The sequence below is a fragment of the Pholcus phalangioides genome, unplaced genomic scaffold, assembly GCF_987345545.1.
Source record: "Pholcus phalangioides strain wild (caught in Gottingen) unplaced genomic scaffold, Ppha-v1.0 ptg000008l_1, whole genome shotgun sequence".
Classification (NCBI taxonomy): Eukaryota; Metazoa; Arthropoda; class Arachnida; order Araneae; family Pholcidae; genus Pholcus; species Pholcus phalangioides.
In genome coordinates this window covers 52,595,335-52,667,423 of record NW_028301601.1, presented here as the reverse complement: position 1 = coordinate 52,667,423, position 72,089 = coordinate 52,595,335, and the positions used below count along the sequence as shown (strand labels likewise).

The 72,089-nt window shown below is 40.8% G+C and overlaps 2 protein-coding genes and 1 pseudogene across 3 annotated transcripts; 1 reads left to right on the top strand and 2 right to left on the bottom strand.

The window, feature by feature from the left end:
- The first annotated feature begins 18,998 nt into the window (after positions 1–18,998).
- Positions 18,999–25,547, top strand: LOC149084497 (uncharacterized). The gene is made up of 4 exons (XM_089234897.1): positions 18,999–19,196; positions 21,555–21,614; positions 21,720–21,779; positions 21,885–25,547. The coding sequence occupies exons 1-4, from the start codon at positions 19,044–19,046 to the stop codon at positions 25,494–25,496; spliced, it is 3,885 nt and encodes a 1,294-aa protein (XP_089091023.1). The 5' UTR covers positions 18,999–19,043; the 3' UTR covers positions 25,497–25,547.
- Positions 25,548–27,643: 2,096 nt separating this feature from the next.
- Positions 27,644–28,927, bottom strand: LOC149084496 (uncharacterized protein F54H12.2-like). Its single transcript, XM_089235323.1, has one exon. It carries the CDS (start codon positions 28,925–28,927, stop codon positions 27,644–27,646), a length of 1,284 nt encoding a protein of 427 aa, XP_089091449.1.
- Positions 28,928–39,089: 10,162 nt separating this feature from the next.
- On the bottom strand, positions 39,090–48,346 carry LOC149084495 (protein BTG1 pseudogene; annotated as a pseudogene). Its single transcript, XR_016192981.1, has one exon. The product of XR_016192981.1 is annotated as a protein BTG1 pseudogene (transcript).
- Positions 48,347–72,089: the final 23,743 nt, after the last annotated feature.

The following is a 72,089-nucleotide window of genomic DNA, read 5'->3' as shown; positions in this document are numbered from 1 at the left end:
CACTGTAATCTTGACTCGGGGGGGGGGGGGGGGTTAGAACCCCAAACCCCCCTCCCCTTTGCCCGTGCGTGGACCCCCGGCCAAGTAATGTTCTGGTACCCTACCTGTCTACCAATGTTTATACGCACTGTGAAAAACCATGGTACCAAATATCATTATAACGAGGCCCTTATGCACCTGCGCCATCAGGGCTATACCCAAGTGCACCCATGTCTTAAGGTCCTGCCCTTACCGGAGGCGGGCCCTTAGCACGAGCAAAAATAATCACAATGTCCCTGAAGAAGGTGTATAATTTTGACTAATTCATTTTTCTTCATAGCATTGATTCTCAATCTTTGGAAGCCCACGGCCCGGTTTTATTTATTTTTGGAAGTGGGATACACACGATTAAAGGGAAAACTGCGATCAGAGGCGCATTTATGGTTTTCGCTCGTGGGCTACACGAATCTTGTCGCTCTTCACCCATTCTAGTCCTAAATTCAAAATTTCCTTGACTACTCTTAATTCACCACCCTGTGCTGTAACCCGCTTGCCCCCCCCCATCCCCGCCGACAAGTACACCTGTGACTTCAAGTCACTCCCACGCTCACACACTCTTTAATCCACTCTTTTTGTCACTCACATGCTTGCACATGCTCTAGGTTACTCTTTTGGTCGCTCACTGGCATGGTTCCTTGCTTTATAGGTCATTCTTTTAATCATTTATATTGCTCATGCTCTAAGTTGCTCTTTTGCTCACTCACGTGCTTGCATACTCACTAGGTTACTCACTGACGTAGTCCCTTCGTGTCTGGGCAGAGGAGGATTCATTGAAGTTGAAACAAATTTTACCGCCCTTCTTCCATTCTACTAAATTTCTTGGGCACTCATTCCTCAAATTTTCCGCCCCCCTGAACTTGCCACCGTGGGCTATAGCCCGCTAAAAAAGCCCCCCCCCCCATTGTAAATACGCCACTGGGTCCGATATGAATGATGTTAGGACCGATACCGGGCCGAAAATTTGAATTACCGTAATTCGAATTTTCTTGTATTTCGTTTAGCTTTGGAATTGAAATAAAACCAAAAAGTTTATAAATGCATCAGCAGAGGGCGTTGAGATGGTTTCATGTGATAGAACATTTAGTTTACTGCATTTTATCTTAGTTATTTGCCTGTTTCTGCTCAAGAGATATGAAGGTTTAATCCCCAATGCATATATTTCCTTCCGTCAAAAATCTAGTATTGTTTCGATAATTGCGTTGTTGGAAAGTAATGATTGTTGCTCGTGGACGATTTTGAAATCCATTGTTGTAATGTAAACAAAGCCAGTTCGATGTTAAATCAAATCATTGCTGGAAGATCACCAAGAAAACTTTGTTATAGAGAATGACGTTTATTTACCAACACACGGTCGCTAACTAACAACAATGTGAAAACACTTGCCTGCTGCTAAAACAAAAATTTAGACAGGCAACACCTCTAGCGGAAAATGAAGGAACTGTTTATTCGACAAGGAACTTGAGGCTTTTATTTCAATGAATGCAGGGATTTCTAACTTCAAGGGTGCTCGCTCTTTAGGAACGTGCGGGCCACTTCATTGGTTTGAAAACGTGTCGCGGGCCACGAAAGTGATCTGAGAATGTGCTGCAAGCAAGTGCCGTCTTAACGCCCGAGGGCCTCGAGAAAAGAGGACCTCAAAAAAAACCAAAAAAAAAAAACGAGTAGTTGTTGAATTTTTCGAGAATTTTTCAGGTACGGTCTCAGAAAAATCTCTTGGCCCCGGGGACCCATGATGTTCTTGAGATGGCCCTGGCAGCAGGTCACTTAAGTCATGTAGAAATGTGCCCGGGGCCGTTAAGGAGGCCCCCACATTTACGGTATCAGAAGTGAAAGAAATATACATACGTCAAAAATACATTAGTAAACAAGGTGATTTACATTCCAACTGATTTGATTCTGAAAAATTTTCATCAATTCTGAATTTTCATCAATTTTGAAGTTATTTCACTCGTAAATTTTGGAATTACCTGTTATTAATTCGGAATTTTCATCGATTCTGAGATTTTTCTTTCATTAATTCTGGTATTTCTTCTTTAATTAATTCTTCCATTCATTCTCAATTTTTTTTTCATCAATTCTGTCATTTTTCTTTCATTGATTATGAATTTTTTCCTCGATTCTGAATTTCCATCAATTTTGGGATTTTTCTTCATTAATTATGAACTCTCATCAATTTAATTTCACTAGGGTTTATATTAGCCGGTAATCCTCTAATTACAAATTTTAATGTTCGTTCGCCAGGTGTCTGTCTGGTATGCAAAATATCTGAACGTTTTTTCACCAAAAAATTTAGTTACTTGCCGGATTTTTTTTTTTTTTCTATCATCAATTCTGAATTTTCATCAATTTTGGGACTTATTTTCATCTCAATTCTGGAATTTATTTTCATCAATTCTGGAATTTCATCAATTTCACGATTTTTTTTCTTTCGTCAATTTTGGAATTTTTTTCCTTTCATCAAATATGAGGTTTCATCAATTTTGAAATTATTTCGCTCATTAATTCCGAAATTATCTCTCAATTCTGAATTTTCATCGATTGAAGATTTTTTTTCTTTCATTCATTTTGAATTTTTTCATGAATTTCGGAATTATTTCATCAGTTTTGCTATTTTATCCTTCATTACTATTGAATTTCCATTGGTGAGCAGGAATTATCACTTTCAATAATTTCTAATTTTTAATTCGGCATTTGTATTTCTAAATTTTCATTAGTTTTTTGATCATTAGCCCCTAATTTTTATCAGTTTTGAAAACTATTTTTTTTTCATCGATTTAAAAATTTTATTAATTTTTCTTTGTTAATTCACATTCAATTGCGTCTATAACCACTACCTATAACCCAATATTTTTGAGTGGATACTTTCCAGCATTCTTATGTATTCTGTGATGATGCATGAATCTTTGCATGTCGATTCCCCCACCTCCCTTATAATATATACAGTCGGGACGTGCAGTGAGTGCTCGAGCACCCATAATATTTTAAAGTTCCGGATTGAGCACCCACCCCCAGAATTAATTTTCAGAAATCCAAATCTCATATGTAAAGATCAAGTCTAGCACCCACAGGCCCAAAACCCTTCCGACGTCTTTTCTAAGGAGCCCCAAAATTATTTTCGCGATGGGCTCTACGTCTGATACGGGCTGCCCGGCGTCACCATTGAGGGAGCAGGGCCGTCTTAAAAACAACATGGGGCTCCCGGGCCAAGTGATTTTTCTGAGGCGCCCCCCCCCTCCTGGCAAATTCTCGAAAATATCAACCGTTTCTCATTTTTGTTCGGTACCCCCCTTTTCTCTTGAGGCCCCCCCCCCCCGAGGACCGTGGTAGAGTGGGCCCATGCGATAAGACGGCACTGTGAGGGAGCCATAGGGCTCCATACTTGACACGAAGATGGTGGCATTTTCTTGAAAGATGAGAATCTTTAAGAGTTGGCGGGGGGGGGGGGGGGTCATGACCGCGAGATAGAGAGAAAGAGAGGGCCGCAATTGGATACGCCAAGGCCTTTAAATAAACAGAAGATGACTTTGTCCCAATGTGTTTCTTTTGTTTCAAAAATACATTTGGGTGGAGGAGCCCCCCAGAAGAAGAAAACACCAAAAATCTTCTTTGGAGAAACCGCAGAAAAATGGTGAGAATTGCGTAAAAAAAAAGAAAAAAAAGAATGTAGACTGGCTGGGGGCTCTCCGAGCACTACTAGGCGCCGCCATTGTTGCTGCTGCTGCTAACAATTAGATACGGATCCTTCACTGGAGTGGAAAAATAATATATTTTTTTGTTAAGAAGCACTCACTCTCTCTCTCTCTCGAGAATAGTGTCGTCCATGGCTAAAATCTAGAGCTTGAGCCCTGGGTTCCGGGCATAGGCGGAATCGACATTGAAAGGCTGGGGGCGGGGAAATGATGCATATTACCGGCTCCATCATTAACACTGGGGGAGGGGACCTGTATCACCGCCATGGCCCCGAGAGAGGTTTTTTATACACCAAATATTTAATACAAAGAACACCTAAAAATCATGTCTCATGGGTGCACTAAAGATTCCGGGGGCACCAAAATGTATGCCACCCATGATGAGATAGTTGACAGGCAAAGCTGTAGCGAGGGGGCGGGGAGGGTGACTTTAGGGTCTGGCCCCCCTCCAAATGTGAGAAAATAACTGAAAAAAGGGGGAAAGGATGGTCAAATCTATTGTTATATTACTTTGGTTCTCCCCCACCCCAAAATGAAAAAGGTCCCCCTCCGAACGAAATTTCGGGAAATTTGACAGGGCTCGAGCCTAGGCCCCGAGTTGAATCCTATTATTTATTTGTTTTTTACACTACAATCTAAAGATCTCAGCCTGGATGGAGGGATGATCCGCTACCCCCCCCCCCCCAAGGGATAGGCGGGCATGATGTAGGACTCTGTGAGCTTCTTAAGGCTTTTTATGCATTGAAGCCTGCCTAAGGCCTTCTGTCGGACCCCGGGGCATCTCCATGACAATGAGATTTGGTCATGGCCCCCACATCCTGAAGCAAGGCCCCCAGGCTGGGATCTTTCACGAGTCCCCCTATGATAAATTTATAGCGTGAAAAACCAAAAAATGATGAAAATCATCCCGGGCCCCAGGGCTGGAGCCTTGCCAGCCCACCCCTTGTGGGGGCCATGGATTTTGTACGCGAAAGACTTAAGTGATTTTATGAATGTCCCGCTTATATAGTTAAATTTTGCAAAATCCGGTTTGAGATCACGGGGGCCACATCAGATGACTCCGAAGGCCACATTTTGCCCGCGGGCCACGGCTTGACCGTACATGCAATCAGTGATGTCGTGGGTGATCGATGTTCACGGTTACTCCACGGTAATTTGTGCATGGGTCCGAGAACCCCCAGAATTAATTCAAAAATCAAATTGCCTTGTTTCATACAGTACCAAGGCGTTAGCGGGGCCACTGGTGAAGAGTTTTCTTGAGGCCCCCTTGAAAAAGTCTTCCCCCTTTTCCCCATTTAGCTGAGGCCCCAGGGCCGTGACCCGGTTCGCCCCGTCTAGTTACGGGCGTATCATCTGATATTACAAGATGCCACAGGTCTCGTCTTGAAAATTCAGTTTTCAAATCATAGCACGGAAAGCCCCCCCCCCCCCACCCGCTCCTAAAAAAAAAAGAAAAGGAAGGAGCCAAGAAGCAGGTCATGACCCCTTCTCCTCTCCTACCAAGAAACAGCAAAGAACGAAGCTTGGCACGGAAAGGGGGGGGGCCCTCAAAAGAAGACAAGATTCCATTGCAAAGCAGGTCCGACCGCTCTCTCGGAAGAGGAGGGGGCCCTTAAAAGGTGACCTTCTGTGTGTGTAGAAAAAAGGAGGGGGGGGGCCTTTTAAATGGAACTTCGCAACATACCACATGTTGATGGCATCGGAACCGGTTCTTATTACAATTTTTTTTTTATTGCACAAACACAGCTGACTCTGCCAGTCCCCACTGACGACTGACTGCTGCTGTGGCCCCCCCCCTTCACACTCTTCTTTACCCATTTCCTTTCAGTTTCTTGCTGGGGCTCCCCCCGGAGCCATAATAAGTGAGAGTTGTTGTTGTTGCTGATGGCCCGATGATGATGATGATGATGATGTGTGTGTACCCGATAACCCCTCAAGCGAGTAGATGATGACTGAGGACTGGTTTTGTTGTGGTGGCATGGACTTCAAAACAAACATTACATGCAAGGAATGTTTTTGTTTTCAACATGGGTAGAGACACACAATGGGCCCCCCTCCCCCCACCCGAGTACGTGATATCCTTCTGAAAAAACGGTGATTACGCAACAATAAACTAGCTGCTCATTGTTCTTTTTTTTCGGTGAACGAGTGTGAATTCACTCTGTGAGGGCCACCCCTAAGTAGGCCTGTTTTTTCACATGTGCAAACGGGACACGTGCCCCCCGAAATTGGCTGCTTTTTTGCCCCTTCACTTGCGTTCGCCTCTGCTTCATAGAACATTATTTTTAAAGGAGACCCACAAAAATTCATATTTTCTCAAACCCCTGAGGTTATGAGAAACCGACCCCGTCCCTACGTTCGTTGAAAAATGGGCCCTCGAAGAGTGATGCCGCCCTTAGAAAAGAGTGCATTCCGAGACGCTGGCGTTGATCACTAACACGGTCACTTGCACACTTACACTCGTGAGTGTGCAAGTAACCGGTCCCTCATTTGATCATTCATATGGTCATTCACTCAACCTAGTCACTCACTCATATGCATAGCCCCCACAAGGCCGGGGCTGACAGGGCCCGGGACAATTCTCATAATTTTTAGCTTTTTCACGCTATACATGAACTATAGAAGGGCCCGTGAGAAGTCTGACCAGGGAACCCGCGAAAGATTCGAGCCTAGGGGCCCTACTCCTGGATGTGGGGGCCCTGCTCATATGGTCACTCACACTCACTTACTGATACTTTCACTCAACAACTTACACATACGGTCACTCACCCACTTATATAGTCACTCATAAGGTCAGGGCACGTGAAATGTCAGGGGAGAAATTTTGGGAATTCTCATACTCATCTTTTTACCCTATAAATTCACTATATGGGGTGCCTTGTAGAATCTGGCTTGGTGATCCCAGTCTGGAGGTCGTGCTTCAGGATGTGGGGGGGGGGGGGGTTCATGCTGGCCAGTATATCCTATCATGTTCAGCCCATAACCAGAGGCGTATTTATAGTTTCATCACCTGTGGGCTATGCAATTTTTTTTTTCGCCATTCTCCCATTCAAGTCTAATTTTATTGACTTAAATTCGTAGCCCTGCGCCGCCCTGGCTACACCCATTACTTCTGTAAATACACCTCTGTCTCTAGGTCACTCTTATGGTCACTCACATGCTCACACGCTCATTTTGGTCACTTATATACATGCTTGCACATGTTTTAGGTCAGTCTCTTCGTCACTCCCTGACCCGATCACTTGATCTCTACGTCACTCCACGCTCAGATGTCTCTAGGTAATTTTTTTGGTCGCTTACTGACCTGCCCCCCCCCCCCCACTACTCTCTAAATCACTCTTTTTGTCGCCTACTGACGTAGTTCCTCGCTCTCTACTCTTTTGGTCATTCACGTGCTTACACACTTTTTCAATAGCTCTTTTGTTCACTCACTGGTCTGGAGCATCAGGGTCAGACACACTCTGTCACTCACTGACACGGCCCCTTGATCTTTTGGTCGGTCACTGACCTTGTCTCTCGCTCTCTAGGTCACTCACTGGCAGGGTCTTTGCTCTCTAGGTCACTCACTGGCAGGGTCTTTGCTCTCTAGGTCACTCACTGGCAGGGTCTTTGCTCTCTAGGTCACTCACTGGCAGGATCTTTGCTCTCTAGGTCACTCACTGGCAGGGTCTTTGCTCTCTTCTTCACTCTTTTGATCTCTTCACTTGCTTGCATACTCTTACGTTCACTCTCACGCTTACAAACACTATAAGCTTGTAAACCCTATAAGTCACTCGCTTGGTCACTCACTGACCTCGCAACTCGATCTCTAGGCAGAGGTAGACTTTTATGGTTTTACCACTTGTTGACTGTGAAACTTTTTACCACGATTTCTCAAAATTTTCCTTTGCTACTCATTCCTCAAATTTGCCACCCCCCCCCCCCCGAACTTTTCACTTTGCGCTATAGCCCACCCCACTAAGCCCCCCCCCCCCCACAAATAGGTATCTGCGCTTAACGAACCATCCACAATCCAAACAGATGTTATGGCAGTCACTCCTCACACTGATACAGACGTATTGTATATGTACATACGGAGCAGAAGGGCTCATGTTACACAGGGTAGTTCATCTTCAACACTCTTCTAAACACAGAAACACAGACAGAGCTTTCAAAAGCTATCAGTTTGTTCCCTCTTCACATATAAATTTTCACCAGCAGCCGCAGGATATCATTTTCACCACTTGAATGAATGAATTAACAAAAACTCCACACACACAAGAGGAGCCCCCACCCCATCTTCAAAAGATGGCGTCTGTTCTTGGTCCCGCCAATGATAACAGAGCTTTTTTTTTGGGGGGGGGGGCATAGAACTCTTGTAGAAGCTTATAGAAGAAGACACTTAAAGGGAAAGGGAAGAAGCTGTAGACATTGGGTAATGGATTGGCTGTTGGAGAAGAATAGCGTGGACCCTTTCCTCAAGTTCCGTTTATTTCATTTTTTTTCACTACATCCGACCTGATAAGGCTGAGAGACAGTCCATAGACTAGAGCTGTCGATGGCGTCCGGGGAGGGGGAGTGACGAAGTCTTCCCAACATTCAGAGCGATATCCATGCCCCCCCTCCACACTTCATGTGACCCTAGGCTGAAATCTTCGTCAAGCGTCTGCTATAGATTTTTCACGAGGCCTATCTATGGATGGTAGGAAAGAAAGGGCCTCTAGGAAAGAAAGGGCTTCTCAAACTTTTTTCCACCCGCGGTGCCCCTTACCCTAAATCAAAGATTATCCGCGGCTCCCTAGAGCAGTTTAACAGAGAAGCTATCCGAAAAACCTTTGTCGGGCGGCTACGCCCATGGCCCCCACATCCTGTAGCGGGGCCCCTAGGCTGGAATCTTTTGCGGGCCCCTCGGCCAGACTTTTAACGGGTTCCTTCTGTAGTTTATTTATAGCGTGAAAAAGCAAAAAAAATGACGGCCGTCCCGGGCCCCAGGGCTAGAGCCCTGTCAGTCCCCCCCCCCCTATGTGGGGGCCATGGCTACGCCCCTGACAAAATATCACGTTATCCAAAAATGCCTCATTGAAGAAAACCCCGGGCAGCACCGGGTATTACAGCTGGTAAAAAATAAAGAACTCATATATACACAGATGGCTCGAAAACTATCTCCGGAACAGCATCAGCATATGTAGTAGCGAAAGATCATAAGATCATCGAGTGCTGGAGTAGTAAGCTAGAAAACGACAATAATATCTTTCAAGCTGAATTACTAGCGTTATACATGGCAACCATAAAAGCTCAAGAATTCCAACAAGCAACTATAATCTATAGCGATAGCCTTTCAAGTATATATGCAATACAGAACCCGATGACCATCCATGCTATGGCTACGGATATTCGGCAGGTCCTCTACAAGAACCCACAAATTCCCATATCTTGGATCAAAGCGAACGTGGGTGAGTGAGGGAACGAAGAAACAGACGCAATAGCCAAAGCAGTGACAATCAATGGCACACAATTAATTAAAATATTATTACCACCATCAACAGCGAAACAAAAGGCAAGAAAATAAATACTCAATCTATGGCAAATCCGATGGAATGATGCCATAACTGGAAGAAGTGTCCACAAAATACTGCCAAAAGTTTCATACAACGCGAAAAATTGGAGCAGAGAACTTATATTTTTTACAACCAATCACGGACCTTTTCCAAATTACCTTCACAGTTTCAAAAAACGAGGAACAGATCATTGCTTTTGTTGTGAAATCGGTACTCCCATCCATTACTTGACAACATGTACATTAACTGCATGCACATCTAAAGCACATGGCTGTGCCCGCTGCTGAAAATGTCACACTCTGGATCAGAGAGATTTTTAAAAACAAAAATAGAATAAATAAAGTCAAGAAAATAATTAGATGGATAGAAGACAATGAAGACAAAGTGATCCCACGGACGCCTTACCAGCCTATAGCACAAGTACAAACTGCACCACCTCGCCGCTCACAAAGAAAAAAGAAACTGATCAACTACAAAGAAGACTGACTGATAGCACAAGACCAGTATAATGTCATGGAAATCGAACGATTTAAATTGAGGATGAAATCGATTATGAATTTTATCTGATTTACTATTGATTTCAATATGTGATTTAGGACTTTATACTCGAATTAAGATTTAATATGGAATATATAGGATTATATGCTTGATTTCCGATTGTATACGTAGATTTGTGATCTCGCAATTGATTTTATACTTAGACTATAGTGCGTTTCAAGTTAACTTTGCAGTGAAGAGGAAGCTACGAGAGAACCTCATCACTCGTTGCTATGGCAACAAAAGCCTCTTAACCAATGTATCGATACGCGGCCTCGGTAAGGTATGGACGATTTGTAGGGTATCGCACCAAAATGTCGTTGTGGTTGCTATAGATTTTTAGATAATGGTAAAAAATATTTTTTTCTAATTTAAAAATTTCAAACGAAGAAACCGGTTCAAAACGATATTTTTTCATTATTTTTTCAAAATCATTAAAAAACTTGAAATATTCTGTATAAATGATCATCATAAAACTACGATTTATGGGAACTTTATTTTGCGGCGAAGGAATACACTCTCTACCTTTCTCTCCACTGCAAAGTTAACCTGAAACGGACTATAGCTATAATACCCGGCGCTGCCCGGGTTTTCTTCAGTGAGGCTTTTTGGATCACGTGATATCTCCCTCTTTCTTTGACGGACATGCAAACCGTGTCTGATAGTTAACCAATATGGTGACTTCCTGCGCTACTCATGAAATAAATAAATCCAGATTTAAAGAAACGTAGAAATGAATATATTTTTCCCCCTTTTTTAAGGGGCGCTGAGTATTTCGATCCCCCCCCCCCCCCACTGAACTTCAAGTTATCCATCTGCCAGTTTCAGCTTTCAAAAATGATTAATTAAAGCTGTGGAATTTTTTCGATATACTTTTTACGGGCCCGTAATTTTAAAACATCCTAAACCATATGAATTTATGCAGTTGAATATTAAAAGACACAATACGGAGACATTAATTTTCATGTTTGAGAAGATCTAAATAAATGGTTGAAATCAATGTTACTGCATGAATGTCCAACTCAAAGTAGGTCCGGCTAATCACTTCATATTAAATCTAGAATTCAATAAAATTTTTAAAATTTTTGATGTGGCGGAAAACCCCACCAAATTTCCGCATTTCTACAGTAAAATTGGCAATTTTAACACTGATTTCTATGGGGATCATCGTTTGCCTGACCCTCAAAGTGATGCTGATAATGATCATGGCATCTATTGAAAAAGTCTCATTACTGGGAGGATTGAAAATGTGGCAAACCATTATAAAGGCATAAACTATTATACATATGCATATACTAGCAGAACTAAAGAAGTGACAAACCGTTGTAAAGGCATACACTCGTCTGAAACGCATTGCTAGGGAACCACGGTAACCAAAGTAAACGTTCGGAAAGTGATTTTTGAGGTCGAAAAACTATTGTTGCCCGACAGTTTTTTGCCCATTTGGGGCATTTGCCCTACTCTGACGAAATTTTAAAGTAGCCTATCGTTTAAGTCGGGTCTCATTTGGTATATATGCAAAATTTGGCGACGATCGATCAAAAATTGTAGATTTGTATAGAGAACACACACACAGACAGACAGACAGAAAATCAATTTTATGTATATAGATTATGATTTTATAGTTGTTATGATTGTAATGTATATTTTGCAATGTATGCTTTTTTATGAATAAATTGCCAGAGGTATCCAGTCCGTGTGGACAATGAGCCGATATTGCCATATGGCGATGTGGCCTGGGTATCTTTCGGTTTGACGGTAAAAAATAAAACCGCTGCGATTCTTCGATGTAAATTGATGACCGGTTTTCGATTGATGCACCGCATGGAAAAAAAAAATCAAAGCAGTATGATGTTAATAAATATTTTTTCCAGCGATAATATTAATTGAATTGTCGAGTTTGATTCAAAATTTTAACAGTTTTTGTTTGTGTCCGGTAAATTAACATTAGTAAGACCCGCAGGATATTTTTTGCAATTGCAATATCGAAAGAGGTATGAACCGGAAACGAACTGAGTCTGGTCTATGTTCTTCGCGTGATTACAACTTCGAAAAGCCGAGAAGGATCTGCTGGACCACTCGTGCGCATCTTACTAACGTTAGTTTACCGCACACAAACAACAACTGTTAACATTTTGAAGCAAACTCGACAATTCAACTAATATTATTGCTCAAAAGATATTCGTCAACGTCATACTATATTGGCTTTTTTCATGCGGCGCATCAATCAAAAACCGGTCGTAAATTTCAATCGAAGAATCACAACAGTTGTATTTTTTTATTTGATAGGTGGCAGCAGTAGTTCCAGTTCAACAATGTCTCTTACATGTAATGTAATATATATATATACAGGACACGTGAATAGGTAACAGGGCGTATGACATTTTACTGGCGAACCGTTGATCCTATAGAAAAAGTATCCAAACAACGTGCATTAGCCATTCATGTTCGAATGGGTTTTTAATACAGTTATTAGCAAGGGCGTAGCCAGAAATTTCGTTCGAGAGGGGCCACTTTCATTTCGGGGGTTGGGGTGACTAAAGTGATAGAACAATACATTTGGCCATATTTTTCCCTTTTTTCGATCATTTTCTAACATTTCGGGGGAGGGGAGGGGGCCGCTGTGGTGGTCGAGTGGTCATAGAGACGGACTCGCACAGAGAGCAACAGGCCTACAAACAGTACAAATATTCAGTCACTACACATCACTCACTTCACTTCTGAGATATAGATGGCAGCACTGAAAAATCATACACAACACTAGATACGCACTCAGACAGTTAGGTACACACACTTACAATTCCGGCACAACACACTATTTAGTGAATTGCCAATGGCGATAGACCTGAGTTGTGCTCGGTTTGAAAAAAAACCATTTCGGTGGGGTGGGGGGACCAGACCCCAAGTCTCCCCCTCACTACGTCCTTGTTATTAGAATAAAAATGTTAACTTTTATGTGGACAACCTGCGCCCAAAAACCCAGTTAGAAAGTTGCTGCCCTGCCACTTCTGATACCAAAAAAATTTACACGTTTCTAATACAATATCGCTGAGATATTCGAATTCGAAAAACGGAGGAAAGTTGGGGAAAAAAAATCATTAAATGCGGATAAATTTAAGTACAACGCAACCCCTTCGAACATGAATGGCATATCTGAGTACTACACGATATTTGGATACTTTTTCTAATTGGAATTATGCCTCTAGGATGAACGGTTCGCCAGTAAAATGCCGCACGGCCTGCTACCTATGCACCCTATATATAAACACTATATACTAGTGTTTCTCAACGAAGGGGGCCGTGAATAACTTGCTGTCTCATCCCCCCCCCCCCTCATTTATTCCCTATTAGTCGTGTGTACGACAGGGAGAACAAAAAAGTAAATCAACCGGGCCTCGGGCTTCCAAAGGTTGAGAACCACTGTACACGTGAGATATTTGGTGGGCCTCCTTTATAATGAATTTATAGTGTATATGAAAAAGATTTGTGCGGGTTCCCGTGCTAAACACCTTCCAGGACCACCCTTGGGGGGGGGGGTCATGGTGCTTATTTAAACTATTGAGAATGTGTTTGATTTCGTTCGCGTTTCAAAGATGGCGGATATAAGTCAGCTTATGATTTCAAGCAGCGCTACTCTGGTAGGTGTGCGTACAGGGTACACGGCCGCAACTGGGGGGGGGGGGGCAGGAGGGTCTGGGTGCCCCGGGTGGTAAAGGGGGAGGGGCTCCAAATTAACCCTTTGATTGTTCTTTCTGTGTCAAATAGGTGTCAAGATGTGTGCTTACCGCCGCTGACAAAGTATTTATTTGCGGCCCTGTTTGTGTACTCCTAGAAATGCGTAGCGCCCCCCCCTCCCCCTCCACATACATTGCACCATAACACGCTCTTTCCACTTTTCATCACTTTACTTATGTACTCCGCCATCACTGCTATTTTCCGACCTTCCCCATCAGGAGGTACGCGCATCCCACGCTAAGCAATATATGGCCTAATAATCGCTCATCTACGCGATTATGTGATCAAATTACTCTTTTTTCCGTGATCTATCATTTCTTGTGGAATAATTTTTTTTTTCCTGCGACCTTGAAGTATTTATGGAAGAATCCAGAACATTCTGTTGACGTCATGGACATTATTTTTCCTCCATCCATGTCGCGAGATGATTATACATGATGATATTATACTAGAAATTATAAAGAGAGATGATATTTATATATTCTTTTTCCTCCATCCACTTAACATTTCTAAATGGCATGTTGTACGTTGCACGCATTTCTTCCTTATTGGGCGCATGTTATGTATTTATCATCACGAATGATGGATTTTTCCGCCATGTTTATTGCAGTTCTTGCCGTTCCGAAAGTGAAAGAATCGCCAAATCAACAGAGCGAATTACACGCATTTCAGAGATGGTTAGTCATTGTGAAACGGGATTTTAAATACGCAGGGACCCATTTCCTTCCTTGTGATCAGTTATCATTATCACGTGACGTCAATGGGTTGATTATCTAGGTAGCTTCTTTTCGAGACTTCGGTCCCGACAGTGTACATCATGGGTTCTCGGGTAAAGAAACTTTTCTGAGGCGCCCTCACGTGTGAAATTGGGAATCTTAAGGGACTCATACGTTTTAACATGATGAAAAACTATGCTCTCTAGTACAGAGGTGACCAACCAGCGGCACGCCATGGGAACGAGAGTGGCACGCGAACGCTTTTCAAAAATTAAAGGAATTCTATTCCATTTTTCAATCAAAGAAATTCGCTCCAAGTTTTAAACAATCCTTTTCTTATGAATGATATTATTCTGGGGCCGCCAAACATGTATAGGTGGCGCTTTTAATATAACATGTACTGCGCTACATACAGTATTGCTACAAACCTATGGTAGGTACTCTTGAAAACAATAATTATATGATGACTTTCTATTCAATGCATTTCTGTTCAGTTCTTCATCCTACACTTACTTATATCCAGGGGTGTCGGAAATGTTTCGAACCTGTGGGTGCTCGTCTTGAGCTTTTATATTGGAAATTACGATTTCTCAATCAATTTTGGGGGTGCTCAGACCCGTGCGACAAATTACCGTGGGTGCTCGAGCACCCGCAGCACCCCCGGCTCCGACGCCACTGCTTATATCACTCATTACTTACTTAACTCAAGAACTTACATGTTAATTAAGGAATAAAATAAAAAATTACGACATGAACAGAAACATGAAAAAACACGCATGCGCAACATAAACGAGACGAAATTAAAGTTTATTGAGTGGGGGAGAAAGGTGCTCAAGCACCCTTAGTCCTCAGGTTCCGATGTCTATGCCCAACATGTGAGAACTTCTACAGATATACGTACATACATAATCTGCATTGCGATAATCGAATTTATGACAAAAATAAAAACAATTTAGAACTCAAAACAGTGACAGAATGAAAAATTTTTCCATGAAAATAAGAAGACAGTCGAACAATATTTTGCAGAAGATAGAATGTTCGTGTCCCGTCAAACGGGACGTATGGTCTGCATATTAAAATTCGTGAGAAGTCGTAACACAACAAATGAAAAGTAAGGGCGTCCGTGGGGGGGGATAGATACATAGATGGAGAGGCACGCACATCGAAAATAATCTGGACTGTGTCACTTTGGAGAAAGGTGGCTACCACTGCTCTAGTGGAAAATTATCATTAAAAATACTACTTATATATATATATATAATTTTTTGCACCTATTTTTGATTATATATGGTATCCTATGCGAGTATAAAGTTTACATAACTCTAATACTTAATTTTTGTTTTATAAATTTTCAAAATAACGCATTAGCAACAGCTAGCTCGCATGATAAAATAGCATTAAATCAATATAACTGAAGAAAAATCGATTCAAAATATATAAGTACTAGCTATAATACCCGGCGCTTGTGTGTGTGTGTGCCGGGCAGTCTCGTCTTAACGCATGGTCCCACCCGGGCACGGCCTGGGGGCCTCAGCAGAAGAGGGGACTCACAAAAATGATAATTAGTTGAAATTTTGGAGTATATGCCTGGTAGGGCCTCTCAGAAAAATCACTTGGCCCGGGGGCCCATGATGCTCTTAAGACGGCCCTGGTGCCGGGGTGTGTGTGTGTGAAAGGGGTAAAAGGCTTATATCCCGGGAGGGGCATAGCCTGGGTCGTGTCTGGTCTGCCGGGGTTTTCTTCAATTACTAGGAGGATTAAAGAAGTGACAAACATTGTAAAAGCATGTACATGTCTCTAAAAACGCATCGCTAGGGAATCCCGCCAACCAAAGTAAACATTCCGAAGGCTTAGGGACAATTGTTGCCCGACAGTTTTTTGCGCAGCTCTGTGAAACTTTTAAAAGTAGCCTATCATTCAATCCAGGCCGCTTGGTGTACATACGAAATTTGGTCTAAATTTGTATGGGGAACACAGTTTTTATTCAACTACATTGAAGTGATGGTATTTTATGATACGCGCAAGCTGTTTTTAATGCGTATTTTTGATAATTTGCTAAAAAATTAAGTATTTAGAGATATGTAAAACCAGAGCTACAACTAAATGTGGTCACCCGGGCCAAGAGTGCATTTTGACGCCCCCTTGTAATGTTCAAGGACAGGTTTCAGAATGCAATTTGCGTCCCCTCTGGTCCAGCGTCAGGGGCACGAGACACGCCTGCTCCCCCCTAGTTGCGGCCCTGTGTAAAACTTCATACTCACATAGGATAGCACATACTGTACAACAATCAAAAGTTATGCGTAACAAAATTGAAATAAATCAATGGTTCAGTAGTATTTTCGATTATATTTCTATTCTAGAGCATAGTTTCTCACCATGGTTAAAACGTATGAGACCCCCCCCCCTTAACTAGATCTCAATAGCATGAGGGCCGCCCCCCACCCCCGGGATGTGCCCGAGTAGGCAAATGTGTTAAGGCGGCACTGCCGACCACTCTTTGAAATTGCCTATAACAGTGTTTTTTTTTACCGTTTTTCGACTTTGCCTCCACACCCTGAACAATATTTTTTCTGTTTTGGCTTTCATAAGGGTAGGGCTGACACAGGCGTGGATCTAGAACGACGTGACGGGAGGGGGGGGGGTGAAATGTCGGTTGGTTTGATCGTCCCGTATTTTACGGGACAGACAAATTTTCCCATATAATTCGGGTCTTGGGAGGAGCGGTCGTTCCCATTTGCCTCTCCTCTGGATGAAGGAGAGGCAAAACCACACCTGAGAGAAGGCAGACATCTTCAGCTACGAATGGAGCAGGGGCAGGCACAGAAGCCGAGGCAGCTATCTTCAGCTGCACTCGAACAGAGGCATGCATCTTCAGCTTGTGAATTGAGCGAAGACAGGCATCTTCAGCTATGAATGAAGCTGATTTAGACGTCTTCATCCAGCAGAAAGACAATTTATGGTGAATTAAAATTTTATAAATAAGGTTGATCACAAAGGGCCTATGGGCTAGAAAATGCAGAAGCTTCCCTCTCGACCGGGTTTATGCAAGACTGTCAGTAGTGGGAAAAGGGGGTTACTGGAACAAAGGACTTAGTACAGTCAAGGCTAGGACCGGAAAAAGGCGCAAAAGGCGTTCGATGTACGCATGCGCGTCAGGTGCTTCTTGGGGGGGATTATTCATAGGGTCCTTGAACTTCGGGAATATATTCTACAGGACTTTTTTTCATACGAAAATTATAATTGATCCGTTATAAAAGAATACCCAATATGATGTTCTCAAGAAAATCGCACCTGTCCCCTACTTTCACTTTCGGAGAAGATCGTTATGCACCTGTTCACCCGGGGGACGTTCTCAAGAAGGTGCACCTTGCTCGACCTACTTTTACTTTCGATATTGAACACCTGTTAACCTGTGGGAATATGGGATATACTTTTTTTTCAAGGGGGACGTTCTCAGAAGATGCACCTTGCTCGACCTACTTTTGCTGGCCTTTCCTTTGGATATAGAACACCTGTTAACCTGTGGGAATATAGCATATACTTTTTTTCCAAGAAAACTTTCACCGCTGACAAAAAGCCACTTTTACTTTCGGTCCGAACACCTGCTAACGCACTAGCATTCTCATATTAAATCACTGCATTTTCTTCCGCAAGCGGATAACGCCAACTACCTATTTATACAGGTGCTACCCTCATTTTCAGTTGCTTCATCTGCTGCTCCTGAAGTAGTTCCACGTCTTCACGAACTCTCGTGTAAGTAAAAATTTAATATTTCTTATATTCTATTTTATTTTCGTTTTAAATAATTATAGATAGACGATAAAATATTTTTCATTATATTTTCAGTTATCTGCCATGGAAACAACATCCAGCAAGGATACTATGAACGCCGTAAAACGTGTTCAGAAGGAAGATGAGACCAACTCGATGAAACGTCCGAAAATAGCACCCAGCGAAGTGAGCATGTTTCCCGTATGTGATGGCGTACACCTATCGGTAGTCATCTTCAAAAATACTTTAAAAGTTCACTTACGAATGTTTGAATCTGGTGGAGATGGATCCCTTATCCCTACAAAGAAAGGGATATCGATGACGCCCTACGTATTTGAGACCTTACGGGAGATGATGTCGAATGAACCCCGAAAAGTATTCTTTTTTGTGGTATGCGAAGATCTGTTGGTGAAGTCAGACGGAGAAAAGGTGTTGCTTCAACCGATTTACAAAAAAGAAGACGGTACATTCAATACGGCTAAGAACTATATAACAATCTACCGCGATTGTTTCATGAAGTTAGCTGATCCGGCAGCGAAGTGCTCGTCGTATTTAAGACGTGTGAAGTGCATCGACTTCATGCAGGATTGCATGAAGAAAAACGGATCATTTTCAGAGACCGCGGATCCTGAAATTGCATATGCTGAAAAACTCAGTGACATGCTCGAGGAATGTATCAACGACATCTTCCAATGTGATGGATGTGATCTTGATGCCCCGGGTCAGAGTTCTCATGATTGTTTAAGCCAATCTTTTGACATACGACTCGTGCGATATTTCAACCGGGCGTTCGCTAAAATTAACATGAAGAGTATTGCTAGGGATTTGAATGTTCATCCGAACTTTTTAAACAAGTTAGATTTTGAAAACTTTATTTTACGCGTGAAGGACCTCTATTCACGTAAAGATCCCCTACCCTGTTGGATGCTATGAGGGAAATAGCCCCATCAACTTTCTTCCCCCCCCCCCTTAGGTGAATAAAAACCCCATCCGCTTGATGAACTCTCCTCACTTGAAAGATGTCGGATCTTAACGAAGATTTTCTGGACTTTGGCATACCTCTTGACGAACTGAACGCGTTGTGCGACTTCTACGAAATCGAAGAACATTTTAGCGAAGTGCAACCAGACTTCTTCGATACACCGTCTTCTCCGAAAAAGCAGAAAGTTACTGTAAGTACTTTTGATATTATTACTTCAAATTTATTTTACAATTAATTCTAATTAGTATATATTATGTTTGGGTTTGAAGAAAGACTTGATTTTGAAATGTTTAAATTTTCCGGTTCAAATACAGGGATTTTTCTCTAATACTGGATTACACGTTACCCATATGGAAGACTGGTTGAACTCTAAACATTAGATCCAACCCAGTAACATTTTAACTTTCACAAATCAGAGTTCAAATAATAGGAAGAAAAAAAAATTTTCGTAGAATTTATGAAATTCTGTCATTGTGCATTTGAATCAAAATATTTTAATAGACAATGAATTCCCAAGTTTCTAGAACATTGCAAAGCATTGACGGTTACTATATTATGTATCCAACTGAGTATAAATTCTCTTATATTTTATTGAACAATAAATATTTATCAACACCGAAAAAAGGGTTTTATAATGGGGAGGGGGCTAGTTTGATTCAAAATAATCATACTTTGGTCACATGAGATCTGAAGTATTTGGGGGGATATCATTATATATAAATTGATTTTGTGTGTGTATATATTCTCTATGGAAATCTACAATTTTAGATCGATCGTCGTCAAATTTTGCATATGTACCAAATGGGACCCGACTTAAACAATAGGCTACTTTTGTCAGACCTGGGTAAATGGGTTAAAAACTGTCTGGCAACAAATGGGTTTTGGGTCTCAACAATTACTTTCAGAACGTTTACTTTGGTTACCGTGGTTCCCTAACAATACGTTTCAGATATGCCTTTATTAATGGTTTGTCACTTCTGTCAGTGTATGTATAATAGTTTATGCCTTTATAATGGTTTGCTACATTTTCAATACTCCCAGTAATGAGGCTTTTCGAATAGACGTTATAATCATCATCGCTTTGAGGACCTGGAAAATGGTGATCCTCATTGAAATCAGTGTTAAAATTGCTGATTTTACTATAGAAATGCAGAAATTTAGTGGGGTTTTTCACCACATAAATCATTTAAAAAATTGTATTGAATTCTCAAGTTTTGAAATATTGAGTCCGTTTAGAGATACGAAGCCCAAAAAAATTAAATACGAAGTAATTAGTCGGGACTATTTTCGAGTTGGATATTCATGCAATAACATTGCTTTCAACTTTTCATTTATATCTTCTCAAGCATGAAAATTAATGTCTCCGTTAATATTCAACTGCATAAATTCATATAGTTTAAGTTGTTTTTAAAATTAATTATGGACCCATAAAGTGCATCGAAGAAATTCCACAGCTTTAACCAAGCATTTGCGGAAGCTGAAATAGGCAGATGGATAACTTGAAGTTCAAAAAGAAGGGTCGAAATACCTAGCTCTCTTTAAGAAAGGAAAAAAAATATATATATACATTTCTACGTTTCTGAGTCATCATATTGGTTAACTTAGACACGGTTTGCATGTCCCTCAAAGAAAGAGGGAGATATCAAGTGATCCAAAAAGCTTCATTGAAGAAAACCCGGGCAACGTCGGGTATTATAGCTAGTATTTTATGAAGCGCAAAACTTTTCCGGATTGACGTTTGTTAGCGTTAGATTTTTCTACTCGTTTAATCAAATCTATTAGACATATTTTCAAAATTCGTATTTACCCATTAACGGAGAATAACAAAAATAATGAGGATACCACTTCAGCCATTTATTGACAAAGGAAAAAATTAAAATTTCGAATGACAAATTTCCATACCAACCGGCGTTAATGGGTTAAGAAACGAAGTAAAAGTTTTATAAAAAAGGACCGGTATTTTCTGGTAAACCAAGATCTGATCTTGGAGAATGAACTCCAATGTTTCCCTAAGAGTTTTCCTGTGAATATTACTTCAAAGTCGCTTATATACTCAGTGACTCAAATCGATATGCTATATGAGAGATGTGAACAACTTAAGAGTTACATTAATTGAGAACAGGTCAGAAATATTTTTTTCCCAGAAGAGAAAAAACTTAAAAACCATAAATCAAAATTCCACATTTTTATGCATATTAAACAGATAATAATTAACCATGTCTGCACAAGGCAACTTCAGTATGGATAGTGAATGATATGTCTGACATAAGAATCGATTGAGATAAAAATCACATAACGATAAAATTAATGTCTTTCTCCCATATCGTCAACCATGACCGTTTCTTTCATTATAGTGTTTGATGTTGCCATTTAATCTTATGGGTACCTGATGTTTACGTATTTTGTTTTTCCATAAGACAACTATTTTTATTTATATGAATAGTGTATTATTTCAGATAAAATGAATAGATTTTTTGTACCCACTTCGTCAGGTATTTTATCTGTTTGTATTATTATTTCTCAGACGTTGTTGCATTTCTACTTTCAGGATGCGCAATCGAACTCTCATGAACAAGATGGTTGCTTGCCAGACACATCGAAACAGACGGTAAGTAATCAAATTTATAGATTACTGAGGAAAAAACATAAACATATGAAAGGATTCGAGAATTTTATTATTATTTCTCAGACGTTGTTGCATTTCTGCTTTCAGGATGCGCAATCGAATTCTCATGAACAAGATGGTTGTTTGCCGGGCACATCGAAACAGACGGTAAGTAATCAAGTTTATAGATTACTGAGGGAAAAACTTAAACACATGAAAGGATTCGAGAATTTTATTATTATTTCTCAGACGTTGTTGCATTTCTGCTTTCAGGATGCGCAACCGAACTCTTGCAAGACTTGTGGTAAGGTGTTTAAAAGGTTACATGATTTACGTCGACATACAAGAATCCACTCAAAAGAAAAAATTTTTACTTGTAGAAAATGCAGCAGACGCTTTTCCCGAGGCGATAACAGACGAAATCACGAGCGGCAATGCTTTCATGGGGCGGGTGCTCCCCCAAACCAACAGGAAGATGCGTTGAACACTTTCACAGTTATAGTGATAGAACCAACTTCCGATAACGCATATGACCCCATTCTTTTCTTTAACGAGGTTCGAGTCGAAATACAAAACATCATACTCCGGGAAGTAGGTGTGAAAAAGGCTCTTAAATTTTATATTGTGCTGAACGTTCTCTTCTCAAGAAGAACAGAATCCAATGAAATTGAATTTATACAACCTTTTTTCCGCTCGAGAGTGGAACTCATACATTCTGAGGATGAACTCGGTGATAAGATAGATTCAGCTATCAAAAAAATTCTGTCTTCGCTCGACGAGTTTACAAGAATGGGCAGCGGGTGGGTCTTTGATAAGGTTTTAAAATTAGACCTGAATATAGCTGCCTACAACCCATTAGCAGCAGCTTCTTACTTACCCATACCTCCATCAATCGTGAACAGAAAAGCGATTATAAACATCTCAAACACGGATAATAAATGTTTTATTTGGAGTGTATTAGCAGCCCTTCACCCCCAAGACGAGAATCCGCAACGAGTATCAAAATATCTACAGTTCGAGCATGAGTTGAACATGGGTGGGATAGAGCTCCCAGTCAAAATAACCCAAATAAATCGCTTTGAAGAACAGAACCCACACATTTCTGTCAATGTCTATGGGTTAGCGGATAATGAAATCTTCACGATGAGGGTGACAGAGGCAACCCAACGTCTTCACCACGTTGACTTGCTATACATATGTAACGAAAATACCAGTCATTACAGTCTAATAAAAAACATGAGTAGGTTGTTATCCCCTCTAACTAAGCATAAAGGTGCTCGGTTCTATTGTCCTTACTGTCTACACAGGTTTTCTAGAGAAAATTTGTTGGTCGAACATAAAGAGTATTGCAAACCTCACGGTCTACAACGAATATGTATGCCTAATGAAGATGAAAAATGGCTTAGATTCACTCAGCACCAGTATCAGCTACGTGTTCCTTTCACGATTTACGCTGACTTTGAGTGTATCTTAGAGAAAATTTCTTGCTGTACTCCGAACCCAACACACTCATCCACTACCCACACAGAAAAACATGTACCAAGTGGTTTCAGTTATATTATAGTAGGCCCTGACACCACACTTTATAAACCCCCAGTGGTGTATAGAGGAGAAGATTGCGTGCAGGTATTCCTTCACATGCTGGTGAAGGAGAACGCTAGCATTCAAAACATTCTTAACACCGTGAAGCCCCTTAACATATCCCAAGAAGACGAGAAAAAATTTCAGGATGCTGTTGTATGTATGACGTGTGAGAAACCGTTGGGTGGTGATAGAGTTCGACACCATGACCACATATCGGGTGAGTTCGTTGCAGCGTTGCATAACGCGTGCAATTTACAGCTGAAATATTCTAACCATGTACCTGTAATAATACATAATTTGAGAGGGTATGACAGTCATCTAGTCATGCAGGCGGCAGGGCTCTTCAAAGATCAGGATATCTCAGTCATCCCTAATAATTTGGAGAAATACATTTCTTTCTCGATTGGGGATTTACGTTTCTTAGACTCATTTCAATTCCTACCGGCTTCTTTAGATAAGTTGGTTGGCAATCTTACCCGTTCAGATTTTCGATTGACTGACAGCATTTTCGAAGATGCTGACCTACTTGTGAGGAAAGGGGTGTACCCGTACGAGTACATCGACTCGTTCTCTCGATTTTCAGAGACTGAATTACCACCCCGCGAAGCTTTCTTCAGCAGTCTAACTGGAACCGATATAAGTGTGGATGATTACACTCATGCACAACTCGTATGGGAAAAATTCGGCATTCAACATCTCGGTGATTATCATGACCTTTACGTAAAATCAGACGTGCTTTTACTAGCAGACGTGTTCGAACGTTTCAGGAACCTTAGCATGAGCTATTACAAAATTGACCCTGCGCATATGTATACAGGCCCTGGTTTGGCTTTTTCGGCATGTCTGAGGATGACCGATATTAATTTGGAACTTCTCACAGACATAGACATGCATTTGTTTTTTGAATCCGGTATTAGAGGAGGTGTTTCTATGATCACCCATCGTTACGCTGAGGCTAACAGCCGATACAGCGAACAGTTTGAACCCAATCAACCGACCAAAGAAATAGTGTATTGGGATGCAAATAACCTTTATGGTTACGCTATGTCCCAATACCTACCATATTCAGGTTTCCGATGGTTGAGCACAGAGGAAATATCTAACATAGACATCGCAAACGTTCCCGAGGACTCTCCGAAAGGATATGTCTTGGAAGTCGGGCTAGAATACCCCAAAGAACTTCACAATGACCATAACGATTATCCGCTAGCACCTGAAAACATGGTGATAACAGAAAAGTTGTTTTCAAACCATATGAAGAGCGTGTGGGGGAAAATTAACCCGGAGGGGAAACCGTCCGAATGCACAAAGCTAGTTCCCAATTTATACGACAAAGAAAACTATGTAGTACATTATCGCAACCTCCAACTCTACCTCACCCTCGGTCTCAAAATAAAATATATAAAAAGGGTTATAGAGTTCAATCAAAAACCGTGGCTGAAACCGTACATTGACTTTAATACCGAACGCCGTCAATCAGCTTCGAACGATTTCGAAAAATCGTTCTTCAAACTGATGAACAATGCAGTATTCGGGAAAACCATGGAAAACCAGCGGAAGCATGTTAACGTAAAAATTGTGCATAAGGAGAAAAAAGCTAAAAAATTAATTGCATCCCCAGCCTTTGAAGCCTTCAGAATTTTTAGCAATGGATTGGTTGCCATAAAAATGAAAAGGTTAAAACTGAAATTAGTTCGTCCTATGTATGTGGGTTTCGTAGTTCTGGACGTGAGTAAAATCAAAATTTATGATTTTCACTATCGGTGGGTTAAATCACAGTTCGGAGAAAAAGCGCAACTTCTCTTCACCGACACAGATTCGCTAACGTATGCAATCGAAACCCAAAATCTACACCGCGTGATAAAATCCAACATGGACGAATTCGACACTTCAAATTTTCCTCCAAATCACACCCTTTACAACCCTCATAACAAAGCAGTGCTCGGGTTGATGAAGGACGAATGCCCCGGTGACCCCATTCTATCGTTTGTCGGTCTTCGTTCAAAAATGTACAGCATTGTTACGGCTAAGGAAAACAAGAAAACGGCCAAGGGAGTCAGCAAAACCGTTTCCCGCAATCAACTGCATCATGAGCTGTACAAGTCTTCGCTTTTCGATCAAGTGCGGTACAGACATACGATGGTAAAAATCACGAACACTAAGCACCAACTCCACACAACCATGGTACGAAAAGTAAGTCTTTGTCCCCTTGATGACAAACGCTATATATTAGATGATGGGGTCTCAACATTAGCTTATGGACACCACGCGATTAATCCCCACGGAGAAGAAGAAAGTTGATGTAACCAACAGAAAAATAAATGCTTATTGTACATGTTTCTAAACGATTGTGTGTGTGTGTGTTTTTTTTTTAACAACAGGAGACACAATTCAGAGAAGAAAATCTTTATTTCCAGTACGTTTTTTACAACTCAAGCCATCTTTTCATATATTTTTTATTTCTTATGTAATAATGCGGTAAACTTATCTCGTATAAACCTTGAAGAAACTCTTTCTCACCCGGAACAGGTTTCTTTTTTTGAATGCTCACGACACTGGATAACAGTTCGGAAATATTTGTATTATCTATCTCCACCCCTTTATACACAAGCTGACCGCTCGGTGACCATTTGATAACATTTGGGTAATCTTTAAGGTGACTTATAATTTTTCCCGATATTTCACGGTGAGATTTCGGTAAATTTAACAATATATCAGATGATGCACTTTTCTTCAACGGCGGTTTACTGAGATCGCGCATTTTAGGTTCTTCTTCTTCTTCATCGAAACGGTCGAGTGGCGAATTGTTTCCTAAGGCAGTATTCCTCTTGTTCAAAATCTGTTGATAAAACTTTATTTTAACCTCGTTCGGTAATTCACTGTTCAGTATCTTCGCCATTTCAGTATCTAGTTCCGTAAGCTGCGGCTCTTTAATAACATGGCGGTTCATTCTATCTTCTGGAACAAGTACCATAACTTTTTTAGCGAATTCCATGTCCTATCAGACTTGAAATCAAACCGATTGCAGCGGGTAAAAGAACTTGAAGGAAACCACCTTTTTGTATGAGGATCTTTCTCTTTTTATAAAGAGGTGTTTTCCTCTTTGCTAACGTACGGAGCAAACCTTTATACTTTTGAAGTTTAGCTTTTTGGAGGGTGGATATTGGGATATTACCATGCAGTAAATTCAATGCACATTCACAAACGGTTTTGATGTCAGAATTTGGTAACCGCTTCAATAATTCTTTACGTTGTCTTTGAGGACATCCGCTTAACAATCTCAGCACTTGTTGCTTCCTCGCGGACATATCGTTGAATAAATAGTGTCGCTGACGTACCCAGTCTTTTAACGTCTCGGTTGATAGACATACTGCGTTTGCGTGGGTAACACGTTGGTGCGTAAACGCATTTTTTCATCCGTTTCTTGCCTAAGATCGATCGATAAATATGAATACGGAGATTTCGTTGCATCTGCGTAACTTTCTTCGAAAAAATTTAATTTCGTAGGATACAACTGTCTCCCCAAATGGGTGATTTGGTTCAAATCCCTCCGGTTTTTAAACAGGAAAATATAATGCGCGTTTAGCGTTATTTCCCGCAGTTTCTTATGAAAGAAATTCTGAGTTACAAAGATAACCGATAAATTTCGATGGTGGCTATACTTAGTAAATAGCTTAACCATTTTCTCTTCTCCCGATAACTCTGACATAAAATCATCGAAAATCAGTAAGGCATTGGAGACTCCCTCGAAATTACAATCGTCTCGGAATTCAACATCTCTAATTTCCTCGTGCAGTGGCTGAGATTCTCCGTAAAACCATATCACGCGTTTCGGTAAAGGTTTGATAAGCCTTTCACGATGTTCGAGCAGACCCTTTAAAAAATATGTTTTCCCGCTACCACTTGCACCTGCACAGACGGCAGTGAATGGATGGTGTAACGTTAACGGTTCCATCGTGAAAAATGATGAGACATGAGTTGTGCAAATCAATTTTATTAAAAAGAAAAGTATTTTCTTACAAAGTTAAACACACGTAAATCGTTGTTCACATTGAAGCGAGATACAATAGAATTCATACTTTCACCCATACATTTACAGTACACGTAATAAATAACATAATAGCCACAAACTTGGGTATCAGCTGACTGCAGCGCCACGTCATTGTAGGTGAGTCGTTGATATCTTCTCAGGAATTTCGTGATATTACCTTTCTGAAAGTTTGAAGGATGTCTTCCGAATGAGTCAAAAAACTCCGCGGTCAAATTGTCATGAAGATATATAGCCAACCAATGTGTTCCAGACTCTGCACTGGTATCTGTGTTAACGATCAGAGCTGTAGGATAATTTCGTATTCTCGAAGGCAACGCGTCACTAGCGTAAACGTTCCTGAAAACTTTTTTCGTTTTCGGGTCTCTGCGGAGTGCTCGACGAATCTGTTCGGAATCCATCAGCCAGAGAAATCGCACAATACACTTCTCGATTTTGTTATCTCTATAAGGTTCTGAAACTCACCATATATGATTACCGAGATGGTTTTAGGTAGTGCTTTCGCAAACTTTAGTTCCACACGTAGATTACTATGTTTCACCAAGTGTAAGTGTCCGCAGTCGCTCTGGTCGGGGAGTAGGGAGAAACAAAATAGAGTGTAACCACTATGAAATTCTTCTCTGGTTATGTCTATGCCACGATCTTCCTCGACTCGAAACAGGTTATTGTAGGCTCTTACGGTGTTTCCGGTCTCAAAGTTAGGCTCTAGGGGTTTGTGGGGGACTGGTCGACCATCAACATATACGGAGACGAAGTTGAGATCGTAATGCTTGAAATCGAACGGGTTGCTTCTAAATGTACCGTTGAAAGATTCATTGTCAACTAGGCCGATGATAACTCGTTGAGGCATTGCACCCAGATACACATTGTCTTGGACGAATGACATGCTTCCCTGTGCCACAGAGTAAACCTTACAAAGTACTCTATTGATAGGGTATTTCGCAGTGGTCTTCTCCAATGCTTTAGCATGCCCGATGGCAACAGCTGGGTTAACTCTCACCTTCCTTACAAAGAGGCTGGCATGATCTATGTGCACGTTATAATCAGCTGTCGAGGATATTAGAAAAAACGATGGTTTCGAACGCACTAATCTAAGTTTAACATCTACCAAGTTGAGTAACAGTCTTTGTTGAAAAAAAAGTGAACAGTGTACTCTTCCCAATAGGTCGTAAGATCTGCTGTTTGCAATGTGTTTTGACCGCTCTTTCATACCTTCGTTATTTTCGTGGTCGGCCATGGAACCTGCAGTGTCCTTGTGGAAACCTTCCATAGTGAGGGGACCCATCTTCGCATCTCGACCATAGTTCAGCAAAGTTTCGATATAGGCTCTGTAAGGGTAGGTGTGAGACGAATTCGTGATATTCCTACCATTGAGAGAGACGTCCACTTGGGAGAAGAGGGAATGTAGCGGTAGATTCGCAGGAGAAACTAGGTCGGTATCAAGAAGTGGTTTACCGTCCTTCTTTGTGACCCTCAACTTGACGTGTAGTTGTGTGGAAGATAGGTCTATGTAATCTTCGGTGCTACCTGTAATGTTGAACTCAATCGGACCGTCTTTAATACTGGAAAGTGGGAGAAATTCAATCCATTCTCCACCTTCTATGGCGGTTTGAGTAGGGGGTAAAGCGAACAAATCTACTTCGCTTTTGAGACACTCGGGTGAGTTTGTCATGATGAGAGCCATCTTCTCAATCGAAAATATCGGGTGCTGTTGCCTTCCTAGCTTTCTTACGAATGACGTTTTTTCTCGCTAAGCGTTTCCTTTTATGTCCTCCGAGCATTGTTTTAACTTTCGTAGAAGCTTTATCACTCAGCAAGCGACCAGCCTCTTTTGCTCTTTCCACCGCAGCTGTTTTCAAATCTCTACCTTGTACGACGTCATTGGCAAAATCTACACCTGACCTGAGAACCTGACGGCCAAGAGCCTTCGCTCCTTTTTTGAACAAAGGCATAGCCGATCGGAAAAGGGAGCTGAATATTGAACCGAAACCGTAACCCCGTTGCAGTGGTATACCCTGATAATATCCAAGACCTTGACCCGCTTGGTTGACGTAATAATCAGTTACGCTGTCTATACAACAGCGATACGGGCGGTAAGACATCATAAATGTTTCAGTCGGAAGTGGAGTTTAACTATCACCTTCCCACGTTCAAATGACACGAGATGACCTGTGTGCGTCCTTATATGAATGTGAACTGTTTCAAAACTCCTTCGGGCTAGAGGGATGTAGTGACCCCTCTCGAAGGCTGCGTTGACGATGTCGCCATCGTGTCCTTCGGTTTTTACGATTCTTAATAACGGGGCAAAGGTGTTGCCGACAATCTGCGGTTCGACTATATCACAATAAACGTACAACAGATGAAAGTCTAGTTTCGGATCAGCCGTGAAAGGCCCCTCTATCATCATTCCTTTTATCTCACCGGGTTCAAAACCTAGATTCTCTGCTATTCCTGTATGTAGAATTAACTTAGCACCTTTCCTCGTAGCCACCTTCACTTTTTTCGTGGTTTTGTTGAAAATCAAATCAATATCTTCCTTTCTAAAATTTCTCGTCATCACCTTAATCAGGTCTGTGGTACTCTCGTAGAAACCACAAGGGATGACACCTTTTTTTATCACTCCATCTCCAGAATTAAATTCAAAGCTGTTAGACCGTTCCGTTATGTTGTGGAAAGAATGGGGAAATATCAGCTCTGATAGAGCTACTTCCATATCCGAATCAAACTCTAACGCGCTGGGGAGTTTTGTGACGAAGTTGGAAAGGGTGTTATCAGGAAAGAAATTCATGCTCGAATCGCTTGGGAGCGTTAAGTAGAACGAAGCCATCTTGTTGAAATGAGTAAAGATGGATTGAGTCGCTGTATTTATATCCATGATATAAACTTTTCTGGATAATGCATCCACTTTACGAGTAGCTCTGTTTTACCTTGCCTCTTCCTTTTTCTTAGAATTTTTTCTATAGGAAAGGTGTCTTCTAGTGTGGTCTTCGTCATTTCATGTTCGTAAAATGTCCCTTTAATTTTTTCACCCATCAAATCTTTTAGTCTGTAGACGGGTATCTCCCTCGGTATGTATTCATCCACCACGAAAACTTCATGTGTAAAATTAGACTCGTATCCCTTTTCAAAAGGGTGTTTCGTACGAGAAATACGAACGTGGTCGCCGATAAAAAACTTTTGTTTTACTTTTTTAACCTTTTTCTTCCCATAGAGGTTGTCCCACACCCTCTTTTCGTTTTCTTTATTAACTTCGGTAGGACTCATCATTATACTCCTGTGAAACTTATTATTATACCCAAAAACCAGATCTTGTAACACGTCTATGTATCTATGCGTGTTATTTTCTGTGAAGTATCGCCACATCCTCGATTTCAGCGTTTTATTGAACCTTTCTGCTATCGCAGCCTTTGTGACGTCATCCTCTGTCGTAAAGAACTTGACCCCTTTTTCCTTCAGAAACTTTTGGAAGACCTTATTCTTGAATTCGGTGCCTTTATCCGTTTGCAGAACATGTGGTTGCCTTTCGACAAATATTTGATCAAACGCTTTCACCACGCTCCGCCCCGTTTTGTCTTTGAGCGGGATGGCCCAAGCATATTTAGACAACACATCAATACACGTTAAGATATACTGATAACCGTCGTTGTATTTTACCAGGTTTCTCATGTCAACTAAATCAGCCTGGAATTGTTGATTCATTGCACCAACTATAATACGGTTCCTGGGGAACTTTTTTCTTCTTTCACGATGGAGTGTGTAAGATTTTTCCCCTTCTAACCACTTTCTTATTTTTGTTCGAGAAAATTCCCCTTTTAGAGCTCGATATAATGGTTCGACACCACCATAACTACCCTCACTCTTCGGATTTCGGTATACATCTTCCATTTTTTTTTTTTAATCGGAGTGAAAGTGGAACACGGGTTCATTCCTCTTTTATAATGGGGGGGGGGGGATAAAACCGGGACCTCCTGACGCGCATGCGTACATCGAACGCCTTTTGCGCCTTTTTCCGGTCCTAGCCTTGACTGTACTAAGTCCTTTGTTCCAGTAACCCCCTTTTCCCACTACTACTGTCTAAGTATCATAGGGGAAAGTGGCCCCGTCGGGATCCGAGAATCCCTGGAGTCCCCTCAACACAACCCTTTCTTGATGTCGGCGCCTCACTGGATTGGAAACGTGTCACGGGCCACTTGGGAATGTGCCAAGAGCCATTCGGTGGTCTTAAAACGTGCCGCTGACCATACGTTCACGAAGTCAGTGCTGACGGAGCTCTAGCCCTGGGACGCGAGACAAATTTTGTTTTTTACAATATAAATTCACTATAGAGAGGCCCTGCTGCAGGATGTGGGAGCCATGTACATGGAGATTTAATGATCTGGAAATGTGCCAAGAGCCACTAAAGTGATCTGCAAGCGTACCGCGGGCCAATAAATTAATTTGCACATGAACCGAGCCACTTGAGTAAACTGGAGGTGTGCCGCGGGTCGCTTAAGTGATTTGCAAATGTGCTTGGGGTCACTCAAGTGATTTGCAAATGTGCTTGGAGTCATTCAAGTGATCTGGATATGCAGCGTAGGCAGCTTAAATGATCTAGAAGTGTGCCGCTAGCCACTTAATTAATTGGGGAAATGTACCGCAGGGAGGGGCGTACGCAGGATCAACTTTTGGAAAGGGGGGGGGGGAGCACAAAAATTCTTTCCGAGAAATTTGGAGCCACCACCCTTCAAAAAATAATTTAAATTGACAAAAATCGGTTAAAATGCTAAATAAAAAAAGCCGGTTTCCTTCGATATTTTAAATTTTTAACAGAAATATATTAACCAATTTTTATAATTTTTGGTCAGCTTGTGGGGGGGGGGGGGCGAGCGATACCTCTACTCCCCCCTCCCTCCCCCGTACAACTCAAGCCACGAGCCACCTAACTGATTTGATAATCTTTCTTGGACCATTTGAGCGGTTTGGTTATTTGACGAGGCCCACATTTTCGACCACGGGCCTTATGTTGAGCATGTATGACCTAAATCCATTCAGACAAACTGACAATACCAATTTGGATTGGCGGCGTGGCACTTCACGGCACCCTAGACGAAGCCCTATTCCGGGGGTGTTAGTACGTGTATCCGATTCTGTCTTTCTCACGTAACGAATGTCAAACGGTTCGCCTGTCAAGCGTAATTCGACCGAATGGTGATTTCGCGTTCCCCGTAAATACAAAAAAAGAACCAAAGAATATGGATTCATTCATTAAAATACGTGCACAATGAGAATACCTAATACTGGTTGACAATTTTTTTATTTTAATTTGAGGATGGCGTGACTAATCCTTCCTCTGCATCACGTGATCACGGAATAAAAGGGACAGGGAACGAACGTATTTAAACGTCTGAAAAACTACGTTCAAACGCGGGCTATTTTAGTGGCTCTTTTTTCCCCCCATGGTTGTCATGAGACGATACTGAAGAATATCTCGTAAAGGTCAAACGTCATAACGAGAAAATGATCTACTTCAAGTGCTTCTTAATTTTTACGTTAATATCCATATTTTCTTCTTATGGGACCACCCCTTCCCACGGCCGTCTTAAGAGCATCATGGGGCGCCCCCCCTTCCCCCGGCCAAGTGATTTTTCGAACAAATTTTCGAAAATTTCAACCGGTTCTAGTTTCTGTGAGGTCCCTTTTCCCTTGAGTTGCCCGGGTGGGCCCATGCGTTAAGACGACAGTGTCTCCTCCCCCCCCCCCCCCCCGTTTTCCAAGATCTACATAAGATCCTTTTTACTGAAAGACCAGACGCGCCTCCACGTTAATATTCGTGAGAACCTCCAACGTGTTGGAGACGCGCCGGAGACCGTTTATTGAGTAAAAGAAAATCTGACTGCAAGAGCCATACAGAATGGACACAACCGTGGAAGACAATACGGGGACGGAGGACATAACCCACTTTGAGATACACTTCATCAGACATATATCAAGAAATAATAACAATAATAAAATAATAACCAAGGGTGCTCAACCATTAGGTATGTATCGCGCGGGAAACTTCATTGGTTTGAAAACGAGCCGCGGGGGGGGGGGACACTTAAATGATCTGGAGGTGCACCGCGGGCCACTTAAGTGTTCTGGGGCTGCGCCACACGTCACTTAAGTGGTCTGTAAATTTGCCGCGGGTCACTTGGTGATTTGGGAATGTGTTGCGGACCACTTTAGTCAACCGGAAATGTATCACGGGCGACAACTGCGTTCATTATCAATAATTATGTCACGTAAGGCGGGGTTCACACGATACGGCACACGATGCAGCATGAGCTCGTTGCGGATTGGTTAAAACTCTGAATTTCAAGTTCTTTAACCAATCCGTGTCGAGTTGCACGATGCGACGCTAGTGCGAACCCGGCCTAAGTGATCTAGAAATGTATCGCGGGTTGCTTAAGTGGTATGGAACTGTGCTACAGGTCAGAGTATTTTGCTGATCCTTATTTACAATATTAGGTTCGAGGTCGTGGCCCCTTCAGATGACACAGAGGATCATAGGTTGAGCAAATATGCAGTAGACGAGGGGTAGCCAACCTTCTCCCCCCCCCCCCCAGGTCTACGAATTCTAATACACAAATCATACGTCATGTTTTTACGGGACACGGGCGCACACACTCTCTTCGTTCCTGAAGAATATTGTTCGGCTGCTCTTAGTTTGTTAGTATTTTGAGTCCTAAATTGGTTTTAATTTTGGGTCATAAATTCGATCATCGCAATGCGAATTGGGTATATACGTTAAGTTGAACTTACCTACATACACCATGTTGAGCGTAGACATCGGAACCTAAGGACTCTGGGTGCTTGCCCTTCCCCAATAAACGTTTTATGAGGGCTCAGACGCGAGCCGAGAGGGGGGGTCTTGGGGTGTCCTCTCTTGAGGGCACCCTAGACCACTCTCTCCTTCTCGTGGGCGGGGCTCGAAGAGAGCCGAAGATGGGGAGGTATTTTGGAGTGCAGGGCACCCCATCCCGCTCGATGGGCCAGAGCTGGCCCATGTCGCCAGAGGTGAGTAAACTATAAACCGACTTGGCCCATCAAAGAGGGATGAGGGTGCCTTGCACTCAAAGCCCCCCATCTTCGGCTCTCTTCGAGCCCCGCCCACGAGAGAGTGAAAACGAGCACTCTCTTGAGGGAACCCCAAGACCCTCTCGCCGAGCCCCCACCTCCCAAGAATTCATGGACACGATGTCATTGTATTATACAATGAATGCGCCCCCCCCCATTAGCGACACATAAGACGTCCAGTAACTAACTATGACCGAAGATTATTGAACAGAACAACAGAAGCGCATAACAAAAAAAAAAGTCATCACATAATCATTATTTCAAGACTTGAACTTGAAGTCTTGAAATAATGATTATGTGCTGCCTACCATACTAAATGGCAGCCTACGAGACTATACAAATACAAATACAACGCCGCAACAGGCAAATTGCCCAACGAGGTGGCTGACTTAAGAACATCATGGATCCCCGAGCCCCTACCTACTACTGCTACACCACACATGCACCCCCCCCCCCGCGGAACCCCCTAACGAATAGGTACATGCGGGAATGTGCGTGTACGTGTAGTGCAACCTGACGTAAAGTTTGTTTCTGTGTAATGCTTGTTATGTGTAGTGCTGTCATCTGCCCCCAGTTTTACTAACTATGAGTGAAGTGTTATGGTTGAATGATTTACCGTTGTAGGACTGTTGCTCTCTGTGGCGAGACTTTTTAACGGGGAGATCGGCTCGCATTTGCGCCTTGAAGTTGGGAACCACAGAAAACCAACTTCAGCCGACCACCACTGTGGGGTTCGAACCCGGATCCTCGCATCACGAGTCCGGCACTATAACCACTCGACCACCACAGCGGCAACATACATCATTCGTGTGAAAAAGATTGTTTAAAATTTGGGGAGAATTTCTTCAATTTTTGAAAAACATTTACGTGCTGTGGGTTGGTCACCCCTGCAGTAGTCTTGCTAATTCAGCGCGGCTAGGTACCGTTTCATCCGATCTCTTCTTGCCCCTCCCCGTGTCGATAGAGTATAACCAAAGCCTACAAGATCTACTAATTAGTAGCATCTAGACCGGCATCACAGTGGTCGTCTTCTGAAATAGTTTCTCAACTTCGAGCTGATCTCCCAGTTGAGAAGTCTCGTCATACAGAGGAACAGGCGTATAACGGTACAAATATTCAATCGTTACACTTCATTTAAAAATTTGAAATAGGGATGGCAGCACAGGAAAAAAAAAAAAATCAGACAACACTAGATACGCTCTCAGACTATTGGGTACTCACTCTTCCGGCACCACTCATTCGGTAGAAAATTGCACATGGCGATAGACAGGAGTCGCACTCGGTTTGCAAGAAAACCGAGAACCGTCTTAAAAGCATCATGGACCCCAGGGCAAATCGATTCTTCTGACGCCCCGGGTGGGCCCACGTGTCAAAACGGCGCTGGCAGTGACATGTTCAGGCGCGTTGCCAGAAATTTTGTTCGGAGGAAGAAAACAGCGATAGAACAATAGATTTGGCCACCTTTCCCCCCTTTTTTCGGGCATTTCACAAATTTTGGGGGGGGGGAGGAGAAAGGCAGACTCCCAGGTCCCCCCGCTACAGCCCTGGACATGTTTGCCTGTTCCAGCCAAATTTTGACGAAAGTGTCACCCAGAGCCGAGCATATTGATTAGCACCTGCACCATGATTAGTTGGAATTGGATTTTTTTTTTTTTGGCGCGGGTGCCAAAACTCCTGCACTGAGGTTTGCATCATTTCAGTCGAATTGCCCTCGCGTTAAAACGGTCATTCCGGTTGGTGGATAAAATTCCGTATTACGATGTATGTTGCAGAGATTGCTTTGCCCCGCGGGGAAAAAGAATAAACATGGATGCGAAATGGCATCTCATTAACGTCTCCCGAGTGGGCGCCTAGCATTATTTTAAGCAGTTAATTACGAAACATACCGACTCACGTTCTAGTTTCACAAAAATATTACGCAAATAATACACTCTCGTACGAATCATGTGCATTTAGCCATCCTCTAACTTGTCTATAAGGTAGGTCGTCGACGACGACGTTTATTATGTCGGTTATAAACGCTCGATGGTAAATAAATAAACGTATTTTTTAGGTCAAGGATCTCTTTCTTTCGCACACGCTGCTGTTAAAGTTAAAAATATTGCGCTCTTTTTGATGGCTGCAAGTGAAGATGGCGATTCTCACTGAGCGAGTGATTGACCTCTCGATGACTTTTGGGAGGGGGGGGGGGGAGAAAAAAAAATGGCCTGTACATCGGTACAGAATATTATCTGGTATATTAATTGGTGGGAATGTGTAGAGACATTGAAAAGAATAGGGTTTGGATAAGAGGGTGGACGGATCTTATAAACGACGGAACAGAGGAGGAGTGGGGGTGGGGGGGAAAGAAGCTCGAGGCACGAATACGTAATGTATAATCTGCTACTCTCGCCCCCTATTCCCTTGAATATACCGAATCAAGGCCGTAGCAAAAGTGGGGTGACTTGGGGTCTGCCCCCCATCCTCGAAATGGCTGAAAAAGGAAAAAACGTGGTGAAATCTATTGGTTTATCACCTTGGTTCCCCCTCCCCTGAACGTCTGGTAACTGTTAACCCCCCAATTGTTTTCCTCGTGTCAGTACTTCCACGAAGTCCAAGCCCTTGTTCATCCTCAGTTGAATACTGTACGCTCCTTAACTCTAGTAGTAACATACCCGCGAATCTTCGCATTCTAGTGATCACTTAAAGCAGGGCTTTTATCCTAATTGTGTACCCGATGGTACCTGTGACCCCTCATTCACTTCACATTCCCTTCCCGTGATCATCCCCCCCCCCCCGTCTCTTAGGACGGAAAACAAACGGTTAAGAACCTTTAGTCTAGAGCAGCAGTTCTCAACTGGGGCTCCGCGGCAGCTCGAGAAAAATACAAGCTGCAGTAAATTCGGAAAATTATAAGTATTTTTGAATAATATTAAATCAGTAACTTTGATGAATGAATGAAAAATAGGCCTACGGGGCTCCTCCACAGAAATTATTTACCAGAAAGGGCTCCGCGAGTCAAAAAGGTTGAGAACCGCTGGTCTAGACGTAACTCACGCTTTTTTTTGGTGGTAAAGCTAGGGCCACACTAGTTACTGTCAAGGTTGGCCCGATAGTCATTCGCAAATATTTGCCTTTCCGTGATGCAAAGAAGCAGCAGCGGCATAGGCTGGCTACACACTGCGCCCTATATTCCTTGGAGAATATGTGCAAGAGCAGTTTTTCCAGAACTCTTGTGCAGACGGATTGGAAAATCAGATAGGAAGGCGGCTCCTTTTGGACCTGGGTTGGAAGCTGGAAGGTTCTCACCCGACCAGCCTTCCAATCTCCAACATTTGATGATCATTGCCAATGGTGGAGCGGCCACACTACTTGCCCGCGGAATGTATTAGGCCAGCCTCGACACGAGTGTGGTCATGGCTTAAGAAAGTTTTTTGCTCATTTCTATATTGGGGGAGGGGGTAAACAGTTGTGAAACTTCCAAGTTAAATATGGAAAGAGTGCGGTCACTTAAAATCTCATAGGACCGGGGACGTATTCAAGGTGGACCCGTGAAGAGGGGAAAAGGTGTACATCGGATTTTTGGGAATAGGGGAGGCACAAAAAATCTGTTATACAATTTCTCGGTTAAGTGCTTTAAATCGGCAGAAATTGAGATGTTAAATATAGGTAATTTCTTGCTGGACTCCCGATATTCCAGCACATCCAGCAATCCGGCGTTTTCGAGAGCGGGGGAAAAGACCTAGCATGCGCGGAAGCGTATTTAAAGGGCGACAAATTTGAGTAGTGAGTGGTCAAGAAAATGAGAAAAGGGCAGTAAAACCATAAATCCATCCGCCTCTGCCAAGAGAGCAAGGGACTAGATCAGCAAGTGACCAAGAAAGTGTACGGAGCATGGCGTGATAAAAAGAGTGATCCTGAGCGATCAGTGCGCAAGCATGTTAATAATCAGAAGTGCGACTTTGAGTATGACCAGATCACGAGTGACCTAGAGAATACGCAAGCATGGAAAGCGTGTTCGTATGGAAGCAGCCCGCCCAGAAAGCGAGGAACCAGGTCAGTGAATGATCAAAAGTAACCAAGAAAGTGTTTGAGCATGGGTTTGACCAAAACAGTGACTCGGAGACAGAGAGGCATATTTACGGGGCTGGGACTAAGGCAGTAAATTTTAAGAAAGAGGTGGTGTCAAGAAAATAGTACTAGGATGGGAGAAGGGCGATGAAACAATAAATTTGCCTATGCCAAGAGGATAGGTCATTGAGTGACTAAAAGAGTAGCTACAGGGAGTGACAGAGTGCAAGTAACAAGTACACTCGACAAATTCACGGATACAGAAGACATTACCAACCAGAAAAAGATCTGTGATGTCTCATCCTGAATTTCATTATGCTTGTACCAAGGAACACTAATAACGTATTGATGTGAAATCAACAATTAGGCTCAGCATATTCAACATAGAACTATAAATGGATTAAGTTTTTGTTGCCCTTCTCAAGTTCACTCAAATTTCCTCAACCCCTCCCCCAAATGTACCACCAATCCAGACTTACTAGCCTGATTAACAGGCACGGATATAGGGCGATGTATCCACATAAATTCCACAGCATAGACAGTACAACACGCAACAAACTGATCTTGAAACTCGCACAATAAACACAAAATCCAAAAAAGCATTGATAGATCCAAATTCATACACTAGTAAAACTGTAATCACATTTATATTCAAGATCAAAATTTGATGGAGACGAGAAACAAAAAGAAAAAAAACCCAATTAAAATTATGCGTTAACATAGTTTTGTTTTTATTTACTGTACAAAACCTCCATGTCACTATACAAAGGGAAAATATACATAAATTTGTACAGGAAGAATCGTACAGCGAACTGCCACCACACACACACGAATATCCAATTCATTAATGATAATAAAAAAAAGAAAAGAAAAAATTAACACGACGGTGGATAAACAATTACATGCACACACGATACACGACTACTATGAAGGAGGGAAAAAAATCAAAAATACAAATTCCAGCTTTAAAAAAAACAATAAGCGATATTAACTAATCTAAGGAACAACAAAATTGACCAATAAGAACGAACTGCTTGGCTGTACAAGGGTATAGAATATATATATTATAATATAAAGCACTAAGACATTTTTTTTTTCTGCTCTACAGCCCTTCGTTTTCGGGACGGGAATGAGGAAAAATAGTGGGAGAGGTACTATATATACCGTTTCTTGATATATAATATTCATTGAGGATGGAATATTTCGCTTATTAGTCCATGCATAGAAACAACTTTTTTAAATGGTTCCTGACACATATTGGGATTAGGAAAAAAAATCTACTAACAGAAATGCTTGTGCGATGCCCAGAACATACTAAGAGCTTTTAACACCAGCTAAATCAGCTTAAACTACGTGGATGGGAAAAAAGCATAGACAACACACTTTTCCGAATTCAAAATTATCACCCGATTCATTTTACTCTCGATAATAAAAAAAAAAAAAAAAAAAAATTGGATCAACAGTGCCTATCCTCTCGACTTGAATTCATCCCTCGATTCATTTTTGAGAGAATGAGTGTATACATTTTCTTGTGCGTGGATTCAACGAACAGGACGTTTTTTTTTGTTTCATGATGAGAAAAATCACAGATATAATAACATCATCACATGTGCAACACGCATGCACATTAACATTAACACACAGGCTGCACATTGAAAAAAAATTGACTAGTTGAATGTATAGTCATGAAAAAAAAATAGAACAAAGCGATCATCACACTACTACGAGGCTGATTATCATACGATATGCGCTTCTAAAAACAATTAGAAAGGGGAATTTTTTTTAAACTAACATATGTAGATACAGCCTGTAACAAGTACTTGGGAGAGCATGAGGTACTTTTAGAATAATTTTCCAATCATTAGTGGACGGCAATAATAATGGCCATTTGGTTGGTATAAGCAAGAATCAAATCAGATATTATTTGTGTTATCAGTAGGCCTACTGCAAAAACATGCTTTGAATCATAGCGACCAAGGCATTCTAAGGCCTAACCAATGATACAAAACACATATTTTTTCATATTAAACTGTTTGGTAATTTTTTCATTCCAAATGGGAAAGAGTCAACGATGAATACACAAGAACACTAATGAAACCTGTAATGCCACCAATTCGTTAAAAATCCATAAAATTTTATGTTGTGGGTCCCCAAACATTTGGGCTTGTTGGCTGGATACCCAGGATTATTATACATCCAAAGTTTGCTGCTGCAAACCATGTCCTGCCTTAGGTTAATTTTGAGGCTATGCTTTGCCTAGAATTACTCTTACTGGCCAAAACGAAGAATTAAATCATTCTTGTATGCTATGATTTGGGTTACTGTTGGGGGGGGGGGGGCACAAAGAACTAGGATAAAATTACTTTTGTGAGCCATGTTTTATCTAAGATTATTCCTGAAGGCAGAAAATAAGGGTTTAAATATTTTTGTAGGCCATGTTTTGGATAAAATTACTCTCGTGGACCAGAGGTCAAATTACTTTTGTGGGCTATGTTACGCCTAGTGTTACTCTTGCTGGCCAAAATAAGAAGTTAAATCACTTTTGTGAGCTATGTGCTTTGCTTAGGATTACTTTTGGGGGCCAAAAACTAGGGGTTACAATTTTCGTTGACTGTTTTTGCCTAGGATTATTATGGGAAGCAAAAAAATGTAGTTAATTATCACAAAAGAAACGAAACACCAAATTAATGGTCTCATTAATTTGTATTTTGTGAAGGGCAATGAAAACGGACCCAAATTTTGGCTGGAATGACCCGATATTATCAAACATTAATTTTATGTACAGAAAATTAGTTTATTTTGGAATTGCCGATAGCCAGACATGATGACAACTGACATAAAAGAGGAATAATGCAAAGCTATTTAAAAAATTAATAGAACCAGAAGAAATCAGACATATCGGTATAAAAGATTGACGAATGGGTCCAACTAACAAACACTGAAATCAATGAATTCAATGAATTTTTTTTGCCATCCACACAATGCACAACAGGATAAGAGAGATAAAATTTAAATGATCACATGTTTATGACATATAAAAATACAAAGCGAATCCTCTCTGCGCAATAATTATGGCACTATTTCATTACAGAAAGTACACTTTCAAGAGAATCCATTCAACTTGTCGACGGGAACACAGCACTCTCTCTTCACATCCACATAATTAAGAAAAAAACACAGGAAGATGAATAATCTTTCGATCACAATGTGCGAGTATCCAGAGCGCAAACACATGAGGTATTGAAAACCCATTAAACAAGGGTAAACGAGGCAATCACCATCATCACATTCTGCTCGTTAATGCTGCAGTTAAGTATTAACAGAAGAAAAAACTGATACATACAAAGATCAGTTTACTAATGATAGCTGAAGGAGATTAAAAGTCTCTTGTAAATCCCGAACATTGCACGAACATTTATCTCATGAGCTATACACAAACACGCACATAGAGGAAAAAGACTCACATGTATACATTTATAATACGTAAATATTTTTTTTCCTTCACAAAAGTATTCAGTAATCAAAGTCATACAAAAATGAATCCATTCCAAGAGGCGTTTTCTTCTCCGAAGATCAAATTCCCGGGTAAATACAATATGAAGCATAATTGCACTTGAAATTTCAACTCCAGACGATTAATTATCGAGGATAAAAAAAAGAGAACATGAACATCTGGAGCTAAAATATCACTATTTCTGTGTTACTTAATATTCTCTGCTCTTTGAATATTGCCTTTTTTAAATTTTCTTTCTTTTGTAAAATACTGTACAGTTCATGAAGTTACCCCTTATATCCTGCCGATTAAAGCAAATTTTGTTTAGCATGGAATTCATTCAAGTCTTGTTACTGAACACTTGGCATATATTATTTTAGCAATTGATATCAACGAGCACAGCTTAATTCTTCATGGTATTTCCTGATACCCATAGGAAGAGTGTTTTCGAAACATAGCTAAAAAACATTGTCAGCTTTTAGTTGAATGTCAAAGACAGAATAGTGACATTTGCCACGTAAATTAACCGGGACAAAAACATTAAAATCAGCGACATATCGATATGGTTCTGATTATATCAGAACATTTTGGGTAGTTAACAACCAAATTTCCATGAATGGGTATCTAGGAAACACCATAAAAGATACAAGAACACAAAAGCACCAAAAATTTTCAATGCAAGAAACGGACTACATCTAGAACACCGAAACTACGACAATGTTTTTCTCGACTATCCAAGAGTTGTAATAAAGAAAAAAAAAAAGTGTAGTAAAATTAAATTGGTAAGCAGAATGAGACTAATGCAATGCACAGGAACATTAATCAAGCTTTCTACGAGTCACAATATCAACAGAATCTTAGTTTTAGACTATACGACTACTATGTGTTACATATATTATGTGTATATATATATTTGTTATATTGAAGAGAAAATAAAAACACTAAATATAATGACCAAAGTCCACCATAATAATATCCCAGCATGCAAATGAATATAATCAATGATTTTGTGCAGTTAATATGCATTTTGCAATAATTGAGCTTCGAAGCTGGTGTCGATAGCGCAAGGACAGTGAAGTAATGCTCAAAAGTCCATGTGACCACAAGGTGTTTGTGATCGTCAGAATTAAAACAGTATACGACAAATGCCACACACTATCAGTCTCCAAATAATCCAGCACTTGGAGCACAATGCCCCATGAGGTAAAAAAATAGTTATCTTGCGAACAGAGTTAGAGTCGTGGATTTCCCATGAAGTTGAATGGAAGAGATAATCTGCTCCAAGTTTCAGATGGTACAGTATCCCCATTGGACTTTGCTCATACAAACATAGATCATCTCCATTCCCTGGTTTCATTTCTCAGACAGACTTGCAGTCACCCCAGACTTAACCTTGAGGGCCAAAAACCAGGGACGAAATTGCTTTTGTTGGCTATGTTATGCTTAGGATTAATCTTGAGAGCCAAAAAACAAGGGATATTTTCCAACTCCGACTTCATGAGGCATTTGTTGTAATTTTTGCTTCTGACGATTAAAAAGAGTAAGTAAACTTTGTGGATGAAAAAAAGAAAAGAATGAAAGTATCTGTGATTACTGACCTGAATCTCAAGATATGAGCAGCGATTTGAATTATCCCAACAGTGTATATTTAGACTTCCCATGAAAAAATTTTCATCTCAAGTTTTTTCTTAATAAATTTTGAAATTCGGACGCACATCTATTAAGAATGGTGGGGAAGGGACACACCTACATAATGGAAAAATACTATAAATATACCAAATTTGCACTGGGAATAATGACAGTACTTGCAAAAGCAGATCAAGGGTGGTTTGACAGAGATCGAGGAAATATGTCAACTATAGTCAGGAAAAAGCCAACTGCTTAATTATAGATGCTGCTCTAGACAAATTTCCTGTCAATGGGAATTCATTTTTTTTGCCGGAAAAACGAACGCAGCTTTCTGGGAATTTCATGTACATTATCCTAAATCTGCAGAAAAAACAAAACAATAAGGCACTATAACATTCCTAAACATGTGATATAATCAAAGGAATACAAATTATTTTCAATCGTGAAAAACTGTCGAATTTTTTTGCTCAAAACTCAAGTTTGAGACATTTCCCTGCATTGTGCGAGTGAAAATGGAGGGAAAAGAGGCAACGAAAAGTTTTCTAATAGGAACAACTATCATTTTGATTTTGTGCGTTTGCCGCTTGTATATCACCTACAAAAATGGGAAACTTCTCACTTTAAAAGAGTGCTGATTACTAATTTAAAGCATTAAAAAGATCCCAGTGCCTTGAAAAAAAATCATAGGCGATTTCATCCCTGCAGTGTAAAGATCTGATTTGAAGAGTTGCATCCATGTAGATTTACTATAAATCCAAATTACTGACTGTATATGAGTTATGGTGTAGTAAAGATCAAACGCACAAGTTGGCATCATTGTTAATGAAACTGGAAAGGTTATTATCACAGTACATGTGCGATCATGTTCTCGGATAAGCACTTGTATAGGCACTTCTACAAATATATTTTTTTGTACTATAAATCACTTTTCACGAACGCACATGCAGCTGCACGAGGAAAAATTTTTACCAATTCGTTACAGAGCTATACCAAATAAGAACATAATAAACAGTAAAATCCTCGCACACTATGAGATGCACTAAATAGTGTCCAATGTACGTTTACGAACACTGGATAAAAAAAAATTACAATCAAAAATTTTTTTGGCACGCAATAGTCGTAACACTATATACACAAACACAACTCTTCGCCGCAAACAGCAGCATTTCAAACACACTGCCATAAGATATTTTAAATTAATCAACTGCAATCTATGACTATAATAACAAGGAAGGTTCACCAATGGGTGATCATCGATCGGATCAACAAATGATGAAATAACGATCTCTCTCACTTAGTTGAGAATAAGATTTCCTTAAGAATGCAAAGCTAACGTGCAGATCGCCCAATCTACCAAACCTTTCTTGTATAAAAGTTCAGAAATAAAAATGACAAAAAAATATGATAAACATTCTCCCGCAAATAGCTATCACAGACAGTTACTGTATTCATAAAAAGTTTTGACAATGAAATAATATCCAGATTGTTTTCACGTTTCCTGACTATAGATGTACAAACTCGCCGATAAGTAGAAAAGAGCTTACATTCCATGAGCAGAACATTTAATATAAGGGGAAAAAGAACATATAGGCTATATCAAGGATAAGACGAACATGACATAATCATTTCAAAGGTTTACAGGGAATCATTGAAATCAGCTCCAGGTCGTGATCAATTATGAAATAAAGTGTACAATAATTATTTTTTTAAATCCAATTCAGAATCATTCTTTTGGTCCAGGTCATCACTGGTAATAGGCAATCTAAAACACAAAATGCTTCTTCACAAGGGTCCACATACATGCAGAATAAATAACTAGAGGGGGAAAGGGTTAGTTTTATAATTGGCATCATCAAGAAAGAAATGTGAAGAATTCAGTTATATTGTAGATTAAACATTTACGACAATGGTTTCATTTCCATTTATCAGAGTAGAGGATGTCCACACTAAAACAGCTGTTGGGGGGAAGAAACATTTCCCTCTAACGTTGTAACCAAACTGCAGTATACAAAATAGAATGGATTTCTTGAAATAATGTGGGACTTGAAGATACCCATGTTATCACTAGTTAGTTCAAGATTTGACAAATCCTAGGTGCCAGGGTGACTGAAAAAGAAACCAGCTTTGAACATATGACTCAAAGTTCTCTATGACTGAAGTCCTCAGACCTGATGTAGGTTGAATGATACAATCTGAAGTAAACTGGTATTCAAAATACATCACTATTTACTGCAGGCTTCACAAAATCCCAAACATCAGGTTACCACCACAGAGACTAGATAAATGATATCAGAGCAAATCATGGTCCCCACAAGGGGCTGCCAGGGCTCCAGTCTGGAACGATCATGATTTTTCACCACAAAGAAACCCATGGAAAAGCAATCTGGGAGAGGGGCTGCTAAAGGATGTGGGGTTAATGCTTAAAATTCTTTCATGTGATCCCTAAATTGGAATCAAAGGCCAGGATTACACTATAAAAGTTTGGTTAAAGGTATTTTACAAAACTAGAAAAACAAGCAATAAGCATATGTAACCGATATACTTAATGGTTGCATTTTTCAAAAACTTTTTCAAAAAAAGTCAATTTTTTATTGGTTGCAAGTTTAATAAAAGAAAATTTCCAAAACTTTTGTAGTGTAATCCCATCCTATGGATGGCAACAAAAATTTCAGTTTCAATAAGTGTGTTGCAACATTGATAGGGATCATTAATACATGGAATACTAGAAAGAAATCAACAATCTAGCTGGTGCCTAAATTTGTCAAGCCCAGTATTATGACAGGGCTTGATTAATATTGAGGAAAAAAATCAAATTTGTTTAAAGATAAGCATGGTTTTCCCTTAGGAAAAACTGATTTCTTTCTAGTTTTCCAGGTATTAATGATCCCTATCAATGTTGCAAAATGTCCCCCCCCCCCTCAAGAACAGCCCTGAATAATCTTTATTTGACTTTTATGAGGTTCAATGACCCCCTTTCATGTGGAAAGTTTCACAACCATGAAAAGAGAAAATTTTCTGTTATACTTTAACTCACTAATTGCGTATAGAAAATAGAATTATAATTTTTTTAATAAAGTATACATATGGGAAAACTCACTGCATGGAAAGATACTGATGTTTAGGGAGGGGAAATTCATATCTACCTTCATTGGGAGATGAATTTTCCATCTTCCCCCATGAAGGTAGAGATGCATTTTCTTTCCTAAACATCAATATCTCTTCACACAGCCAGCTTTCCCCTATATATTATTTTAGGCACCTATACCGATTTTCTAGTCACCATGGTTGGGTGGTACATGGATTTATCAAGACCTTGACTCACCAAATACCTGAAACTTGATCACTCAAGAGATGATCGTTAGCATTATATTGGATGGATGACATAGGAAATGAAGCCACGGCATAAATTCTAAAAATACACGTTATTATAAAATACTAAAACAAATCAAAGCATTGTTGCGCTGCTCAAAATGCATAAATGTGTTTGTACTTTTACGGTAGAGTTAAATGGGAAAATAAAATTGTTTCTTTGGAAGGATAAAAAATGTTTTGCGATGAAAGTGTAACGGAGGTATGTTACAAACTGATGATCATCTCACACAGTATAGATTACTTAATATGTATTTTAGACATCAAGAACTTCCCGTTTTTTTTTTTTGTTGCAAATTCCTGATTATATAGAATCGAGAACCTTACTTCACAATGGTCGATGTATGTGTGTGAGTGTTTATTCATTCGACAACATGATTTAACTGGACACATACGGGGTGTACTGCTCCAAGTTCATGTTCCGCGGATCCATGACGAAGTTATCCCAAGACCCGTTACCCCTGATGGTCTCCTTGCACGTGGACAATGGCAACAACGGCATTCGCTCATACAACAGGATATTGGACGAGGATTGGCGCTGCGAGTCCGCTGGCACCTTATTGTTGTTGGGATTGCTGCTGGAACGATTGACGGTGATGGTGACGGTTCTGGTAGGCACCGTGCCGCTGTTATCCGTGCAGCTGCTGGACGACGACTTGGCACCACCGTCGAAGAGCACGCATATGCTGCCGTTCTCACCGATCCTGTAGGACACCTCCTTCGGATCAATCCACATGGTAAGCTCGTCGGGGAACAATCCGCGGAGACACTCCTCGTCGAACCCGCATTCGGAACCGGCCTTGATTATGATGGGATCCATCTTGTGGTTGATCCTGATGCAGCGGTAACCGGATCCCTTGAAGGGCTTCTCGGGGAACCAGTGCTTCTGGTAGTGGCTGCACATCATGTCCTCGAGCTTCGAACCGAAAAGCTCTAGCTGGTGGATGTTCATGCCGCCCCCGACGTTGCTGTTGTTGGTGGCGGCGGTCGTGGCCGCGGTGCCCGATTTAATCCGAACCAGGTTCGTTAGGAAATTGGCGGCACTCTTAATTTCTAGTCTCATGTTGGCGGATATGACGTCTTTAATCGAGATATTACCTTCGATCCGTGATCCAGCTTCGTACTCCTCCACAGCAGCAGCACCACTTCGGCGGTTGTTGTAGAACCCAGTGTACACCAGCAACACCCACGCTCCGACAGCTTCGAGCCTTGTTATCAGATTATTATTATTATTGCTTATAATAATAACCCACGGGATCGACAACACTTTATTTTTTCTTACTAACCACAAGATGGCTGATCAATCGATGATGTATAGAAACTTTCGGAATTCAAAAGAGGGGGAAAAAAAATTAATAATCAAACGAACTAAACTATAACGACGAAAAAACAAACAACACAAAGGAAGAACTTCGATCACGGACGTTCGGACTCACACGTAGATGTCTTTCTGGAGGGCGCTATAAGAGCGTCGTTGGATCCCCTATTATGACGTAACGAGCCCACGCCACGTACACGGGCCAATCGTCTGCGCGGGGGGAACTATTTTCCCTGCATCAATGGCAAGATTTGATTGGTCGGGGAGAGATACGCGGCGGAGTGATACCGAGCAGACGAGCGGAAGAACAATAATAATAAAAAAGAAAACGAACCCGATGGAAGTGAAAAGGGCAATCCCTAGCTTTGTTCAGCGAAGGAGAGAGAGAAAAAAAATGAATATGTTAAAAAACGGCTGTATAATATTCTATAGAAACCTTGGCTGTACACGGTGGCGTCATAACGAGTGGGAGCCCCTTGCGGGATGGGGCTGACAGGGCTAGGGACAAAAAATTATTAATTTCTTTTGTTTTTCCACAATTTTAATTCACTATACAGTTGCCCGACAAAGATCCAGTTAAGGGGCCCCTGCTGCTGCTGGATCTCCGAGGGCGTCGCTGAGAGGGCAATAACCAAGGGTTCCCTCCCCCCGTGAATCTTTTAATTTTTTTTACTAACTGGAGAATATTGTTCCCAAATCCCGGGTGCCTTGCACAGACAAACAGGACGAGAAATTCGTTAAGGTGCCCAGGATCCATAAATTTTCAGGGCCCTGAAATTTGATACTATTGGTATTTTTGACATGGCCCACATGCTCCTTACCCTTGCATACGTCTCTGCTTCGAAGAACACTGTATATGACCCTAAAATTAATATTTGCCCAACCGAAATTATGAGGAACAGGCCCTGTCCATACCCAGGGCCGTCTAAAGCTCTCTTAAGAGCATCATGCCCATGATGCTCTTAAGAGAGCTTTCTGAGGCCCTACCAGGCAAATTCTTGAAAATTTCAACCATATCTCATTTTTGTGAGGCCCTTTTTCTCTTGAGGTCCCCCCGGGTGGGCCTATGCCTTACGACGGCACTGTACATAATCTGGAACAGGGATTTCCACAGGGAGTTTCCCTCAACAGTGAATTTATGGTGTAAAAAAACTTTGAAATTTACCCTGGGCTCGAGCTCTGTCAGCCCAGCCATTGTGGGGGGGGGGGGGGGAGTGCTTACAGTCTTAAGTACATCCCTCACTTCCCCGACTAAACTAATTTTTCTGAGACACCCCCCCCCCCTTTCCAACCTGACTAGAAACCCCTACCTACACCGATTTGTAAACATACTCTCGACATTTTTCAACAAATCTCATTTTCATGTGGCCCGGGTGGGCCCATGTGTGGCGCTGCTCGTCTTGTACAATTTTTATATTTTTATTATATTTTTTATGCCACTCACTAGCTAGGCATTATCTAGCGTGTTCTTGTATCGGAGTTCAGTCTGGCTCCAACTGTCGACCGAACATGTCCTAAAAGTCTCTCTCTTCTATTAAATAACTAAAAAAAGAAAGGAGTCATGACCGTATGTTTCCGAAATAACAACCAGACACATCCACCAGCACTAGCATCACCATACATGTATAAAGACGACACTGCTCAAGAGGTGCCATGCTAGAAAGGGGCATGGCATGCCTATGCATTAAGACGGCACTAGAGTCAACAGTGCGCACAGAATTTTGTGGCCCGGGGGGGGGGGGAGCGAGCACATCCCGAACAAATTCAGAACACCCCCCCCCCCCGCATAAATCTGAAGCCGAGCAGCCACAAAAGTAGTTGAGGGGTGTCTCATTTAAAAATTTGGTGTCCTGGATGAACCAATGGAACTCGGGATTTATTTATTAAGATTTTTATTTGTGTAATTTTGAAAATAAATGTAGCCCTACACATAAATCCAGCACAAAGGAAGCCCACAAACAAATCATTTCGCTACGAGTCGTCGAAGCAATTGCAAAAGCTTATTGCACGGCCGAAATATCCACATAAGTCGGCGGATTTTAGAAGGCCCCTAGCAGGGGCGCACTCAATGAAGGGGTAGCGGTAACAGGGAATCTATATCCAAGAGCAATTCTTAGTTACTAAGCCTATGAGGCTTAGTAACTAGGCTCTGTAGGGGGCTTACCAATAGTTAGATTGTTAGTTCAGGTGGTCAATAACTATGGAAAAGATTTTTTTTCCGATTTTGGCGCACCGAATAAGATGCCATTAAGAATATTTCATGTCTTCATAAAGGATGGCTGATGACGTAAGCATCATCCAAACCCCCCCCCTCCCCCTTGTCATCAAAAGTCAGCAAATCGGAACCCCCCCCCCCATCGATGCTGACGTAATACTTGAACGACCCCTAACTTCAACGCCTATGCCTTCTTGCCCCTTTTATACAAATTACTCTTGTCTTTCTCTAAATTATCTGCCCGCCCTTCGGTGAATTTCAGCCCACATGCCCCTTTTTTTGAAGTTATGCTGTCCCCTCCAAATAATGTTTTCTGTATTTGCGTCCCTGCCTAAACTTTTCAATTCTCCCACTCCCCCCCCCCCCCCGCCCCCACAATGCATTTTTCTAAATTTATGCAAACCTCCCTCCCACCCTTAGGAAAAAAATAATTTCGTTAAAATGGATGTCACAGAAATTTTTGGCACGGTTTCGTAGGAAAGAGAGAGAATTTCCCACCCTGGGGGGGGGGGGGGTGGTATTTCCATCGAATCCCACAACGACTTGCTTCTCCAAGATGAAATCTCATTTCTCTCCTCCCTCTTCCCAAGAATAACTCAATGGCGTAGAAACAAAAGAAAGCGTCACCTAGACCATAACCAAACAAATAATACATCACGCACACACATGGAAGAAAAAAAAAAAGAAGACTTGTTCTGTACCATTACACACAGCTTCGTTTGATGCGGCAAGTCAGCCATGTGCAACGTCACCAACATCATCACAATAACAACAGACGTTGAATGTGGGGGATGTGTCGCAACATCCTTTCCAAGTAAAAATGCAACACACACACACACACTCAGAGTGAAAACATATCCTCCAGTAGGCCCTCCGGGGCAATACTGTCAACGTGCGTATTATATTGAACATATATAGTGGGGAAAAAAAGGAAATTAATTAAAAGAAATTTATCTTTCTCAGAAATACACTAGACAATAGATGTACTGAATAGTAAGCGCGGATCCCGGGCGATTGCCAATCCCGAGAGCAGAACAACAAGGGAGAAATTTGTTTGCCCAGTAAAATATACGGGATGACACATCTACAAAAGGACGTAGCGGGGGGGGGGGGGACTTAGGGGTCTGGTCACCCCCGAAATGTGAGGAAAAATGGGAAAAAGATGGCAAAATCTATTGTTCTATCACTTTGGTTCCCCCCTCTCCGAAATTAAAGTGGTCCCCCCCTGAACGAAATTTCTGACTACGCTTCTACATCTACATAAGTCGCGACTCTGACACATCACCCGCCTGCCTCCGCTCCATTCGCAGCTGAAGATGTTGGTCTCGGCTTTCAGCAGCTGAAAATGCCGGCCTCCGCTCCAGGTGAAGAAAGAAAAAATGAGAAAAAATTTCTGATCTTCAGAAAAGCTTCAAGTTAGAACCGCTGCTGTCACCTGTTGAATAAAAAACAAAACTATTCGTTATAATTTTTTAAATAAAATTTATTATTGGTTTTTTTGAAACTATGTGCAGCATGAAAATGAACAACATATGGTATGAAACAAAATTTTTTTTTCCATTTTTATGCTGCATATCAGTATAAATTCTATGCGCCTTATATAACATCGTTTACTATATTTTGAAGCTTTTAGCTAGATCAATTACTGCTGCAAAAATAAAAGCATAGTAACAAAAATTTTGGCGCCTAAAATTTGCACCGGAATGCAGCATAAAAGGAAAAAAAATTGTTTCATACCATATTTTTGTTCATTTTCATGCCGCAAATCGATTTAATACCCACAACTATATTTTATTTTGAGAATTCCAACACATAGTTCAGTTTTTATCCAATAGGTAGCAGCAGAGGTCCCAGCGTTCAATCAATATTTGACATTTATAAGTCAACACATTTTCGGTACGGGCAAACATACCGTCGCCCCCTCCAATATTTTCTCTCTCTCTTTCACTCTCGCCAACATCTCGCCATTTCTCTTTTTCTTAAAAATAATTTGATTTCATTGAAAAAACCGGGACAAACAGCTGTTCGGAACAATGCCTTGGGCAAAAACTGGGACTCTCTCTCGGGACTGGGACGTCTGACCAACCTGGCCTAGAATGTGAATCCCATTATTATTTTTTTACTAAAAGTGTTAAATACTGTATACTGAAGTGGTAAAATTAACCTTGAAACTTTAGAGAAAGGCCCATAAAAAAAATTCTGGAATGGTGACCCGCCAAAAGATTCCAGCCCATGAGCCCAGTTACAGTTTATGAGGGACGCACGACCCAACCCACGCGGGTAAAAGGCTTACATCCCGGAAGGGACAGAGCCTGGGTCATGTATAGTCTGACAGTACATGAGGGCCCATGACGAACTACACCGGGCTGCTAAATGTTAGGACCGTAAACCGCAGAGGTCAAAATACATTGACTACTTATTTGCGTTATGGATGCCAAGGAAAGCATTTCTGCGTGAAATTTCACTTGTCTAAAGGCTGAAACACACTGCACTGACGTGATGTGTTTTCACGTCGTGTCAGAGACGTTGTAAATTCTGATTCGTGGAAATTCTGTGACGTGGGAATTTCACGCCATATAATTTCAACGTCACAGAATTTCCACGAATTCACAACGTCTCTGACGAGACATGATAATCGCGTCACGTCAGTGTAGCGTGTTTCAGCCTTAAGAACCACTTGCATCATCATCATCGATGAAAAAATTAAAAAAAAGTATTTTTAACTAATTTTTTTATACGCCCGAGTCGGACACGTAGTTGAAAAAATACATGCCCGGTCGAAATTTTCTCAAATGCCTGGGGAGATAGATTTATCTGATCCTGGTCTACGGACTCAAGATCGTGGAAAGGAGGCCCAAAATCAGTAATACACTAAGGTAGGTGGGCCTACAGTGTATGTAGGCCCACATACACTAATTCAGTGTTTCTCAACCTTTTTCAATCCATGGCTCCCCCTCCTTTGGACATTTTCTTTTCGTGGTCTCCTATCTAATCCAGGGCCTCCTAACCTCATCCAAGATTGAGACCCTCTCTACTTATGGAATTGAATTTGATCAAAACTAGGGCTGGTCCGATTAATCGGGCGGGTCAGTTAATCGCAGTCAAAAATTTTAGTTGAAATAATCGACTCGATCAATTCGATTAAAATTTTTATTAAATGTTTGAGAATTAAAGTGATTTTTTTTTTTTCGAAAAACAGATTAAATGTCTTATAAATCATGTTCTATACACACAGGCGGATTTAACGGCATGTGCGCCCAGGGCCCCGACTTCTAAAGGGCCCCAAAAAAACCCAAACCTCACACTTTTTTCTAATTTAAGGGGCCCAATATTTTCTATTGCGCGCAGGGCCTCGAACAACTTTAATCCGCCACTCTTTACAGAAACATTTTGGATAAGCGTCCACATTTAAAAATATTTGAATCAATATTTTGATCAAATTAGATTCAATGAAAACTGATGATTTCAAATTGAGTTTGACAGTTTTTGTGTGAAGCCGACCAAAATTTATTGTCTCCACTGTGAACAGTAGTTTTTCGTATTCTTGGAAGCATCAGCTCATCTCCTCATAAGTACTATTCGAGAGGAGTTTCTGGAAAACCAAGCAACAGTATAATATCGGAAGTACTTTCGAAAGTGAATAACAACCAAAAATAACCAATTAAAAAAAAAAAGACAAGATCCTAGTGAAGAAATTGCAGGTTTCGGCAGTTATGTTTAGCGTATTAAATTGCTTGAAGCGGGCAGTCTTAATTTATTAACCTATTCCTACATTTGTTTACATCTACTGAATAGGTGAGTTTGAGATGGATAAAATATATTTTTATAGCATCTATTAATACATTATATTGTCACGAAATATTCGATTAAAATTCGATTAAAAATTTTTGATTAACCAGTTAAAAATTTTAATCGATTCCCAGCCCTAATCAAAACTAAATTTGTAATGAACAAAAATTTTATAAATGAGATCGGTCTATGGAGTCAGGCACACACAGATCATCCCTACCAAGAGCCGAATCAAATGGGGAGAAATCGGTCCGTGCAAAATATGGGACGATTTACACAACGAACCTGTGACCCACGCTCCAAACACATCACCCTGGGTTCACACCTTCCCTGATCAAAAATTCAGTGAGTTTTCTTCTTTTACATCAACGGTTCTCAACCTTTTTTGACTCGCGGAGCGCTTTTTAGTATATAATTTCTATGGCGGAGCCCTTTTTAGTATATAACTTTATGGCGGACCCCCTTCAGACCTCTTTTTTGTTATTTATTTATCAAATATACTGATTTATTTTATTTTCCTTGAGTCACCACGGAGCCCTATTTCGAGGATAAAGACTCGTGATTTCTTTGGGGAGATTCTCCGCGTGCTCCTCTGAAACTTAAATTAGCTAGTAGTTCCCCCCCCCCCCAAAATCCCGTGGAGGAAGCCCCAAGGGCTCCGCGGAGCACCGTTTGCGAACCACTGTTTTACATCAATGTTTCCCAATCTTTTTTCTGCCATGCCCCTCCTAAGCATCTTATGAAATCCTGATGCCCCCCCACCCCTGCTCTTACAAAAGACCACACCTGCGGATATCCGCGCCCAAGATGAACGAAAATTGAAAGAAAAAAAAGAAGTTAAAATATTGAAAAAATTCTTTAAATGCTGTTTCGATCTATTTCTTCTGAATTTGAAACTCTTTTGGAGGATAAAGGGCAGGTCAAAAAAAAAATTCGTGAAGCCCAATGGCCAATAAGACGTACTGTGGTATCCCGATTCTCGCAGTAGCGTCTTAAACGGGTAAACACAACGGGGTCCAGGCACTCAAGGGAAATAGGGAGCCCTACATTAATGGAGAATTTTACTTATTCTGAGATAATTTTTCTTAATCTCAAATGGAATTTTCTCTCTCTCAATGATGCTTAAATTATTTTCTCATTAAATATGGCACTTCTTTAACATGGGAATTATTTTTTTCATTGAATATGAATTTAACTCGGAAATTGTCTTTCATGAAATACAGATTTTCATTAATTTTGAGATTATTTCATTATCAAGTATTTATTTTCATTACTTCTGCATTTTTTCAATAAATATCAATTTTTCATTAATTCTGACAATTTTTCTTTTATAAAATATGAATTTTCATAAATCATGTGATTGCTTCCTGCAAAAATCAAATTCCTCCCCTTAAAAATCATATTGCCCCCCCCTCCCCGTGGGGGCGTAGGCTCCATGTTGGGAATCACGGTTTTAGAGGTTTTATGCATGGTCGTCTTAATATCGTGGGTCCCCGGGAAAAGCGATGTTCCGGGGCCCCATCCTTAGCCGAAAGTAGCAGATTACATATTTACATTTGAAAGTCATAGTACTATGTACATCTCGTCGTGAAGGACTCCTATAGACATGAGGTCCCGGGCATGCTCATGTAAATTATCCTCACAGCTCTCCGTAGCCCTTTCACCACTTGTAGGGGCCCCCTTTTCAACTAATTTTCCCCTGCGGCCCCCTCAGAATATTCTAGGACCGCAAGGGGGGCGGGGCTACATGGCATCAGGTTGAGAACCACTGCACTAATCGACTAACAAAACATCTTTGACCCTAGTAAAAAGGGGGGGGTGGGGCATTCCTAATTTCTGCTTTGCCCAGAGCCCCTCCCGTTAAAGTGAGGCACCCGTGAGGAGGTAGTGCGTGCTATCAATGCCTAGGCTCGCTCTTTCTCCACTGAACGTGTCGCTAAGCATGTAGACCCTCGTATGGATATTTAATATCAATGCGCGAGAGTTGATAACACGAGTGTTGAGGGAGGGGAGGGGGGGGGGGGTGACCCATTTGTTTGTTTGTCGCGCACAACAACAACAACAACAACACTCCTGCGGGACCCCGTAATCTCCTACTACTACTACTAATCAAATCTTAACTTTATTTGGACCGTTTGTGCGATTAGAGCAGAAAACACCAGCTCACGCCATTTCTGTTTACTCTGAGCCACTGGGGCAAGAGAGGGATAGGCGGGTGGAGGTGGAGATAATAGATTAAATGGCTGCCGTTATCTGTGGATATTGACAGTGTTATTATGTTGTTGTTATCTCTGATTCTTATAAGTGGGAGAAGAAAAAATAAATAAAGCGTTCATTCGGTTGATTATCACCCGGAATTCATTCCATGATCTACGCAGTTTTGATTACGCCGTTAACATCGTGGATGAAATTAAGGGAGAAATGGGCCCCTGGGCAAAGCCGGACTTAGGCAGGTGCGAAGGGTGCGGCCACACCAGGCCGCTAAATTTTTGGGGCCGCAAAAGGGGATAAAAATGTTTTCATTACATTTTGACTTCAACTTCTTAGCAAGCAATAGCTTAAAATTCAGTCCAAGATAGAGGACCACTAAGGTTGAGGGTCTGGGTAGATAATCGGTTTTCTAGCCCTGAGAACCCCTAAACCTTCCTAGGGGGTTAAGTGCCAGGGGGCGCACTCACAATTTTTTCACTGGGAAGCAGACACTTTTGTCCATATTTATTTGCCAAATGACAATTTTTTATGACTACGAAGTAGTTTTACAATCGTTCTCGGGTACCAGAGTGAACCTGGCGGGCACCAGAGTACCCTGGCGTATTGGAAAACCCCTGTTCAGAGGGGTTGCAATTTTTTTTTTTGCACCGGGCCACAATATACTTAAGCCCGTCCCTGACCCTGGGTCATAAGCGGAGACAGACTCTTCCTACTGGGAAGAGGCGAATCACCGCGGGTGTGTATAGTGAACGGGGGGGGGGGACCATTGAATATTGAAGGACCGGACTCACCCCGCTTCCCATCTCAGGGAGATATCGAAAGCGTTCCCGAAAGATGGGTGCATCCGGAATTTTATTAAATGAGTATAATATATAATTTTGTATAACAGAATAACAAGTCCAATTACAGGAGCATAAATCAACGGAATAATTATGATGAATCAAGAATGGTGGTCGAAATCTAAATTGATATTGCATCATCCTTGGCACGTCTGGACTCGATAACCAGAGTTCCGTTGGTGGCGGTCCGTTCGCGTGCGTTGGATGTCACAAGTAATAGTCGTGTAGGCCGTACAACGACAAATCGATGTCATGTGTGCGTCACACGGAGTCCTGGTCACAGTGTCCAAGTCAGCCAATGTTCGGACACCCAGGTGTGTTAGCTCATTCTAGGCGCACATTCTGTTCCATAAGCATCCTACAGCTTAATTCTCCAGTGGCATTGATTCACCACGTTTACATGTTAAATGTTTATTGTTTCTCCAATAAAGTTCGCCATTCAACGCCATACCATTTTCGTGAATTTCCAGTTACTGGTCTGGAAGGCTGAAATTCATCCTGCTTCTTCCTTGGTCCACCCTTCTTGTGCAGCAAATATAGGTTACGGTCTAAAAATTGAATCAGATTTTGAATGCGCGAGAAGTTCATCGGACTTTTTAGTATTCTTCTCTTGAATGCCGTCATCTGACTTTGTGACATCTGACCAAAATGAAACGCTGATGTGTGTGGACAATGGCAGACGTAGTGCCATAGCGAGACCGTGGCACCACACTTACAAGCATTGTGAGATAATCGCCCAAAGAGCTGCAAATATGTCGGAAATGGACCATGTTCAGTTAAAAGGATCGTTTTTGTTCGCGGCCATACACACTTGCGAATGTCCACCTTCACCTTATGCCAATAATATAATTTTTCACTTTACGGGCGTGATCACCCCATCCTTGTATCCGCCTGTGCTCAACCTAGGCGTAAGCAGAATTTTCTCAGGGGGTAATTTTTTTTTTCTTCTCGGGGGGGGGGGGGGTACGTTTTTCCTGCAAAATAACACTATAATCTCGGCTTGGGGGGGGTTTAGAACCTCAAACACCCCGCCCCCTTGCGTACGCCAATAGCTCAACCTATATCTTTTTGAGTGAGACTCTCTTGACGAGATACTAGATTTGTAAGTGCTCGGCTTCAGATTTACACTAAACAGAGGCGGATTTAACGGCGCACGCCCGGTGCCCCGACTTCTGGACCGGACCCCCGATTCATCGTGGGACTCTGGTCTGGAGTCCTGCCATCCCTTCTTGGCTATAGTTTTCCCTCAGGGAAACGGGTCTTACACACGGATAAGACAGGGGTCCCCGAGGAGAAAATATGGTTTAATGGGGAGAGCGGCAAGAGCGAAAAAAAAGTAAAGGATCAATGCTCTAGATCACGAGTATTTCTCGGGTGATTCCTACCTCCTACATTTCGGGTGCTCAACCTTTAGGATATCGCGAGGCAGCTCCCTTAAAACCATACCAGTTGGGCAACTGCTTTTAACTTTTAGCTGGACTTTGAGGGCTGGGCGGCAACTGGTCTAATGTTGTGAGGCAGTTGAGTGTATTTTGTGTAATGTACACTTTGTATGCAATCGCTTTCGTGGCCCGGGGGATTTGAGGGGGGACACACTCATAGTTCCGACACAACTCAATCGGTAGTAAATTGCCTATGGCGATAGACCAGAGTTGTGCTCGGTTTGAATGAAGGAACCTTTAGGATAGCACCTACTTCACCACGAACCTCTAAGAGAGTGGGCCACTTCATCAGTTTGCAAAAATGTCGTGGGCCACTTAAACGATCTGTAAGTGTAACGTAAAGTGTTAACGATCGCCGCGGATCACTTGGGCGATTTGCAATCGGGTCGTGGATTGTTTAAGTGATGTTGAATTGTGTCGCGGGCCGCTTAAGTGCTCTGGAATTGTGACGCAAAGTCATTTAAGCAATCTGCGAATATGCTACGGGGGCATTCAAGTGATTTGGATGTGCCGGGGGGGGGGGGTTACTAAAGTGATCTGTGAATTGGCCCTTGGTCATTAAAGTTTTCTTTCCACAACTAGGTGGGTCAAATAAAATTCATTCTTTAACGTTTCCTTCTATATTGCACGGGGCGCGCTGAAATGTGTGCTTGTCCCGGATGCAAAAAGTATCTAGTTGCGTCCCTGCACTTATTGTGCACTAAATGCCCATTAAATGCGCCGCGGGCCATTTCAGTGATCCGTAAATGTGCCGTTTAGTTTATATTTATGAAATTAGGTTGAAGGTTGCTGGCCGCATCATGTGATCCCGAGGGCCGTAGTTGGCCCGTGGGTTGAGCATGTATGACCCAGAATGTGGATATCGTTTAAAATATTCCTAGGAATATGAATATTGTTTGAAGGGTTCCTCCTAGAATATGTAAATTATTTCAAGGGCTCCGCGAGACCAGAAAGGTTGAGATGTTGTTCTACGGTGCGGGCAATTTTTCGGAAATGTCGTTTCAGCAAAAACGGACCGTTTAACCCCATTATTGAAGGGTATTTTGAGCGTATATTCGGAAAAAGGAAGGGCAAGAGAGAGAGAGTCTTTTGGCTGTAAGCGCGTCTGTTGTCATTTCAGGGCACCCCTGCCTTTATCCGCACGTTAAGGCAGGCAGGCAGGCATAGGTGGCCGTATCCTGTTTCCACACAATTCATTTCCTCTCTATATAATTTTTTTCACCTCCAACGACTCTACCCTATGATCAGTGAATTACCCTTCACCGTTACCAGTTAGGTCCCCACTGAGTTTTTCATTTAGTTTTTGGCGTCCTCATCCCACGCGATTACAGGAAACAGCTGATGTGGCCCCTATTTCCCACGTGCACACCAGATAGTTGGAAATAGCTTTGTTTCTATCCGGGACTGGGGATCGAAAATCATTTGTTTGGAAGTATCAAGTGAGGAATCCCCCCCCCCCCCCACGAACCTCTTGTAGTAGGGGCTCATGAAAATTCTGGTCTATCTGGCCCATCTTGTGTGATGGTGTGCCCCCCAAATGCACACATATCTTGAATCTGACCCCCCCGGGTTGTAATCTTTGATGCCACCCCCTATATATATTAAAAAACTAATGAGATTTGTCCCGGGCAGGAGCAACACCACCTATAGTAGGTCCTCTATAGGTGGTGTTGGACGGTGCCCGGTCAGTCACACATTAGTGGTGATATAAGAGGCCGTGGGAACCAAATATGCAACTGATGAACAAAAAATATGGGATGTAAATTCGTGGCATCATGCGAATTTGAGTTTATGTTGGAATTGCTAAGTTACAGTGATCTTCTGATGATGATGATGGTAGCCTACAGACGGTGCTCACGACCCAAAAAAAAGTTGAAGACATTTCCCCCCCCCCCCCCCACTTCAACAATAGATTGAATTCGACTTCTGATCCTCCGCAACTAGTCAAAAATACTTGGTGAGTACCGAGTTTTCCCAAACATTTTGATAAATTGTCCCCTTCAAAATTTTTCATTTCTCTCGCCCTCCCTCACTCGAGAAAACTCAGATCTTACATCATACCCATAGTATCTACCGCCCCCTTGACAGGCGCGGATCCTGGACGATGTGTCGGTACGGGCGAATTATGTGTAAGTTTGTTTGAACGTCCCGTATTTTATGGGACAGATAAATTTTTCCTTCTTATTCGGCTCTTGAGAGGGGCTATCGGTTTCATCGCTCCCCCCTCCCCCGGATCCGTGCCTGAGCAAAAAGCCAGGCATCTTCAGCTACGAATGGAGCGGAGGCAAACATCTTAAGCTGTGAAAGGAACAGAGCCAGGCAACTTCAGATTCCAATGGAGCGAAGGCAGGCATCTTCAGCTGTGAATGAGCCGAGGTAGATATCATTCAGCTGCGAATGAAGCCGAGGGACTTCAGCTTTGAATGGAGTAAAGGCAGACATCTTATTGCCATCAGTTGCGAATAGAGTGGAGACAGACATTTTCAGCTGCGAATCGATTCGGGGTGGTGGTGGGGGGGGGGGGGAGCCCTCATGAGAATGAAATATGGTTAAAGTTTGCGAAAACAAGCATGTACACAGGAAGGCATTTCTAACAGGTAGGGGTCTCGAAAAAATCATTTTGCCCCCCCCCCCCATGATGCTCTTAAGACGGCACTGCTTCTCTCTCTCTCTCCTACGTTAATACAATCAGGGCCGTTGTAAGAGTATCATGGGCCCCCCGGACCAATTGATTTTTCTGAGGCCCTACCAAACAACTTCTCGAAAATTTCAACCACATCTCATTTTTGTTAGGCCCACCCGGGCACGGCCCGGGGGGGCCCATGCGTTAAGACGGCACTGAATACAATATTTATGTATTAACATTCATACCTTGCTGTATTTCATATTCCATTCATATGCATGAAATAACATGGTGGTGAGAAAAAAGAATGACTTCACCAAGACCCGTGACTCCCAAGAGGGATATCGCGGCACTTAATTATCGGCCACGAGGGAGCCGCAAACATAAAAAGAAAGTTTGCAATCTCTGCAACTTTAATGGATACTATATAAGCAGATTTATTTTTCAGTGGCATTGATAATTGTAATTGAAAGATGTCATTCCCACATCATGGTTTGATGTGCGACGCGAATTTACGTATGTACATTCCCACTTTGTCCGTAATATGTCCCACACGTGACGTCAGTATCCTCTCTTCCCATCTGTCGGTGCATCCAACGATGCATTAAATTTGGGATTCCCCCGTTGCATTATCCAATGTTAATAGAATTGGCAGATGGCTGACGATCTGACCCTCCCCACCCCTGCTCCCTTCTATGGAAATTAGCTCCATGCTGTAATGAATCAAAATATATTACAATAAATATCATTACACTAAAGCATGAAATAGTTTCTGCAATATCCGGGGTTATGCAAGTACTCTTCCCCCGTTACCGATATTTTCTGTTCTTTTATTTTATTCTTTATTTTACTGTTTTCTTTAAAAATTTGTTTTAATTTGTAAATTTGATTGTTTAAAATAAAATCAATTGTTAAAATTTTTTCAAATTTTCCTATATTTTTAAAATATTAATTTTTAAAAATTTCAAAACCTTTTAAATCTAATTCTTTTTCCAATTTTTTTTTAAATTTTAAAATATTTTTCAATTTCATTCTTTTTAATTTTTTTTACACAATTCTTTTTAAATTTTACATTAATGAATTATTTCTATTTCAATACATTTTTTTTTTACATATTTTGTTCCATTCTTTTAGTTGTTCAGTTTCAAGTAATTTTATCGCTTTATAATATATATTTTTTTTCATAGATATAATATAAACATTAATCTTATGCCTATGATTGTTTTTTTAAAGAAGGTTAATTTCTATACCTTCTTTAAAATATTTTATAATTTTTTAAGTTTATCTTTTTTTTAGTTTTTTTCTTTTGAAAAACAAAATTCCCTTCTATTTTCTTTATTATTTTCTGTTCTTTTTCATTTTTATTTCGGAAAAAAAAACTTTTTTAAAATTCTTTTAAAGTTTCATATTATGTTGTCGTATTTTTCTACTTAATTTCCTTTATTTTATTATTTTGACTTTTTTAGTATAGTTATGATTTTTAATTGAAATTTATGCTATTCCTTTACCCTATATAGGTATTTTCAAATTTTGATTGATTTATTTTATTTAAATGTTTTTTTTTGAAAATTTATTTTCTAAATTACATTTCTTTACTTTTTAAAATTTTTCCTCTTTGAAATTTTTCATTCACCTTTAAAATTTGATAAAATATTTTGATCGAACTAAAAAATTTGATAATTCTTAAAAGATTTTATCTTCTTTATTTGAACGTTTGAAAATTTTAGTTATTAATCTCTTTTCTGCTCAAATTAACTTTTATAAATCTTCCATTTTTATCAAGGTTTTTTATTGCTACAATATAGATTAAAATAAATTAATTTGTTTAATTACATTCATTACACATGTTAGAGTTTTTTTAAATTCACCAATCACACTAGGGTATTATGCATAATCACAGCTAACGGTGATAAATTTCAAGCATTCATCCGATTTACCAGCGACACTTGGTTACTATGCACAATCACCGGTAAAAGTGATAATTTTTTTAGTATTTATCCAATTTACCAACGGCGCTTGGGTATTACGTATATTCGCCGGTGAAAGAAATTAATTTATCAAACTTACCAAGAGATTGGTAAGTAATAAGAGTAGTAAGATATGCATAGTAACCGATTTTATCATATTAACCGTTACACGTGTACTACAAGCTTTATTTCAATTTACTAAAAAATAAGACTTTATCCAATTACGTGCATAGTTTATGTGATTAATGGACAATGCAATGAATCTAATGCAAAGATAACAAGGAATTCAAGTTCAAGGGGAAAAAATCTCGGATCGATCCATGGATTCGCTGTTTGTTGGGGTAAACACACCAAGAAGAGTCTTGGCAGCATTCCAAACGCGTAAAATGAAGATTAATGGGTAGTCTTTTGTAGTGTTTTTTGTTCGGTCGTTTTCAGTGAACTAGTAGTGCTGTTCCAGATTCCAGTTTTTCCTGGAAAAGATGGGAAAAATCCGATAGAAGGAAGCATCTGAAAGCTCCTGTAGAGAACGCCTTCTCTTAGAAAATCATTGATGGATTGGAATTTCTTTTTTTTCGATTGAAACTTCAATAAAATTTTTACAAATAGAAATCTTGAAATATTTATGCTATTATGAAATTAACCATTTGTATTTTTAAGAAATTCAAAAATATACACGCATATTCGAGCAGGAAAATTTTAAAATTAAAAGTGTAGATTGTGTTGAAGATTTTTGGAAACGGAAAAAGATTAACATAGATATATTTAGAGGAGAATAAGTTATGAAAATGCAATCAAACCTCGTTAGTGCGTCACCCGGTTAACATGTCACTCCGCTTACCGGGTCACCTTTTAGAAGTCCCAATTGTTGTCCTCAGGCAGGAATTGGCCAGCTATGACTTACTCCGTTTAACGAGTCACTCCGCTTACCAAGTCATATTTTTGCTCTACCAAGAGTGACTCATTAACGAGGTTTGACTGTACTTGGACAATGTTAAATTTTTTTTGAAAGAAGGAAAATTGAAAAAAAAGTAAATTTTTTCAACAAATAAAATAATGTTTAAAAAAAAGGAAAAAAAACTATAGTTTGTATAAAACAGAATTACACGTAAAGAATTACAGAATAAGATGAAGAAAAACTAAATACGTGTAAAGAAAAAGAATAAATTGAAATGTAAAAGTTGAAACAAATTAAAAATAGAAATAAAGGAAAAATATAAGAAAAATAAAACAAAAACAAATTTAAAAAAAATTAAAAAATGAAAGTATAACCAAAAAAAATGGGAAAAAATGAAAAAGAGGAAGGGGAAGAAAACAATTTCGAAATAACCGAATAAAAATATCAAATTAAATTCAAGGGAAAAGAAACTTGGAAAATTTTTTCCAAACTCTAAAAAATTTACCAATTTATTTTACAAAATTTTGAGTCGATAAAAATTTGTAATAAAGTTTTTAAATTTATAGATAAATCCATGGAATATGCTAGAATCATATCGCTAACAGTCAAGGTCGCCCTTACCACACGTGGGAACCCCTGTGAAAATAATAGTCGGGGCTCCTTAGCCCCGATTTTTTCACACCCCTAACATTCAGCATAGATGCAAGAAATAATTCTAGCACCCATAAAAATTCAGAATATATGAAAGAAATAATTTCAGAATTGATGAGAATAAAAGAAAGAAATAGTTCCAGAATTGATAAAAATTCAGAACAAATAAAAGAAATAGTTCCAGAATAGATGAAAATTCCGAATTTGTTGAAAACCCAATTTCAGAAAAGGTGGAAATTCAAAATTTACGAAAGAAAATATTGTTACCGTAAATGCGCCCCCCCCCCCGAAAACACGGGCCCACACCCCTAAGGACGGCTCTGCTCCCGGTTAAGAACCAGTGAGCTGGAATATAATGGTTAATCTTTTCAAAAAAGTAGTCCTCGGGGAATCCCGGGGCTCTTTATAACCAAACTGAATCTGATCCCGATATTTGAGTTTATGACAAGTTAATGATATATTATAGTCTCCGGATATAAAGATTAACATTTTCCAGACGCCGCAACACAAACATTCGGCGAGTTTTATCACAAGAACGAAATTGTATATTTTCGTCCGTTAGCAGCACTCTTTATCTACAAACGCCGAGAAAGTTCTCTGACCTCTAAAGATGACTAGTAAGCCTTTTGTTTCCTCTCGTCTCCAGCCGCTATTTATCCGTTGAGACAACAAGTTAATCTCACACACGAACGACACATGAGATAAGCACTGATGATCAAATTTTATCATTCATAATCGTTTTAAATTACAGTGGAACTTCGGTTAACGAGCAAAAATGTTGACTCTGTTAACGAGCGATGATTCGCATTACGAGCAAAAGTTTTGCGCTTTGTTCATTTATTTCCACGTCATCACAACTGAGCTGATGATTTTTTGCTTCCGCCCACACACGTGTTATGGAATTGCGGATAATATTCTCCCCTAGTCTCCGGTAAGCGTGCCTCACTCGAAAAATTAACACACGTGCGAGTGTGAATATTTACGATACGTAACTAGATGTAGCCATGCGTACGTGCGCTTGAAGTTTTATTTTATTTTATTTTTTTCAAATTCTGCTTGTGGAGAAAACAGGGCTGATTTGAATTATTGAACGTGACTCAGAAGGGTTAACTGATGAACACGAGCCACTACTTGCCGAAGACATTTTGTGATTAGGGAAGACCATGGACTGCAGGTTCATGAGGATGACATTCAAGAACTAGTGATGGAGCATGTCTAGGAGTTGGCAGTAGATGGAGTGATGGATCTCTTTCGCACGTACCAGCAAGAGTCTATGGGTGGTATCGCATCTGAGGAAGAGAGAAGTAAGGATGTCCATCACATAAAATGAGGTTAGAGTGATGTGTAGAATGTGGGAATCTGTGCAAACTCTGTAGAAAAGGACCACCCAAATAAAGCTGTAGCAGTGTGCGAGCAATGAATCTGCCCAACGAACACTGCAATTCCCAATTTCCTAGAAATCCAAAAAAAGGAGGCAAAAAGCAATAGTGCCATTGGATAAGGCTCTTTTCGAAAGTCATGCAAAATCATGCATCTAAACGACAAGAGAGAAGACTAAGTTAATAGTCAATAATAATTGTAAACATTATCGTATTGTATGTTTTATTGTATTATATATTATTATTGTTGTGTTTAATTATTGATTGAAATCCGTTTTTATTAATAATTTGTATGTGAATGACAATTTTTGTGGAACGAATTATCCGAGTTTTCATTATATCCTATATGGAACTTTGATTCGAATAACGAGCTATTCGGATAACGAGCACGTTGGAGGAACGAATTAAGCTCGTTAACCGAAGTTCCACTGTATAATAAGCAGGGCTTTTTCAACGAACTAGATTCCCAAAACATTATCCCACCATTATAGCAACGTGTTATCGAGTGTACTATGAGGGGGGTCTTTATTAGGGCTGGACAAATCTATTGCCCGAGGCATGTAAACATTTCGACCACATGCAGGGCCGGATTGACCATTAAGCAAAATAAGCACGTGCTTAGGGTATCAGAAGAAAAGGAGCAACACAAAAAGTTATCAAATTATATATATATTTTTTATTAATGTACAATTTTCTTCACGGTATCAACCGTTCGGTAAAAAATCTTCAAAGATCATATTGCAAATGGAAGTATGCATCTTGAAATTCCGTTTTGACGCAAGATGACACGCACGCACATGCTATTTCCACAGCAACACTGAAATCTCAAATCGAGAGAAACTAATAATATTGCAAACTAGAGTTAATGTTGAGTTTTTGGAATAAGAAATGCCACAAATTTTCCATAACGTAAGCCCAGGGCATTCGTAACAGTATCACAGGCTCCAGAGGCTTACCTACGTGAGAGCCGCGCATAGGCGGAGATAGACTTGGAAGTCTGTAGGGGCACGGTCATTATTGAAACACACGGCTTTTGAAAATACACTACAAATGGTATATATATATATGCGCGTACCTTTAGTACATGCTCTTTGCCCCCCCCCTCCCCTTGCGTACACCAATGCGTGCAAGCATGTGAGTGACCAAAAGAAGGGTTTTAGAGACACAGGCATATTTATAGTCGGAAGGGGGGGGGGTGCAAGCGGGTTTATAGCACTGTGCGGCAAATTCGAGGAATATAAGTGGTCAAGAAAATTAGACTAGAATGAAAGAAGGGCGGCAAAACAGTAAATATGCCTCCCGCCAGAACCCCTACATAAAGTAGGATGAATTTCCACGCGTTTACGGACCGAAAAGTTCGAAATCTAGCGTTTTCATGGAGTGGCCGGTCACTTCGCACATTGTCCAGATTTCAGGCACAAAAATTTGCACACCCTTAAAACAAATCAATCAAACATATATCCACAATGAATGAAAGTCTTCAATGATTTCAGAGTAGGGAAGAAGAGGCCGTGTGGGGATTATCCATTACAAGATATCATTTTGTTAATTATAGGTTATTGAAAAATTTAAAATTTCACACGTTTTTTGAGCGACCATATTTATCCAAGGACACACATAGGAGAATGTTTACTAGATAATAATAATAATACACACGCGCTCGCTCGGTAGCGTTGCGTGACTTGAGTCTCGTTCTTTCAAGAGCAATAACACAAAAATTAAGTTTTTGAAGGAGAGAGGAGACGTGTGCGGTGCCCCTCTCTTCTTTGAGGGCCCCCCTCCCCCCACTACTACATTTATTGATTCCGTACTTCAAGGTCAAAAAGGGTAAGGCAATCTGTGGAGCCATCGAAAAATATATTCACGTCATTTTCTCTAACGGAATTTTGTTTTGGAAGATTATATTCGTGTAATTTTTTTAAATTGAAACTCTCTCTCGAGGGCCACCAACTAAAACTCAATGGAGCATTTCCCCCTCTAGTGTGGAATTCCCGTCTTTTATTTCACCTCTGTTAAAGGACCATATGTTTCAGGAACAGGGTTTTCAGCAAGAGGTTTTATATGGCATGTAAAGTATTATTGATTGAAGAATTCTAATGTGTGTTTGGAATGGAGCTAGCAGAGCCGCCCTTGGGGCTGTGCAACAGGTGCGGTCGTACCGGGCCCAGCGTTTTATAGGAGCCCCCCCCCCCCCCACGCTTACAGTAATAATAATTACTTTCCTAAATTTTGGAATTTTCTGCATTTGCATCTGGGAAGAAATAATTCTCGAATTATTTCTTCTATATTTATTATTTCTTCTAATATTATATAATTCTCAACTTCCATCATTTCATTCCATCATGGAATTCTGGATTTTCATCAATGTGCTAGAGGTTGATTTGATTTATTCTGAATTTTCACCAATTTCTGGAATTATTTCGTGCATTTATTCCGAATTTTCATGATTTTTATTTTTCTTATTTCCCCCCCCCCCCACAGAATATTAAAACTCAAGGCTACCCCGAAACTATACGAAGACGCCCACTATTTCTATCGCACCAGGTCCCGCGTCTGGCAAAGGGCGGCCTTGGGAGCTAGGGGGCGAGAATTGAACCCAGCCAATCCCCCCCCCCGAACCATTGCAGATTTTTGTTCCTGGTTAATTCAATTTTTTTTTTTAAATTCTCAAAGAGGCAATTTTTTTTTGTCTGCTGTTCGACTTGACTCTGTTATAAGACGTCTTTACAAAATTTTTTGGGTCCCGACACTGGTCCTGCTCTTGATTATGTCGAGCCTATAACTCTCAGTTTCTAATCATTGCATAATTAAAGGGCCATAATTATGAAGAACGGAGGGTGGCCCTCTTAGAGAGGTTTTAGGCGTTTTAACGGGTTCTCCAACGGAGCGGGGCGCAAATCAAAACCGGGGGAGGGGGGCTCAAACGATGGAAAATTTTAATTTTATATTGAACTAGCTATAATACCCGACGTTGCCCGGGTTTTCTTCAATGATGCTTTTTTGGATCACGTGATATCTCCCTTTCTTTGAGGGACATACAAACCGTGTCTAACTTCACCAATATGGCGACTTCCTGCTCGACTCATGAAGCAAACAAATCTAGATTTAAAGAAACGTAAAAATAAATATATATTTTTTCTTTTTTTAAAGTGTGCTAAGTATTTCGATTTCCTCCCTTTGAACTTCAAGTTATCTATCTCTGCCGGTTACTGCTTCAAAAAATGCTTAATTAAAGCTGTGGATTTTTTTCGATGTACTTTTTACGGGCCCATAATTAATTTTAAAGCAACCTAAACTATATCCATTTATGCAGTTCAATATTAAAAGACAATACGAAGACATTAATTTTCATGCTTGAGAAGATATAAATAACAAATTGAAATCAATGTTATTGCCTGGATATCCAACTCGAAAGTAGGTCCGGCTAATTACTTCATATTTAATCTCCTGGGCTTCGTATATCTGTCTCTAAGCGAACTCAATATTCCAAAAATTGAGAATTCAATACAATTTTTAAAATTATTGATGTGACAGAAAACCCTACTAAATTTCCGCATTTCTACGCTAAAATCGTCAATTTTAACACTGATTTCTATGAGGATCACCTTTTTCCTGACCCTCAAAGCGATACTGATGATTATTATGCATGCATTCAAAAAACCTCAAAGCATCATTACTGGGAGTATTGAAAATTGACAAACCATTATAAAGGCATAAATATTATACATATACTGGCAGCGTTGAAGAAATGACAAACCATTGTAGAGGCATACACACGTCTGAAACGCATTGCTAGGGAACCACGGTAACCAAAGTAAACGTTCGGAAAGTGATAGTTGAGGCCCAAAATCCATTGTTGCCCGACAGTTTTTTGCCCATTTGGGGCACTTGCCCTGCTCTGACGAAATTTTAAAGTAGCCTATCGTTTAAGTCGGGTCCCATTTGGTATATATATGCAAAATTTGGCAACGATCGATATAAAATTGTAGATTTGTATAGAGAACATATAGACGGAAAGAAAATCAATTTTATATCCCCCCCCCCCCCCACAAACGCCACATCCCTTTTAATAAATTGGGTTTTCTTCCGATTTTCAGGAGGCGCAAAGTTATTGGTGTAGGGGGAAAAGGTTTTTCCATTGAGAAATTATTTTTACAAAATACCTGGGCTTGTCAATGCTAAAATAAGAGGCTTTTGTGCATGTAAGATATCTCGTCATTGCCGTTCGAAGAGTTAAGAATTATTTACGAAACTTGAAGAGAGGCGGGATATATATTTTTGGGCCCCGACACTTCTTGTTCTGCTCGAGTATCTAGACTGTAGAGCCGTAACTCCCAATTTCGGATTTTTAAATATTATTAGACTGGTGCAAGGGGAGCGATACTAGAAATAAAATGTATTTTGTTGTCTTCAGGGCCGTAACTACGGGTGGGGGGGGGGGCAACTAGAATCTTGAGGTAACAAATTAGATGATGAAAATTCAAGATAAGAATGTAAATCTACCCAGAGGACCTTTCTCCCTCCCCAGTGTTTGGGGACCAACTTTTTCACTGGTATCAAGCATGCATTTTAACACTCCCTCCTCGACAAAGAGTGTGAACTGGGCCACTCTCTGCTCAACAAACTCTGCGCTAGTTGCTGCCCATATGACAATTTCCAAGCAGAGTGCCCCGTTAGATAGATCAATCAGGGGTGTCATTTATGTGGAGATAGTTATGAGATAAATTATGCTTGGCATTAAGAAAATTAATGAGGGCTATTTTTAACTGCGATCGTGGGCTCCCGGTCTCTCAATGGTCTTCACTCCTATGATATTTTAATATATTATACCCTATTTTACAAAATTTGTTATAATTTTAATATTAAAATATTATGCGGAACCTCCCCTTAGGGTCACCAGAATGCCAGAATTCAAGGGTGTACGTTCGTGAGAGCGTTGCATCACATGTTTATGAATGAATTATGGGAGAGCTCACAGTCGCCTAGTGAAATTTATGAAAGGGTGGGGGAGGGGGACTCAATTTTTCCGAGACCCAAGTTTCCGGCGCTCATGTTTCCAATAACAACACTCTAGGATGCCACGTCACGGTTTGAGGAGCATCGATTCAAAGTGGGGGCCCCTGCAATGTGGGGTAAAGTTGTTTGGTTAGTCAGTGAGCATATATATGTACAGAAAACTGGTTGAATGAAGAGGTATCGGTGTTTCAGGGAAGGAAAATTCATCTCGGCCCCGTAAGGGCAGAATGTTGCCGCCGTCCATTGCCATTCAGCATATACATACGCCCTGGGGGGGGGGGATTCTGTCATCATAGCTTAGTCGGTATTGGCAGAGCTTTCGTCTGGCAAACGAGAAACCGGGGTTCGTGTCCCCGTGAGGGCAGACATGAATTTTCCTTCTCTGAAACAACGACATCTCTTTATTCAGCCAGTTTTCCGTATCTGTTGCAGTGAGTATGTGTTTTAATTTTGGGAGCCTCAAAATTATGGGGCCCTGGGATCCTCCGCATGCTCATGTGGAAAAAGCCTGGTTTATTTCTGATCGCTTGGCCATTGGAGGAAAACAAACTAAAAAAAAACATTTTTAAAATAAATTCCAATTCACGGTACGTGCGCCCTCCGTCACAAAACTTTCACCTCCGCTCTAAATATATCTATTCAGACCCCGTAGCTATTTTTTCTACATCTTACTCCCATAAAGGCGGCACCCTCAAGGGTGACCTTTAAAGCCTAATAATTTTTTCGGCGCCTCTTTTGTGATCCCAATTTAAACTTGAAAAAAAAAAAATCTTATTTAGGCTATAATTAATCTTCAAGATTTTGGGGCTCCTATTAGACTGAGATACCACAGGCTCCATCGGTTTACCTGTAGAAAGACAGC

What these genes read in the sequence shown, in the direction of transcription:
- LOC149084496 (XM_089235323.1), bottom strand. Translation starts at nt 28,927, where the DNA reads ATGGCTCTCATCATGACAAACTCACCCGAGTGTCTCAAAAGCGAAGTA.
- LOC149084497 (XM_089234897.1), top strand. Translation starts at nt 19,044, where the DNA reads ATGTCGGATCTTAACGAAGATTTTCTGGACTTTGGCATACCTCTTGAC. An exon ending in CGAAAAAGCAGAAAGTTACT is followed by an intron (nt 19,197 to 21,554) that starts GTAAGTACTTTT and finishes TTCTACTTTCAG; the next exon opens with GATGCGCAATCGAACTCTCA. An exon ending in CGGGCACATCGAAACAGACG is followed by an intron (nt 21,780 to 21,884) that starts GTAAGTAATCAA and finishes TTCTGCTTTCAG; the next exon opens with GATGCGCAACCGAACTCTTG.